Raw genomic sequence first — 60,948 nt, 5'->3', positions numbered from 1 at the left:
ATATGCCATCACTACCAGTTTGCCTGATCCAGACCGAACCAGGAGCAACCCATCTCTGATCTGATCCCCATACAGTGGATTCAAAGCATCCCTAAACCTTGTCTTATCCTGCAAGATATGGGCCATGTACCAATAGCTTTGCCCACCCCACTTTCTTATTTTGAATTTCCTGTCCAAATGTAATTGTTTTTTTGGCTTGGAACCCAAAGGTCAGACTGCCCTTTCTTCTGTCCCGGACAACACATTTTCTGGTGATACAGTTTTCTTCCAGATAAATAATTGATGGGCAATAAAAACACAACCTGCAAAATTTTCAATAATCTTTATATCTTGGTCAGCTAAGTTCAAAAAACAGAGGTGAATTTGTGGTATGGAATCATTTCTCAGATGAAGCCTGTCAGTGAAACAAAATCTTTATAATTTGCATTATATCTTTGGAAAATACAGCTGATGTGAAAATACAAAATTTATACAATGTACTCTGTATGTAAGGTGTTTGCAATTCATAGCACTTATTTCTTAATCAAGCTAATAATTAATATTTCATAGATGGAAATAGTTCTTGAAATCCACTGTATTTATTCATAAACCCTTATTAATTTTGTTAATCAATGCACTCATTGGACAATAGGGGGTTATAAAAAATGACTTTATATCCAAGGTATTCCCATATCTACAAAAAAGTATAAAAAGAAAAATCTGTTTTTTGTTAAGTAAATGTTAAGTCACTATAAACAGGCAGGTGCAAAAGTTATCCTCAGGTTTAGGGTTAGGGTTATTTAAAAGGTACATGAGTCAGGAAATATGCTTGGGGAATGGCTGGAAATGGGGCAGTGGTGGGTTCTGGATTCTGTTCCAGTTGGTATGGTTGGAACGGCCCCGGTGTCACCCACATGGCCTCCGTGTGCATATGCGCACAGCTTGTGCATGCGTCGTACTTGCTTGTGATGCTTCCGCAAGCCTCTGAGATGCTCCAGCTGCTTGGGGGAGCATCATGCAGGCACCGTACGTGCCATACACATGCGCGGAAGCGCCAAAGGCTTAAAACTCGGGCTTTAAGGAGCTTGGGCAGGCGGGGGGGCCCTCCAGAGCACCGTACCGGAAGGGTAGCCGGTGCTCTGGGCAGGATCTGGTACGCCTGTACCCGGGCGTACCAACTGCAAACCACCACTGGAATGAGATTGCTGTTTATGTAAATACAGATAATCCTTGACTTACACCGTTTGCTTAGCAACTGTTCAAAGTTATAGTGGTGCTGAAAAAAGTGATTTAAAATTGGTCTTCACACTTATGAGCATTGCAGAATCCCTGCGGTTGTGTGGGGCACAAAATTCAGGCACTTGGCAACCAGCATGTGTTTATGATGGTTACAGTGTCCTGGAGCCGAGGTGGCGCAGTGGTTAGAGTGCAGCACTGCAGGCTACTTCAGCTGATTGCAGTTCAGCAGTTCAAATCTCACCGGCTCAAGGTTGACTCAGCCTTCCATCCTTCCGAAGTGGGTAAAATGAGGACCTGGATTGTTGGGGGAAATATGCTGACTCTGTAAACCGCTTAGAGAGGGCTGAAAGCCCTATGAAGCAGTATATAAGTCTAACTGCTATTGCTTTTGCCATTTGCGACCTCTTCAACAGGCTTCCAACAAGCAAAGTTACCTAGGAAACTGGATTCACTTAACAACCATGGCAGTTTGTTTAACAACTGTGACAAAATATGTCATAAAATTGGATACATATCATTTAATGATTGCCTTACTTAGCAACAGAAGTTCTGATCCTAATTGTAGTTGTAAGTTGAGGACTACCTGTATAGTTTTAATAGGTTGTAGTAATGGGAAACGATTGGTACAACTGAAGAAAGATTTGTAGATCTTTGATACCTGATTCATGGAGGTGGATTAGGTTAGTTTAAATCAGATTTAAACCCAAGCGACTTGGAATCAGAGTTTCTCAAGTAATTCCATTTTGCATAAAAATTTCGGAGGCAAGCAGCCGCACGAGGCAAGGCCCCTTCGAAGTGAGTGATGTCGAGTTGGCCATGCCCACCCAGTAACATGACCACACAGCCATGCCTACTAAGCCAGTCATTAGGGCAGAGAACCGGTTGTTAAATTATTTGAGTAATTATTAAATTATTCAGATGCATATACATGATCAAAGACCAAATTGCAAGCAACTTGCAGTGAATGGTAACAACAGTGGGCATGTTTAAGTTAATTCTGAGTCCTCATATGAGCTATAAGGAAAATATTTCTTTTTAAACATTGTATATACAAAGGCAATATCAGTAATTCTGATGCAATGATTTTGAAGAAGACTTCTAAGTAACATGCAGTTTAGAATTAAAATCTCCATGAAGGATCTTGTCTTTAGAATGGGAAAATATGCTAATGATATTTCTGGGATTTTGTACAGCATAGAAATGGTAGTAGCACAGGCAGGTGATTTGGAGGCCAATATCCAGGCTTCAAAAGTTCAGGAAGTTGTTTTGGGGATTTCAGAATGTTTGCTCCTGAGATATGGAAAGTGAAGTTTCAGTTGTTCTAGCAACCTTGGTAACTGTTCAGACTTTGCACTCCTGTCCACATGAAAAGTATCTGCAGTTTATACAGGTAGTTCTCAACTTATCACTTCAAATGAGCCAAAAATTATGTTGCTAAGCGAGACAGTTGTTAAGTGAGTTTTGCCCTATTTTAAGACATCAGCTGGACATCAAATATCAAACTTCTAGTGCATTTGGCTTCATTGGAATCAAAATAAAAATGACAATAAGAATTTCAGAGAGGCATAAATTAACAGTTTTCTGCAGGCTCTATTATACTTCACAATAGCACAGAAATTAATGTTTCTGTCTTCTGTGATCCTTAAAGAGTTGAAAATTAAATATTACAGGGTTACATAAAGACCATTCTTGGAAGGTCATCTCTGATTCAATCCATTTGAAGATATGTGTATCACACGTTATTTTCCTCTAGTGAGCTGGAAATAGGCTCATGGATCCTCCTGAATATCCCAGCAGAACTTGAAGGGCAGCTTTTCCATCCTCTCCTTAAATACACGGTCAAACCTTTCACTCTGGGCAACAGTCATGAGATTCTTCCAGTCCCCAACAGTGCCTGGTAAGCAGTGATTAAAAAAATGTCAACAATTTAATGGTTTGCAAAACATAATTAACTTGGAACATTGCCCATTTCTCCATTAAAAGATGACTGCTTAGTCACCTCTTTGTTCATCAAACAGTTCTTAGAAATCTGTAAGTATAGTTTTTGGGGAGGAAGTTGGTTCCTTACTATTTGAACTAGAGCTGGGTTACAGAGTGAAGACTTGATAGAAGAGTAGTCATGGAACAAATGGTTTGCCAGTGAGGTTCAAATGATCTTGAATTTACCCTGTTGGAACTGGCCCCATGGGAAAAGATTGATGGTCCTTTGAGCATTGTTTATGTCCACATAGGCTTAAAGGAGGCAGTTCTAAGACTGGATGACAGTACCCAGGATATAGAGTGAAGAGGCTATGTCTCCATCACCCAAAAGTGGCCAGTGTGAACTAGAACAATCCCACTCCCTAAGGATCATTAGTCTGTGCAGGCATCAGATTGGTCATAGAAACAGTCAAAGTATATCCATGCCAAAAATTTGTCAGAATGAAAAGATTGGTACAGCTAAGAAAGATTTAGGGCTGTCTCAGATACAAGCAATCAGACATGTTGGGACATGTCTATAAAACTTCAACGCGTCTTTCACATGAAGGCAATAATCCTGGTCTCAGATGAAGCCTGACATGTCCCACAAGCATAGCCTCGGGAATATGAATTACTACTGATTTACCTTTCCGAAGAAAGTCCCCTTTGCTGAAATCGATCCGATCAGACGACAAGAATCTGTAGTTTGCTCTAGAATCCATTTTCATGTTATCAAATGTAGCTTTATCTGCCACGTCATCCACATCCTTTTCACTTAGTTCTTTCCCTAGGAAGTTGCATATTTTCAATACTGAACTTCTCAGATCCTGCAATTTGATATAGCTTTACATTAGTTCATTCACAATAATGGATAAAAGACAGAAACGTTTGTGAACATATTTTGGGAATTCTAAAGAATATCACTTTCTTATACAAATCTCAAATGCTGTCTCTCACTCCCCCAACCTTCGTTTCTTTTCTTACTACGAAAAATACTGAGATTAAGTGATTTGTATTTTTTTTAAATGAACACTGTACATTGACATGGCAAGCATTATCAATGGATTAGACACAAAAACACTTCCTTAGGATTGCTGCTAAAGGTTTTCAAGAGGCAAAATGTTGAGTTACATTTTTCTCAATATATTTATATGACATAATTATTCTAAGATTCAGATTCTTACATTCTTAGCAATTTTATTAGAGGCTGGCCGGTTGACAAGTTAGGTTAAATAAATCCCCTAGCCTCTCTTGAAAATGATGGGTGCAGTTGAGTGGAATCAATTTCTTTTGAACCAAAACAGGAGACTATTAAATGAGCCAAATTTTTACTGAATTAGAAACCCATTTTACTTACTGGATTCCCCTTATCTACTAAGTCAGTAACTCTATCAAAAATAAGATCAACTTAATTTTAACTAACCTGTCTGCAAGAAATATAAGCTGACTCCTGTCATTTCTACCATGTCTACATAAATATTTATTAATAGACTGTTTATTAATCTGATGTCAAGGTGGCAAAAGTCTAATTTTCTGAATCCTCCTCTTTCTTGTTGAAAAGGGGGCACTTACCTTTCTTCAAAATCCTCACCAGTCCTCTAGGATTTGACAGAAATAACCAAGAATGGTTCTGTAATCACCTGTGTAACTTCTTTCTGCAATAAGTTAGTCTGAACATCCCATCATTTCTAAAGCTTAATAGTCATATTGCACTACATGACATGGATACAACTTACCTTTTTCATTTCTTCATAAGAAAGGAAGAGAATATTGAAATCATCCTTATGAGTGCACCAGCCTTCTATATGGTCTAGCCACAAACTATTGGCCACTGATAGGAGAGAAATGACAGATTGACATATTGTTTTAAGGATATATTCTTAATGCTTGAATTTCTTCCATTTATCCTTATGAACAGTGGTGGGATAAAAATACCCTGGAGGCCTTCAGATCAAAGCATGAATGCGGGGGACAACCTAATAATACTGGATGTGTAGTGGACAGACAACAAATGGGAACCATAACAAATGTGGTTGCACACTCTCACTTGCTAAGTGGTGTGGGGTAGTTCTTTCAAGATATCCCTATTTTGTTTTGTTTGCTTTTGCTAATCTGGATTATTTTTTCTACTTCTGCAAATTTACTTATTTTTATTTATTTGCATTTCCTCTTTATTATTTTTACAAACAACACACGGTGGTGAACATATTCAACCTTCCTCCTCCTATTGTCCCACAAGAACCCTGTGAGTTGAGTTTGGTTGAGAGAGAGAGGAATTGGCATGGGGTCACCCGGCTGGCTTTCATGGCTAAAGCAGGATTAGAACTCACAGTCTCCTGCTTTCCATTCTGGTGCCTTAATCACTAGACTAAATATCAAATATCAGACTTATTCCTCTCTTCTGTTACCAACTCTTAAATGCTCCTTATGGGATTACAACTTTAGAGAATATTTAATATTGCATTTTTTTAAAAATGGGATTACTCTCAAATTTTAAAATGAATATTGATTTTTGTTAATTTTAGATTCTGTCCATCCATTCCCAACGCAATCACACACCCAAATAACTTCTCTCCATTTTTCTGAACATTAAATGAATCCCAGTATTTCTTGCCTTCTCTTGTCTTTCCCTGTCACTTTTACATCATGAGTTGTCCTAGGAGTCCTCTATTCTTCTCCATACATTCATGTTTGTCTAGGATTCATACAAATTACTGCATGAGTAAATCACGATTCTTATCTTATTTTTGGGGAGAGGGTGGATTCTTTGCTCCACGTGGGAAGTGGATTGAAATATATTCATATTTTCTTGTCCAAGATAAATGACAAGCATCATCATAATCAAAATCTTCTTACCTTTGCCAGCCAAAAACTTCTCCAAGAATGAATCAAAGTCTTTTTGAATTTCTAATGTGGCTGTAATTTTGTGAAAATAATACATAGAAACCAAGACATCCTTTGGATTTCTAAACACATAAATAATCTGTAACAGAAAATAATAGCTAAGTCAAAAAAAATGAAACAAAAACAAGAAAAAAGACAGACCACCAGCATACAATTAAATCTCATACAGTCAGGCACCCTTCTATCATGGGATCTTGAAGCTCATTGGTAACCAATGTTTTGAGAACTTCCAAGAAGGACAACAGGACTGTTGCTAGCCTCACCTTGGGGAGAATGATGTTCCTTCCATAGAGTAGGGGCCATAGCAGAAAATACTTTCTACCTAGAACCTACCCAACAAAATTCCCTAGTTGATAGGACCACATACTTCTCCAGCTGGACTTGATAGGGTGGATAGGGGAGGGGAGATCCTTCAAATAACCTGTTCCCAACTCATGAAGGGCTTTAAAGGTCATAATTTACATCTTGAAATGGAATGGGAAGCAAACTGGTAGCCAATGCAGTTTGCAAAGTGGAAGTATAATCTATGCAGTTCTTGGGGAACACACAAAATCCCATGGGGCTAATTTTGCATCACCTGAAGCATCTCATCATCTTCAAGGGCCATTGTAAATAGCAGCTCCATATTAAAGCTGTTAGAGTCGTTCATCAAGGAGGTGACTGAGAGTAGCAGTCTCCTCTGAAGAGATTTGGTGAAGAGATGAGAGCCAGTTTGGTTTAGTGCTTAAGGCACAAGGGCAAAAAGCCCTGTGAGTTCAAGTCCCACCTTAGCCATGAGAACTGGATGGGTTAACTTGGAGCAGTCATTCTCTCTCAGCCCAGCTCACCTCACAGGGTTGTTGTTGTAGGGAAAATAGGAGGAGGAAGTGTTTTGGATATGTTCGTTGCCTTGAGTTATTTGTTAAAATAATAAATGTGGGGGATATATATTCGTCAATGTGGCATCTTCTGGATACTCAGGATGTATTAGAGATCATTACAATCCACTTGGAAATGTCATTAGGGGAAAATAAACATAAGGTTTAATTATCTCTATACATGCATGACATTCCATTTTTAACACCTGTTTTGTTTGAGGTATTTTTTCCTCCCACTTCAAATTTTATCATCCACCAAACACTGTGGATCAAAATGGCATCTGTTTCTTTGTCCTTTCCCATTTGCCAATAAAATATTCAGATACACAGCTAAGAAAATAAAACGACAGCTCCCCATTCCACTGCATAATGTAGCAAAATAGGTCTTACCTTTGCTCTTTTATTTTGTAATCCTTTGGGTACCAAATAGTAGGGCAGATGGGAACAAATGACACGAGGTGATGGGAGACTAGATAAATCTTTCTCGAAAACATTATATTCTAGCCATGGTATTCTGTCAATCAGGGTAATATTTTCAGTTCCATCTCGATGACCTTCATGAAAAATCAAGCTCAGAATGTTCTGAGTCCACACTGTGCCTGTAAATAAGAAATAATTAAATTAATTCACCCAGAGCCACTATTATATGGAGAATGTTACATAGAGAAACCTTTCTGATCAGGAAGAATAGTAAACGATTCAGAGAACATGAAAGCAACAGTTTCTTCTAAAATAGTTGATGCATGTATGAGAAATTAGGTCTGTAAAGAAAAATAAAATGGTGATAATGCAGATTTATCAGATTTATTTTATGTACATTTTCAGGTTCTAATAAAATGCGAAACATTAACACCTGATTATAGCCTTGCACAGTTGCAGCAACCAACATACTGAATTAAATAACAGCATTGGATAAAAGATTAAGTGTTCCTCGGGAGATATCCTTGAACTTACCAGATTTAGGATAGGTGATTAGAAATACATCATCTTCTTGGATTTCAAAACTTTCTAGTGAATCGATTTTTTCAGGTGTGGTCTGGTTTCGAAAAAAATTAAATCCTTTGTGTTTAAATAGGAATCTATCTGCTATTTCCATTATTTGATCTGTTGATAAAATATAAAGTTATTGGCCCATTCTATTTTTTTCCCCTAGAAAGTGTTGGCCTAGTCCATGATTGGGTTCATTTTATCTGGCACAATTGGACGATAATATCATGCTGAATAGAGGAAACTAGTATCTATTATTTTATTTCTGCAGAGAAGTAAAAATGCACATTTGCACGCTGGAGGGAAAAGGCTTGTTGATCTTTTTTCCTTCCTCCCCCCCCCCCCCCAATTTAGTGCTGAAGTTAAACTCTCTGCCTCTGCCCTCCAATCTCCCTCCCTTTTAATAACTTAATTTGCTGAATTTACTATGGACAGTAAAGAGTGTGTCAAAATGTGTGACTTACCTTGATGAATGATGGGGCGGTTGAAGAGCAGAGAGAAAGAATCACACAGTTTGGGTTTTTTTTATACGGGAGAGACCTGAATGAAAATTTTTAGAAAGCTTTTTACTGCTTAGCTGGCTTCCTTTATAACCCAACTTCTGCCAAGACAACGTGCTATAAGTTCAGTTTTACACACAAACAACTCCCAGAACTCCCTCCTTCATCTCCCCCTCCCCCTGCATAAAATTTCACTCCACCCCTTCCAGCCTTCTTATGGATAAACACAAGGCTGTGATTCTGCAGTCATAATTCCGCACGGGCTTGCCAAGTCACATGAGCCTTGCCGGAATTCATGTTCTGATTACTTAAAGTGATTCTGCACACACACTGAGTTCTAGATGTGTCAGCTACAGGCCACTGTGAAGTTCAAAAGTTAAAACTTCTGTGTGCATTTGAAAATAATATAGCAGCCTCGGATTCCAAATAGTTTATTAACATTCTGCAAATCACAAACTTAAGACATCACCAACATGTGGTGCAACTCAGGGCCTCTGCTAACAGACTGTAACAAAGCCTGTTGTTGGGGTTTTGGTGTGTAGGAAGTTAGCACTCCCCCGCCCTCCTAGAAAAATGAAATATCCTAGGAAATATTGAAAAGGCAGAATATTACATTTCCCTGGATCAGAAATGGAGAAACATGTTTTTAGGCAGGAAACAGACTCACTCTTAATAGCCCCCAATTTTCTTAATGGGCCATTAAAATGCCCAAGCCAGTCTATTCTACATAATAAAGAGTTCTCCCCTTCAGCACCAGGGTGATGGGATTAAGGCATATTCGCCCTTTACCCCACTCACCTCATGCCATCTGGAAAATCAAACTTGGACTCAAAACAAAGCCTAAAGAGTTGCCCATGCATGGCCCCCATGGGAGTCTGACAACCAATCAGAATACATTTTCTTACACAGGAACAGGAAACAGAGAGGTGGGACCGAACAGAGAGTATAAAAAACCCAGGAACTTTCAGCCCTTCTCCCTCTCTTCTTCTTCGCCCAACATTGAAGCATGTGACCCCCCTTTTCTGTTCAGGAACTCAAACCATGTGGTCCTGTCCGCCATTAAACCATCTTTCCAAGCAGCCTCCATGTCTCCAGTGTCTTTCCTCCCCACTTGGAGCTGGATCCAGAAGGGCATTATTTACAACAGGTGAAGAAACTGATTTATTCAGACTTATCATTGTTGTAAATCACATTGTAATTTTAGTGATAAGAGCAATGAAAAATAGGATGTATCCTGCATTTCTCTCTAGTCAGACTGTGGAATTGTGAATGGTCCATCTTTAATTCACATAGTGAATAGCTGGTTTTATTTATTGTTAGGTAAATGCCAGTGGTACAGGGACAACACTAACAGGCTATGTTTTATATTTTGCAGACTCTGAATTAACACTCAACAAAAATCAGTTCAAAGCATCTTATTTTTTATATTTCTAGGGAAATTGCAATAATCACAACTCTTCTGAAGATTTTTTTGACGTAGAATATAGCCACTCTCAGAGAACATGCTATTTCCATAGTGAGTTAAAGAGATGCAATTCTTTAAGTGAAGATCGACTTCCTTATGATTGTTGGCATGATCTGCAGGGTACAAATTGTCCAAAAAGGGCAATGTGTTTTATTGTACAATAGCATGTTATGATAGCTTAACTTCTGATAGTGATAGTGATGATGAGGGGTATTTTTCCAATGGCCTAAATATGTAAATATGCCATTCTGAACTCCGAATGACCAATAATAGCCTTAGCAATAGTAATAACAATAGCACTTAGACTTATATACCCCTTCAAAGTGCTTTACAGCCCTCTCTAAGTGGTTTTACAGAGTCAGCCTATTGCCCCCAACAATCTGGGTCCTCATTTTACCCATCTCGGAAGGATGGAAGACTGAGTCAATCTTCAGCCTGGTGAGATTCAAACTGCTGAGCTGCTAGCAGCCAGCGGTCAGCAGAAGTAGCCTGCAGTACTGCATTCCAACCACTGCAACACCACGGCTTATACAATACAATAAAATAATGTATTAAAGAACAATGTTAACTCATTTGTCAGTGGTATTACAATGGTATGAATCCTCTTTTTCAGGAGGGAAGGTAACAAAGATGAAAGTCTTCTCAAATGCATTTGGATGAAAATTAGAGGAAAATAAATGACATTGCTATGGTTGTATACCACTAGTCACCCAACCAAACAGAGAAAATAGATGAACTTTTCCCCAATGAGTTAGCTAAGTACGGTAAATAGGAAACACACAGCTGTAGTAATGGGGGACTTTATCCACCCTGAGATCCATTGGGAGACAAATTCTAGAGCCATGATGGTGAATCTATGGCACGTGTGCCACAGGTGGCACACATAGCCAATTGTTAGGGCATGTGAGGCATTGCCCTGTTAGCTCCAGCACGCATTTGCGCACTGGCCAGCTGACCTTGGGCTTCTTTTTTGGCTGTTTTTCGGAGGGCGAAAAACCACCCAATGCGCAAACTGGAAGTTCAGGAATGGACTTCCGGTTTGCATGTTGGGCCATTTTTCATGCTCTGGAGCCTTCAGGGGAGCCTCCTGAAGGCTCCAGAGAGTGAAAAATGACCCTATGGGCAACCCAGAAGTGAATAGCGAACCCGGCAAAACCCAGCAAAACAGTGCCGAGAAGGAAAAAAGGGAGGCTTAGTGCTGCTTTGAGAAGCCTCCCTTTGTAAAACAGAGCTGAGAAGGGGAAAAGGGAGGATCCCCCGCTCTCAGCGCTGCTTTGAGAAGTCTCCCTTTACATATCCGTGGGCACAGATGTGCAGGGGGTGGCACTTGGGAGTGGCATTGCATTATAGGTGTGGGCACGTGAGTGTGCACGGCAGCACACATGCACATGCTTTTGGCACCCGAGGAAAAAAAGGTTAGCCATCACTGATATAGGTGATGCCCCAGCCATCAAAGTTATAGCTTGTGTTTTGTTTGATTATTAATTCTATGCACCGCTAAGGCTTTGACATTAACATTTTTATTTGAAAGAACAGCCTATCATGGGGACCTGAATGTCAGGCTGCCCTATTTCCTCCTGGGCTCTAATGTGCACAGTGTAAACAGAACTGTTAAGTTTATAGGAAGTTCAAGTAAGAGCACATAATATCAAACAGAGCCGGGCAACAGGTAATGTGACTATCGAAATGGATTCTTTTTATTTACCACTTATGCATTTTATTAGTGTATTTTCTTTTACACAAATTATTATTGTATTTTCTATTACACAGATTATTATTGTGCACACAGGAAAATAAGAAAGTGAAGAATGAAGCAGCAGCCTCTAAAACCGCATGGTAAGACAGTATCATCAACTGCACATTAATTAAATCATACACTTTTACCTTTATTTTATTTTTATTTGATATTGCTGTTGAGACTAATCAATTACATTAAAATTACATTAATTAATTACATCAGCAAACATATTAAAATCGAAATACCCAGAATCAAAAATGGAAAAAGGTTACCTATATAGTGTAGTTGATGGGGGAGCTAGCAGTAACCTCATATTTGCGGAAAGAAACATTAAGTCTAATGTTTTGCATTAGACTTAATCCTTGAAAAGTTTCAGCAACTGAAGTAGACTTCCATCTTTATAATCAGAACTCCCAGAAAGATAATTTATATAATAAGTCAGTTTAAAGGGTAAAGTCTCTTAAAAACACCCAAGGAATTCCCAAATGGATGGGTGTGAATGTCAGGCCTGCAGCCATATTCCTTTTTGGATCTTTGGCCTGCCACACTTTCTAGTACTTTATGACTCCCAAGGAGATGGTTCAATGTGGAAGTACATCGATATCAATTTGAGGCAGGGCATTATTGAACCAGTAAAGTCTAAAATAGCGGCCCCAATGCTCTTCAGAGAAAGGAAAGATGGCAGTGTTTGTCTCTATATTGATATGCGGGGGTTGAATGCCATATGTGTGAAGAACACCTATCCGCTCCCCCTCATGAAAGATATGTTGAACCACTTGGCTAAAGGCAAGGTGTTCACCAAGCTGGACTTGAGATAGGCGTATTACCGCATACGAATCAGAAGACCGCTTTTAACTGCCCCATTGGCAGCTTTCAATTCAAAGTCAAAGTAATTATATATATATCAAGAGCCCATACTGCAACACCCCAACCCAGAATGACAATTCATAATCTATACGGAAGCCAATGATGTAGCGGTAGCAGCAGTGCTACTGCAAAAGGATAAAGAAGGGCACTTCTTGCCGTGCACTTACATCTCCAAAAAACTCACCACTACTGAAAGGAGGTGAGCTAGTTGGGAGAAAGAAGAATATGTGATCAGTTGGTCCTTGCTCACTTGGAGGCATTTCTTGGAAGGGGGGAATGTGCCGTTTGAGGTCTGGTGTGACCATAAAAACCTCAAAGCTCTCAAAGCCCATCAAAGTCTGTCCCCAAAAGAAGTTCGCTGGGCCCAATACTTCCACAGATTCAGATTCAAACTGAAACACATCCCTGAAGGGAAAAACCTGTTGACTGATGCCTTGTCAAGAACAACCACAGCACGACAGTAAGAAGGAAGAAGTGGTTCATCCCATCCTTTCTTCCTCCCACCAAAAGGCGGCCCAAGTCACCACCTGAAGCCAGGATAAGCTGACAACAGCGATGAAATTGATGCTCCCAGCAGACCTGTGGCTCAACAATAACAAGGACATTTGCCATCTGCAAAGAAATTGGCGAAAATGTTTGTGAAGCATATTTTTCACCTGCACGGAGTGCTCAGGAAGATCATTTCAGACCAGGGAGTCCAGTTCACCACCAAGTTCTGGAGAGAGTTCCTGAGGTCCATTGGGTCCACACAAGGACCGAGCTCAGTGTTTCATTCAAGCATGAACAGAGCAGGGAGAGGGCCAATAAGATGGTGGAACAATACATCTGCTGTTATGTGGACTATCAGCAAGACAACTGGTTGGACTACCTTTCACCGAAGTGGCATACAACAACATGTGGGGGGGGGGAGGTGGTTAATTCTGTTATGTTAGCCCCTACATTAATCTCTTTCAGGAACCATTACTCTTCTGAGGAGAGGCCGCCTGCAAGGCCTGCAGCATATTCCTTTTAGGATCTTTGGCCTGCCACACTTTCTATATTCTACTACTATGCTGTTTCTATTGTGGAAAAATGGGAGGGGGGTGATATGGAGTAAAATGCTATGTAGTTTATTGGTCTTGTATGCCGCCCACTCCCGAAGAACTCCGGGCGGCTTACAATAAACCATTTATTTTGTAGCCAAAATAAAATTTCTTTCTAGAATCCAAGCTCATCCTTTGTCTCTGCACCTGACTAGAATTGGATGGGTGAAACTGCCAGCATGTCAGTGAAAGATTGGACCATGTGATGGACTTCTGAGTGTGGGGCAACATCATGAAATTTCAATTGGGTGGGGAAAAACCAGGCAGCTCAGATTCAGGTTTCCCCAGATGTGCCAACATGACTCCCTTAATAAATTGGAACTTTGAGCAATACTTTACCTTGGACTCTGATTTAATTTTGGATATTATTTGGAACCCTGACAGTGAATGGTTGTGACGTGTTGGCCAAGTTAGAATATAAGAATAATCATGGTGAACCTATGACACACGTGCCTGAAGTGGCATGTGGATGCATGTAGCCTGGTGCGTATGGTGTTGCCTGTTCCTCTTTTGGGTTTCTGGTATGCATGCACACGTGATGATCAGCTGGCTTTCATGTGTGTGGCAGCATTGGAAACTGGAAGAGCTGGTTTTCCGTGTGAGCATGCACACTGGCCAGCTGATCGTCGTGCACACATGCATGCCAGTAACCACAAGACTACCTGGGCAGTATGCAAGCCAGAAACATGAAGTTCATGTCCTCTGGACAGCTCCTCTTCCGGGTCACAGCCCAGACAATTGCGCACGCATGCACGCTCCCTTTTCCGTACTCGATCCTGAAAAGGTTCGCCATTGCTGGTATCAGATGAAAGAAGGGACAGCATCAAGATCATGAGAGGTGATAAAAACTGCTTTACATTATACTTGGCAGGCCGAATTCGGAATAGTGCATACAGTTTTGGTCAACATACTACAAAAGACATGCTGAGATCCTATCATGTGCAGACACGATAAAGGGTCTGGAGGCTAAATTGTATAAGAAACAGTTTACAGAGCTAGGCACATCTAGCCTGTCGAAGAGAAGGATTTAGGAGGGATATGATACAGGTTTTTCAATACTTGAGAGGCTGTCACAGAGAAGAGGGGACTGACTTATCTCCAGAGAGTAGGACAAGAAGTAATGGGTGGAAGGTTTGCTAAAGAGAGGTCCAACTTAGAAATAAGGAGAAATGTTCCTCTGAAATAAGGAGAAATATTCCACTGATTAATTGTTAGAATAATTAATCAGTGGAATAGGTTGCCTCCTGGAGTTGTAGGTGTTCCCTCATTGGAAATTTTCAAAAATACACCGAATGACCATTTGACCAGGATTATATAAGGTCTCTTGCCTTGTGTGGGGAATTGGACAAAACTTCCTTTAAGGTCCCTTTCACCTCTATGAAAGCATATTCCATTTTCTAAGGGAAATCAGCATCTGCTTTAGACTGGTGCAGGAACAGCTCTCCCCTTTCCTTCATCACTACACATTTTTTAAACTTCTGTAGGCAGGAATAGCAGAGCATGATGGACAGCTGATGCTATAGTCCTCTACTTCCTTAGTGAGGGGTTTTGAAAGAGTCTTTCAACACCCCTGAACTTTATTCCCTGATTATACTCGTGGGTGAGCAGAGTTTTGAAAGAGTGCCAGATCCTGCTCCAAAGATTCCTGGGAGGAAAAAACCCTGGAGAGTTGGCAAATAAATTGTAGTAAATCAGGAAAGCACTCATGCCCCACTCATTGCACCTGCTTTACCTCCCATGAATTTTGGATCCGAGTCAAGCTGGAGACATTCAATGATGAGTCCCGCCTGAAGGCCACTGCCGCAGAGGTGAAGCCCATCAACTTCAAGGATTACTGCCAGAGGCTGATCCTCAACATCCACAGCTCGGCTGAACCCCACAGAGCAGAGCGAGAGATCGGCCTGGACTGCCAGACCCTCTCCCCTTCCACCACCACCACCCATTGCTCCACAGCAAACACCCCTCTGCTCTGGAGAAGCCTCCATGAATCCCTAGCCCAGAAGGGCCCAGTTGGGATGGTGCAGCACAGGCGGCCTCCATTCCTCCTCCACCCCCTCCCCATGCAGGGTTTTTTGGGTTCCGAATGAAATTCTTAATCCAGTGTGGCTCTCTTCCACTTTTGCCATTGAATGGGTTGCAAAGTCAGCTCCAGGTCCCTGCTGAGAGGGGGCGATAAGTGCCAAGTCTCCTTGGTCTCTGTTAGGTAAGCTCCCCACTGGGGAGAAGCGTTGTGAGGGTAGTGATGGGGAACACACAAACCAGCATACAGAGACACTGCAGTTTAAATAGGCTTTTACTTTCGTGGAAATAGAGGTATCAGAGTCCATCAAACAGTCCAAGTCATACACGGTTAAGACAGTCAGTCATCAACGTCTTTCAGTTAAGGGAGAATCCAAATAACAAGTCCATAATCATACAAACAGTCCAGTACACAAAATTTGCTAGCAGTTGCAAAATTTACAATAGCTCACGCTGATCACTATACGGCACTTATATTCCTAACAGTCTCCCCACACAGACATACAGCAGCACCTTCAGTTTTTCACCTCTGTTCATACCCCACTGCAGTGTCTCTTCTCCTTACTCCTCCCCCTCCCCACTTGCTATATTTATGCAGAGAAAATTCTCCTATTTTTCCTGAGAGGAAGAAATGGGGAGGGGAGCCTGCAGGTGCCCTGTTTCCTTTTCTTTCTTAATAAAAGAGTGTTTTTAGTGTTAAAAAAAGAAAAAGAAATAAGGACATCACTAACAAGGGACAAGCCAAATGGGAAGTAATAGATACAGAAAGGCATCAGCAATAAGGACAGCATATTTTATATCACTCTAGTTCCACTACTAACTAAAGGCAATAGAGAAAGGGCCTTAGCATATGAGGAAATCTGATGCTGGGAATTGGCAAATATTTTTTTAAAAGGGGTATATAGGAATTAGCTGGACAATGTCAAAACTTTAGTGCATCTGGCCTCATTTGTGGAATCAAAATACAAATGATAGTAAGAATTTCAGAGAGATATACTATTAATTGTTTTCTGCAGTTTCTTTTACATGTAATAATAGCATAGAATTTAATGTTGCTTTGTTCTATGATCTCTGCAAAGTTGCGAATTAAACATTACAAAGTTACATAAAGACCATTCTTGGAAAGTCATCTCTGATTCAAGCTATTTGAAGGTGTGTATCACACATTATTTTCCTCTAGTGAGCTGGAAATAAGCTCATGGATCCTCCTGAATATCCCAATCAGAACTTGAAGGGCAGCTTTTCCATCCTCTCCTTAAAGATATGGTCAAACCTTTCACTCTGGGCAACAGTCATGAGGTTCTTCCAGTCCCCAACAATGCCTGGAAAGAAGTGGTTAAAAAAAAATCTCAACAGTTTAATGGTTTGCAAAACATATTTTTTGTATTCAATTAAACTAGAGGCTATTTATGTCATCCTATCACCAAAATGAGTGTGTGTGTGTGTGTGTGTGTAGGAATGAATGTATGTTTGTGTGTATGTGTATGAACACGCACACACACATATACACACATTGTGTATATCTATATCTTTAGAGCTTCAGGAGGGGACTATAGCAGGGACGTGCAGTCAGGGGAGGCAGAGCCTCACCACTGTCATCATAAAAAGAAAAAAATGTAAAAGGAAGAAGGCTGAGCTAGTTGCTGCCAGAGTCACAGTGGATGACTCTGCTTAGTGTTTAACTGTTTAAAAAAGCCTCTAAAAAAGTGCCCTCGACAGGAGGAGGCGGGAGAACGACGTGCCTCATCTAGTCTGGTGTTTTATGATCATTCAAGCAGAGTTAAGCAAGGGTTAAAAGCCTAAAAATTTCTGACATAGATGACGCAGGTCATTCTCCCGCCTCTTCCTATAGAGCAGGGGTGAGTTCCTGCCAGTTCTAACCTCTTCTATAGAAGAGGTTCCACAAATCTACTGTGCCATTTAGAACCGGTTCCAGCTCCCTCCCCCCGCCCGTTCGCACATCAAGATGAAGACCGAGAGGAGGAGTCTTAAAGTCTTAAAGCTGTCAAGTTTGAACACCCCTGGGTTTTTTTTCTAAAGGGTTAGTGGTGCAAGGGTCTTGTAAGTTGACAGCTTTAAGACTTGCACATTTCAATGCCAGAGTTCCTGAGCCAACATGACTGGAGGAGGAATTCTGGGAGTTGAAGTCCACAAGTCTTAAAGCTGTTAAGTTTGAACAGCCCTGGGGGGGGTGGGTTTCTAAAGGGTTAGGGGTGCAAGGGTCTTGTAACTTGATAGATTTAAGACTTGCATGCTTCAAGTTTCTGAGCCAACATTTTGGTTTCTAAGCAAGAGGGTTAAGTGGGTTTCACCACATTTTACAAGTTGGCCATGTCCACCCAGTCACATGACTGCCAGGCCACTCCCACAAAGCAGGCCACACCTACAGAAGAGGTTCTAAAATTTTTGAAACCCACCACTGCTGCAGAGGCACTTTTTTAGAGACTTTTTAAAACAGTTAAGCACTAAGCAGAGTCATCTGGCAGCAACTAGCTCTGCCTGACCTCAGCTCTTGCCTTTTTCCTTTTACATTTTTTTTCTTTTCATGATGGCAGGCAAGAGCAGAGTTGAAATCCTCTCTGAAACAGCTGGAAAAGATACATGTGTGGGTCAGAGGGAGGGGGAGGAATTCAAACTCCATCCTCAAGTGTAGATATCTCCACAAGTGTAGTTTGATTGCATGCAGAACTACATTGCCTTTTCACACACACACACACACAAACACACACAGAGAGCTGGATAAAAGTTTATAAGCCCAGCTTCACTGATTACAAGTTTGAAAAGGCAACCTGGCTCCACCTGCAACCAAAGACTCGGATCAGAAGGCAGTAGGGGAATGGGGGGGGGGGGTATGGCAGAGGAGCTGCTTTCAAGCCATTGGAAAATATATCCAATCCAACTTCTGTGTTTGTGTTTGTTTGAGAGTGAGTGAGAGAGGGATCCAACTTCTCTGTGTGCGTGTGTCTATTTGAGAGAGGGGGAGGGAGTGAGAGAAGGAGGAAGGAGGGGGAAGGAGAAGAAAAAGCATGAAGGAAAACTTTTTCGCAAAGGAGAAAAACAAATGCTGTTGCTTTAAATCGGAACTGAGCATGCCTGGCTGTGGAATTCTGGGAGTTGAAGTCCACAAGTCTAAAACTATTTGAAACCCACCACTGTGTCAGTGCCTCACCAGCCATAAACCTCACCGCACATCACTGGACTATAGGGATGAAGATCAAAAGTCTTCCAGATGTGGTTTCTAGTCTCCAATTACCATGCCTGTTATTGGTTTCATGGAGTCTTAGAAAGAGGGTAATAGATTGCAAAATCGGGAACATTGCACATCCCTATGTTATCAGAGGAACATCTACCTCCCTGTCCATCAAACAATATATACAAATCTGTATTTCTAATTTTTGGGCAGGAAGCTGGATCCTTACTATTTTAACTAGAGCTGGACTACAGAATGAAGGCTTGATAGAAAGGTAAAGATTTCTAACTATAAGGGGTCAAGTGATTTCTCTGGTATAAGCATCTTGTTCTGGGAAGTCATGGAACCAATGGTCTGCCAATGAAGTTCTAAATGGTCTGGAGTTCATCCTGTTGGAACTGTTCCCATGATTAATTAAAATGATTGATGGGGTTTTCTTTAGCATTGGCTGTGTCCCTGCAGGTTTAAAGGAGGCAGCTATAAGACTGGAGGACAGTGCTCAGGGTAGAGAGCAAAGAAGATGTCTCTCCAACAGGCTAAAGTGACCAGTATTCAAACAATCTCATTCCTAAAGGATCATTAGTCTGTGCAAGCAACAGAACAGAGATTATAACTGTCAGATTATATCCATGGCAAAAAAAACCCTGTCAGGATAAAATGGAGTACACCAATTTAACATTGGTACAGCTAAGAATGCTTTATGGTTGCCTCAGATTAGTGCAACATCATGAAGACACAGCAGAAAGAGAAGTTGTTAGAAAATGTACACCACTCAGGGATGGGCTGCTGATGGTTCGTAGGGTTTCGGGAGAACCTCTAGCTAAGATTCTTTGCAGTTGCGAGAACCCCCAAATCCTACTCCTGGCTGGCCCTGCCCACCCACCCTGCTTGTCCCAGGAATCCCCACATGGCTCGTTTTCGATGCAGGTAAGTGTAGGTCATGCATGAAGGCTCGGGGAGGGTGAAAAACAGACCTACCAAAAGTTCGGGAAGGCCAGAAAAGGGCCCACTTCCTGCCTCCAGAAGACCTCCTGAGCCTGAGGAGGTCATTTTTGCACTCCTGGAGGCTCGAAGAATGCTTTCAGAGCCTGGGGAGGACAACTCACCTACCCCCTTTGTGGTGCAGGAGGTCAACTAGGCCATGGCACCATGCCCACGCCCACCCAGCAACCTGGCAGAGAACCGCTTGCTAAAATTTTTGAAGCCCAACCCTGATACCACTCTACAAAAAGTGCCTTTTAGATGAAGGTGGCAATCCTGGCATATTCATAAGCATACCCCTAGAGTATAAATGTCTATAGATTTACCTTTACGAAGAAAGACCCCTTTGCTAGAATCTGCAAAGGTAGGATTCAGGACTGCATAGTTTGTTCTAGAATCTGCCTTCATGTTATCAAATGTAGCTTTATGCACCACAACATCCACCTCCTTTTCAGTCAGTTCTTTTCCTAGGAAATTGCATATTTTCAGTACAGAACTTCTCAGATCCTGAAATTTGATACAGCTTTATATTAGTTCATCCATAACAATAGGGAAAAGATGGAAAATGTGGCTGATATATCTGGGGAATTCTAAAGATTATCACTATCTTATACATATTTCACATATCAATGCTGTCTTTCACTTCCCCTACTTTAATTCTTTTCTTACAGAAAACAATTATTTGAATATTAAATCATTTGTATTTTTTAAAAAAATGTACAATATTCATTAAACACAGAAACCCGTCCATAGAATTGTTGCTAAAAATTTCCAAGAGACAAGTTGTTGAGAAACATTTTTGGTTCTCAATATATTTATGATACAGAGTTTTACATTCTTAGCAATCTTGCTGCAACTGAAGCTGGACAGTTCTCCACCCAAACTAAATGAATGTTTTGGTCTCTCTTGAAAATGCACTTGAGTTGAGTCAACCTTCTTTGAGCCCGAAGAGGAGAACATTATTCTATACATCCCATCATTTCTAAACCTTTCTGTGCTTAATTTTTCTTCATGTCGCACCACACAAAATGGACACATCTTACCTTTTTCATTTCTTCATAAGAAAGGAAGAGAATATTGAAATCATCCTTATGATTGAACCAGCCTTCTATATGGTCTAGCCATAAACTACTGCACACTGATAGGAGAGAAATGAATTTGGCATAATTATGAGTGGAATCTTCAAAGTCACTTGGTTTAATGGTTTAGCTGGGCACTGCAATGTTTCAGCTAACAATCCATCTCAGGGATACATTCTGACTGCTTGAATTTCTTCCATTTATTTTTATGGCCTGATGGACCTACACATGAAAGCTCAACTGAGAGCCCACCCTAATAACACTGAATGCGGAGAGGAGAGAGAAGGAATGGGAGCCATAACAAATGTGGTTGCATACTCTCACTTGCTAAAGGGAGAGTTTTGTCAAGATGCTGCTATATTGTTTTGTTTCTTTTGCTTTTCTTTATTTGGATCTTTGGGCATTCTGAATTAATTTATTAAAGTCCAAAGCGTGGTCAAGGACTCCTACAAGTAAAGCAGACTGTGGAAGAAGAAAGACATAGCTTGAATGATTACATCCAGAAAAGTGAAGAACCAGTGATTAAGGAAGTAAATAAAGGCGGCCTTTTAAAGACAACTAAGTCAAAAGCTGAATATAAGAAAGAAGTAATTGAGAAGCACTGAAAAAAGAAACAGAAAGCTTTATTTTGGCAGCTCAAGAACAAGCCTTAGCCACAAACTGCATGAAGGCAAAAATTCAACATGTTACCACCAACAGCAAATGTCACCTTTGTAATGAGAAAGACGAGACAGTCGACCACTTCGGTGCAGCAAAATTTCACAAACTGACTAGTTACAATGCCATGACTGCGTTGCTAAGATCATTCACTGGAAATTGTGCCAAAAGTTTGGTTTTGAGTACAGCAAAAACCACTAGGAACATCAGATTCAGAAGGTTTTAGAGAATGAAAAAGTCAAAATCTTGTGGGAGAATTCTTCAGAATTCAGACTGACAGGCACTTGGCCCACAACACACCTGACATAACAATAGTTGAAAAGAAAAAAGTATGGTTCATTGATATTGCAATACCTGGAGATGCACGAATTGAAGATAAACAGCAAGAAAAAATTACAAAGTACTGGGACTTGCAAATTGAAGTTGAGTGACTATGGAAAAAGAAGTCATGTGTTGTTCCAATTGTAATTGGAGCCCTTGGAGCAATACCTAAAGGGCTACCTCGCTATTTGGAAATTTTAAATTTATCAGACTTGAACATTCTGATTCTACAAAAAACCACCCTACTTGGAACAGCTTATATCCTCCGATGTTACCTTAACAGTTCCTAGGTCCTTGGTTAGGACTCGAGTTGTTGAGCTACCAACCAGCCCCAAAGGCTGTGAATCTCACCAAAGATTAACCACATAATATCAATAATAATAACAACAGCAACAGCAAAAGCAACAATGACAGCAACAACAATAATAATACACCCTGGTTTTAAATCCATCAACTTATTCCCCTCCATTTTTCCCCATTTTAATGTATCCTTGTATTTGTTCTCACTCTCCCTTAATAAGCTGCCTTCTCTCCCCTCTCCCATCCATTTTTGCATGGCAAATTATTCTAGGAATCCTGCATTCTTCTCCACTCATCCATCCCATTATAAACTGTTTGCATACAGTTTATGCAAATTATTGAATGAGGATTGAAAATAACTATTATTATTTTATGGAGGAGGAATGGATTGTTTGCCACTTGCAGGAAGTGGATTGAATTCATATCTTTTGTCCAAAACAAAAACTAACCTGATTGTGATTAATTTATTACCTTTGCCAGCCAAAAACTTCTCCAAGTAAACATCAAAGTCTTTTGATGTTTCCAGCATGGTTAGAACTTGTAGAAAATGATAGCCAGAAACCAAGACATCCTTTGGATTTCTGAACACATAAACAATCTGTAGGAAGAAGAAAGTATCTAGTCAAAAATGATCTCAGAGACTCCAGTTAGAGTGAATGCAGCAGCGAAAAAGTGGGATTGATCGAAAAACCTTGAGGCTTGGTGGACCTTAGTGGACTTTCTGGAGAGCAGAACTCCATTTGCACTTTATTTCACAATATGTTAACTTCCCATGGGGAATATATATATATATATATATATATATATATATATATATATATATATATATATATATATATATATATATATATATATATATATATATATATATATATATATATATATATATATATATATATATATATATATATATATATTAGATTTTTTCAACCCCTGGTAAGCCCCAATTATGGGAGGAAGCTAACTGCTTCCATCATCTGTCCTTCGGCTCGTCACAAGAGTCCATCACAACAGAAACCCAATATTTTTACTGTTGCCTTTGTTATATTTGTGTTTTTTTAGAGTCTCCCTTTATTTATTTATCAGCACAAATAAAAAAACATATATATATATATATATATATATATATATATATATATATATATATATATATATATATATATATATATATATATATATATATATATATATATATATATGTTATATTTATGCTGATAAATAAATAAAGGGAGATATAAATATAACAAATGTAACAAAAAAGGCAACAGTAAAAAATATTGTGTTTCTGTCTGTATGGTCTCTTGTGACGAGCCTAATGACAGAGAGTGGAAGTGTGACCTTCCTCCCATACTTGGGCATACCAGGGGTTGTGACTTTAAGTATATATATCAATCATACATACATACATATATATATATATATTCCTTCCCCCCACCTCTTCCTCCCCCCACCTCTTTCTCTCACACACAATCAATTTTTCACATTTGTGTAGCTGCATATCTTACATGGCGATTTGGGGTAACTATTTATTAATTCATTTATTAAATAAATAAATAAATAAATAAATAAAATAAAAACCATTAAGAATCTCAATTTAAATTTAAATTTAAAAAGAAGACAAAAACAAACCCAGAATAGCAGCAAAGCATACAGAGAGTATGAACATCAATTAACTCTCATACAATCACCTTAGAGGCTATACTTTATCATAGAACCTCGAAGCTATTAGCAAAACCATTTGGAGGACCTTCCAGAAAGCCAACAAGGTTGGAACAAGCCTCACTTTAGAGGGAATAGGACAGGGGCTATGGCAAAAAAGGTCATGCCTAAAACTCCCTTGCTGGCAGGTCCCCAAACATGCCTTTCCTACTGGACTTGATGGAATGGGTAGATGTAACTGAGGACAGAGGTCCTTCAAATGACATGTTCCCAGTTCCTGAAGGGCTTTAAAGGTCATAACTAGGAAATATAAATCCGATCCAGAATCAAACATATAGCCAATGTAGTTTCAATAGCAGAAGTGAAATGTATGCAGTTCCTGGAAAACACACAAATGCCTATCTTGCTACATTTGGACCCACTCAAGTTTCTGAATACTTCAAGGGCTGTTGTAAAAAAACAGCTCCACATTAAAGCTATTACAGTCCTCCATCCAAGAGGGTGTGAGTGACTGAGAGTAGCAATTGTAAAAAGGATTTTATGGCTAAAGGCAGCAATCCTCAATTTGGCATCCTCCAGATACATTAAGATAGAAACTGACTAAGCCACACAAAAAGTCCCACTCCATCTGGATGTGTCATTTTGGAAAAAGTAACCTGAAGGATTAAATATCTCTGCATGGATCTTCAGTTCGGCTTTATTTCGTCCAAGCATGAGATTCTGGATTCCCCATTTTATTTGAATTATTTTTTCTCAGCCTGAAAATCACCAAACACATTGGAACAATGTAACATCTGTTCATTTGCATTTATTTGTCAATAAAACATTTAGATGCAGAGCTAAAAAAAAATTGAAGACTGACAGGTCCCCACTCCACTCCACAAGTTACCAAAATATGTCCTACTTTTCCTTTTTTATTTCGTAATCCTTTGGGTGCCAAATAGTAGGGCAGATGGGAACAAATGACACGAGGTGATGGGCGACTTGGTATATCTACATGATAAACATTATACTCCAGCCATGGTGCCCTGTCAATCAGGCTAATATTTTCAGTTCCATCTCGATGACCTTCATAAAGAATCAAGCTCACAATGTTCTGAGTCCACACTGTGCCTGTAAATAAGAAATAATTAAATTAATTCATCCAGTGCCATTATTATTTGGAGAATGTCCAATACATAAAAAACAAGAAAAAAGTCAAGCAATCTGGCTACTAATCGGAGAAGATGGCAAAGAAGAAATGGACAGTAGAGAGACAGCAGAACTGCTTAATTCATACTTCACACATCTATCTTCACACACAAAAAGAAAAACACTACTTTTGGCATGAAATGGACTGGTTTTGCACCCTCCCCAGGCTCCAGAGGCTTTTTAGGAGCCTGGGGAGGGCAAACAAAAACAAAAACCCAGCCTCCCCTGGAGGCCCTCCAGGAAGCCTCTGGAGGGTAAAAAACAGATCTATGGGCAACCCAGAAATTTCACTGTAGGGCACAAAATGGCACTGTGGGCAACCTGGAAGTTCGGGAACCGACTTTTGGTTTGAGGGCTGTTTTTCACCCTCTGGAGGGAACTTCCGGTTTGCACATTCGGTTGTTTTTTGCCCTCCATAGGTTCGCCATCATGGACCTAGAAGCAAACAGCGTTATGACCAGAAGCCAACATGGATTCACTGAAAACAGGTCATGCCAAATAAATCTTATTTCATTCTTCAACAAAATGACCAAATTAGTAGATGAGCGAAATGCTGTGAACATGGTATACTTAGATTTCAGTAAAGCATTTGATAAATTCAACCACAAACTACTTTTTGGCAAGCTAATAAAGTGTGGGATAGATAGCACTACCACTAGTTGGGTTTGCAACTGGCTGACAAACAGTACTCAACATATAGTCCTCAACGGAACTATATCCACATGGAGGGAAGTAACCAGTGAGGAACCCAAAGGTTCCAGTACTCTTCAATATCTTCATAAATGATATGGATGAGGGAATTGAAGGAGAGCTCATCAAATTTGCAGACAACATTAAGATAGCAGAAATAGTCAACAACCCGAAAGACAAGGTCAAGGTCCAAAAAGATCTTGACAGATTTAAATATCAGCCCTTATCTAACAAAATGAAATTTAACATAGATAAAAGTAAGATATTTCGTTCCGAGGGAGGGACTTGCCGCCATCGGCAGCTTAATGAAGCTGCCCTCAGAGTTCTGGTTCGTATATCTATTTAAGATCTTAGATATCTCTTTTTCCAGGCAAGGAAAAAGTAGGGAGGGAACCCAGCCAGTTAGAGTCCTCTTTGAAGTTCGTAGCCTTTTTTCTTTTTTGGCTGCGAACGAAAGAGAGTGAATCAACGAAAGCTGAGTCACTTACTCCGGCCAGATCTTCTCAGCTGTTTTTTTTTTCCAGCTCAAGGCGAGTTACTCCCCCCTCAGAACAAGCCTTTGTAATTAACTCATTTAAGATTAATCCGGGCAGCGACCATACCTGTGAACTTTTCTTTTTTTTTTAATTTAAAATACCAGCTTCAATTTTACAAAAGACTCCTTTGTTTAACTTTTTTTTTAAAAATGGCGATTTTATAACTTCCGCATTTGCTATAATGATATATCTTCAACTTTCTGGACAGAATTAAGGGATTACAAACCAATTAGCCCTGTTCTCTTGAAGATTTCTTTTTATCAATTGCCAGGGGTTTGTTGAAACTACCTTATCTCAAATTAATGTGAGTAGAGACTCTGTTTGCTTCCCTTGTTATCATGGCACCGAAATCGAAGCCCAGACGCTCTTCTACATCTCAGGCATTTGTTACAAAGCCGCTGCCCTTGCCTTCTACGCCCTCTACTGGAGATTTGTTAACGAAAGAATTTCTTTTTGAAATCCTTAAAGAGTTCAGAGAGGAAATGAAGCAACTTATTTCAGACTTATATGACAAACTTGATGCCAAGATTGCTCAAACAAAGGAGGATATGATCGAGGTTATGAATGTTATGACAGATTATATTGCCAGAATGGAGGATAAACTGGAACTTTTGGAAGAAGCTAATTCTAACCTGACATCTAAAATTGAAATGTTACAACAGGAAGTTGAAAATGCACAAAAACAACTTGTCATGATAAATTATAAGAAGACTGCGTCTGCAATAAGAGTTAGGGGATTGCGTGAAAACGAGCAGGAGAATTTGAAACAGACCTTTTTGGAGGCTTTTAGTCGCTCGGTGGGAAATCCTGGACTTAACTTTGATTGGCAGATCCAAAAAATCTATCGCCATAATTCGTGCATAGCAAAACAGCGACAACTTCCGAGGGACATAATTATATATTTTGCCACAAGAGAATCCAGAAATGCGATAGTACATGAGTTTTATAATAATAGGCTGCGAATTGATGGACAGGATTTGATTGTTTTCAAAGAAATACCATCTCAAATATTAAGAGCCAGAAGAGACTATGCCTTTTTAACTAAGGAACTCAGAAATTCTCAGATACAGTATAGATGGGAAGTGCCATTTGGTATTACAGTTACATTTGATAACCAAAAACATTGCCTTAACTCTGTTTGGGAAGCCCGAGATTTTTATTACAAGATCCTGAAGGCGGGACTTCCTGAATCACCCGGACTTGGAGAAAAACAAGGAGAAGGAGAAGAGAAACAGCGGAACACGTGGCTACAAGGTGGGAGGTATCGCTTTCCCCCTTCGGAAGGGCAGAAGAGTAGAGAATAAGGACTTAGCTATGCTTCTAAAACATTTGCTTAATTTTTAAATTGAATAATACTTTGTGATTTCTGTCTTGTGTAAAACGGCATAGCTGCATACCGATGAAGAGACATTGAGACTGAAAGAAGTGGCACTGATTTTGGAATATATATTGTATGGGACTTAAACAAGACTCGATGGATAACTTTGAATTTTTATTTAAATTGTTCATGATTCATTCTTTAGGGTGAGGAGAGCGGAGATCGTGATTTTCTAGGATTGTGGTTTAGGATGAATGGAGTTGGGAAGTGTGGGGTAGATGGGAGGGTAGTGAAGGTTTATTTAGAGTTTATTTTGAGCCAGAAAGTAAGCTGATTTTTGTATAAATTGTTATTTGAATATAATATCTGGAAAGATATACCCACAGAGTCTGCAGGAAGGTGGAGCAAATATAAGAGGAGTACAGATGTAAATAAAATATATATATGGACATGGGTAGAGGCAGGATGCGAGGAGTTGAAAAAGGAATCCGAGAGAAGCATTTGAGTGTTTAAATTGTTTTATAGAGAAGGAGGTAAAAGAGACAATTTAAAGGTTTGGATATTTAGATAAAGAGATAAGGCTCCTAGCTGGAGAATTCCATTCGATTAACTTACTTGGTTTCAATATAGTTTGAAATCCTGCAAGTAATAAAATAACTGAAATTAGGAATGAGGTACATTGTTTAAGATTTAAAAATGATGGGAAGCTGAGTTTAATGTAGAGAGTTTATTGATTCTTTCCGTTTTTCCTTTTTGTGTGTGTATGTGTGTGTTTTGTTTTTCTTTTTTTTTACTTTGTTTTTCTTTTATCTTTTAATTTTAAAGTTATTTGGTTTTAATATACTCCAGACTGTGCTTGATAAAGAGTTATGCCGGGTATGGGACCTGGGAAGTCGAAAGGGGGTTAGGGAGGGGGGTTTATGGGGGGAGGGGGGGAGGGTGGAAATACAGTCTCAATTTTCAGAACAATAAGAATGCACTTGTATACTGTTGCTCTCTTTTCTTTTTTTTTCTTTTTTTCTTTTATTTTATTTTTTATTTTTTTCATTCTTTTTAATTTTAGTGTAAAATATAAACTGAATAGATTAATGAATAGTAGAGATACACCAAAGTGAGGAGTAGAGGGAAAGAAGAGGGAGAAGTAAAGAGGGAGTGAGAGGGGAATGCAAGGAGGGTGAGACGGAGGGAAGGGGAGAAAGGAATGTCTGAGGAGGAAGGGAAGTAGAAGAGGGGAATGTTGAAGGGGAGAAATGAAAGTTGGAGGGGGAGAAGAAAGGGTGTATGGAGGATTGAAGTGCTATGTTGGTTTCCCATGGTGGAAGATGAGTTGTGTTCATTGTTCTTCCTTTTTTAAATGCACAGTATATAAGTGATGGTATAAAATGAAAATGAAAATGAAATAAAACAGTTTTAAAACAAAAGTAAGATATTTCACTTAGGCAAGAAAAACCAACTGCATGAGTACAGATTAGGTGAAACTTGGCTTAATCCCAGTAACTATAAGAGGGATCTTGGCGTCCTAGTGGACAATAATATAAATATGAGTCAACAATGTGTGGTTACAGCAAAATACCAATGAAATCCTAGGCTGCACTAACAGATAGAATCAAGATCAAGTTAAGTTCTAGTAGCACTTTACAAAACCTTAATAAAACCACACTTTGAATACTGCATCCAGTTCTGGTCACCACAATATAAAAAAGATGTTGAGATGTTGAAAAAAGATGTAAAGAGTGTAGAGAAGAGCAACAAAAATGACTAGGGGTCTGTAGGCTAAAACATACAAAGAACAGCAGCAGGAATTGGGCATGTCAAGTCTAATGAAAAGGACTAGGGGTGACATGATAGCACTGTTCCAATATTTGAGGGACTTCTACAAAAATGAGGGGGTCAAGCCATTTTCCAAAGCACCCAAAGGCAGGGCAAGAAACAATGGATAGAAACTAATCAAGGAGAGAAGCAACTTAGAACTAAGGAGAAAGTTCCTAACAGTGAAAGCAACCAATCAATGGAATAGCTTGCCTTCAGAAGTTGTGGTGCTCCATTACTGGATGCTTTTAAGAAGTAACTAGAGACAGCCACTTCTCTGAAATGGTATAGGATCTCCTGCTCAAGCAGGGGGTGAACTAGAAGACCCCTGAGATCCCTTCCAATTCTATTATTTTATGTTCTAACTTAGTCAATCTTCCTATATTAAACATTTCAGAGATGTATAAAGACAACTGCTTCTTCTAAAATATTTGATGGTTGTATGAGAAAAAGTCAGCTTTGTAAAGTAAAATTTAAAATGGTCAAAATGCAGATTTGCAGCATTATTTCACTTGTGTTTCATCTTCTATGCCAAATGTTAAAATCTATTTACAGCATGATACAGCAACCAAAGTACTGAAAAACTGAATAAAAGCACTGGATACAAAATCTACTCTACCCTGAAAGACATCTTTGAATTTACCTGATTTAGGATATGTGATTATAAATGTATCATCATCTCGGATTTCAAAACTTTCCAATGAATCTATATTTTCAGGTGAGGACACCACTGGTACAAAATAACACCCTTTGTGTAGATATAGGTCCTTCTCTGATGGCTCCATTGCTTGTCCTGTTGATAGAATAGGGAAATTGAAAATAGTTCCTATATTAATAGTCAATGTTGAATTAATTCAATTTTTTCAAAGTCATGATTCTTGGCAACATGAAGAAAAACACATATCATTAGATTATTTTACCTAATTATTTAATTAGTTTCATGAATTCAATTTTTACCCACGAAGGTTTCCATTGGAAATAGTAAATTTGCTAGTCTTCTTGCTATCTAAGAGTTCTACATGGAAGAGAAAGTTTGAATTACAGTACTAAGAACATACTGGTTGCAATTCTTTTCTTACCTTACTTATCTGGAGATGACTATGGGATATAGAGACTTGTTTCTAAAGTATGAATAAAATGTGTGTCTGGATGTGAAAAATATGAAAAAGAATGCTTGGTGGGAAAAGATATGGAAGAAGCTGTGGAAGCGAACAAACCCATGTAAGAGAATTGTTGCTGCCCAAAATGAGGATGAAAGAAAGTTTGTGAATGATATGCAGAAACAGTTAGTTGCATATTGTGAGTCCTTCATGATACTTCAGACAAGAAGTGTGAGAATGCTCACAGTGTGACCATTTTGAGATGGTCACAGGAGCAAAATACAGTAAATAGAAGTTTGTCTTTCAAACAGTGTTTTATATACAAAGAAAATATACATACATGTACCCCCAAGAATGGACCAGATATTCCATCTCTTAGCCTGGGGGGAGAAACTCTTCACCCCTCAGAGCGGGTCCGTAACTTGGGTGTCCTCCTGGATTCTCAGCTGACATTAGAATACCACCTGTCGGCTGTGACCACGGGGGCTTTTGCCCAGGTTCGCCTGGTGCACCAGTTGCGGCCCTATCTGGACCGGGAAGCACTTCAAATGGTCACTCATGCTCTCGTCACCTCTAGGCTTGATTACTGCAATGCACTTTACTTGGGGCTGCCCCTGAAGAGTGTTCGGAGACTACAATTGGTCCAGAATGTGGCTGCATGAGCGATATCGGGTGTACCTAGGTACACCCATGTTACACCTATCCTCCGCGAGCTGCACTGGCTTCCCATCGGTCTCCGAACACGCTTCAAGGTGCTGGTCGTTACCTTTAAAGCCCTCCATGGCTTGGGACCTGGATATCTGGGGGACCGCCTCCTGCCACATACCTCCCAACGACCCATAAGATCCCACAGGCTGGGCCTCCTCCAGGTACCTTTGACCGGGCAATGCCAGTTGGCGACTACTTGGGGGAGGTCTTTCTCTGTAGCTGCCCCGGCCCTGTGGAATGATCTACTCGCAGAGATCCGGACCCTTCCCACTCTCTCGGTCTTTCGGAAAGCCATTAAAACCGGTTGTTCCGGCAGGCCTGGGGCTGTTGACCCCAAAATATGGTCCAGTCCCATTCAGAATGGAGTGCATGATGTGTTGTATTTTATATCTATCTTTCGTCCCTGTGTCTTACTTTTTTTCTTTGATTATTTTTGTACTGTAAGCCGCCCGGAGTCCTACGGGATTGGGCAGCATATAAATGTTATTAAACTTATAAACTAAACTTAAACTAGTCAAAATCAGGCAATCAATCATCAACTATAGCATTGAAGCACCCAGAGATAAATGAAGAGAGAGAGATATGCCCTCACACAGCCTCTCTTATATAGGCAGCTTCATAAAGTGCAATAACCCTGCTGATTCATTCTCATTTCATCAGCTCGGTTTGCAGCCTTACAACAGCAGGTGGTCAGCTATTAAATCGTTATTACCCTGACAAGAAGCACCAACCACGAGTACTAATGCTACCTTTGTGGAAAGAGTATAGTCACAGATTCTTGCAAGTCTGAAAATATCTCTCTTCTGTCCTTTTGCTTTTTTTAAAAAAAGTATTAAACAATTTTTTTTTAAAGGCCAAAACGTTTTTTGCAATTTACTTCTGTACATTTCCAGACTGGATGAGGGCTAACAAGCTTGTACTCAACCCAGAAAAGACCGAGTGGCTGTTGTGTTTCCCTCCCAAAAATTTGGTTAGTGTTCCATCGCTCAGGCTGGGGGGCCAAATTTTACACCCCTCAGACAGGGTTCGCAACTTGGGAGTCCTCCTGGATCCACAGCTGACCTTTGATTACCACCTGTCGGCTGTGACCAAGGGGGCATTTGCCCAGGTTCGCCTGGTGCGCCAGTTGCGACCCTACCTGAATCGGGAGGCTCTCACAACAGTCACTCGCGCCCTCATGACCTCTAGGCTGGAATACTGCAACGTGCTCTACATGGGGCTGCCCTTGAAGAGCATCCGGCGGCTTCAGCTAGTCCAGAATGCGGCCGCGCGAGTGATTGTGGGTGCACCTCGGTTCACCCACATAACACCTATCCTCCGCGAGCTGCACTGGCTACCTGTTGATCTCCGTGTGCGCTTCAAGGTGCTTCTTACTACCTACAAAGCCCTTCATGGTAGTGGATCTGCGTACTTGGGAGACCGCCTCCTGCCAATCACCTCCTCTCGACCCATAAGATCTCACAGATTAGGCCTCCTCCGAGTGCCATCTGCCAGCCAGTGCCGGCTGGCAACTACGCGGAGGAGAGCCTTTTCAATAGCAGCTCCGACCCTCTGGAACGATCTCCCCGTGGAGATTCGTACCCTCACCACCCTTCAGACCTTCCGCACAGCCCTTAAGATCTGGCTATCCCGCCAGGCCTGGGGGTAAAGACCATAATCCGCCCCCACCCGAATGTTGTATGAATGTTGCTTGATTTTAATTATACATTGTGTTTTTATGTTATTGTATGTCTTCCCCCCCCATACAAGTTGTTAGCTGCCCTGAGTCCCCTCAGGGAAAAGGGCGGCCTATAAATAAACTCAACTACAACTACAATATACATCCATTGTAAATACACTTCCCCCCCTTATTTCAGTTTTTCTTTGTCTATACATATGATACTATTATATACATTACTTAATTTACAATCCTTCATTATGTACCATTTCCATTTATACATGTTTGTTCATCTCTACCTATACATTGCTATTTTCTAGCTCCTGTGCAGGAGTGGGTTTCAACCAGTACGGACCAGTACAGTTGTACCAGATGGGGAAATTTAGCTTGCCTTCCCGTACCTGTTGGTCAGGGGGCTCCGTACCAGAATGCTCCCTCTCCTCCTTCACTCTTTCACTTGCCCCACTCATCCTCACCATGCTGCCAAAAAAATTATGGCTGGGGTGGGGGTGGGGAGAATGTTGGGGAAGTGGGAAGAGGCAGAGGGGCTGTTAGAAGAGTGTGTGCTGTGCACAGGCTGTGAGTCTTAAAAACGTCTGAGTGAATCCACAAAGAGGGAAGGGGCGGAGGGGTGGATGTGTGTGTGCTGTGCACAGGCTGTGAGTTTTTAAAACATCTGAGTGAATCCAGGAAGAAGGAAGAGGCGGAGGGGCTGGAAGAATGTGTGTAAGGTGGTCAGTAGCAATATAGCAATAGCAATAGCAGTAGACTTATATACCGCTTCATAGGCCTTTCAGGCCTCTCTAAGCGGTTTACAGAGAGTCAGCATATTGCCCCCAACAATCTGGGTCCTCATTTTACCCACCTCGGAAGGATGGAAGGCTGAGTCAACCCTGAGCCGGTGAGATTTGAACCGCTGACCTGCTGATCTAGCAGTAGCCTGCAGTGCTGCATTTAACCACTGCGCCACCTTGGCAAAGTAATGTTGAAGACTGGTAAGTACAGCCATATTTCCTCTGTAACTAGCTGTTTTATTGTTTTGTGTACTTATTTTATTCTTATTTAAGTAGTAAGTGCACAAAATAATAAATTTTCTTTTTTTATATCTTCTTTTTGTAGGTCATTCTTTGGGGCAAAGAATTCAGTGATATTGATTTGTCAACTCCCACCCAGTCACATGACTGCCAAGCTACTCCCACCTGATCAGATAACTGCTAAGCCATTTCCACTCAGTCACATGACTGCCAAGCTACTCCCACCCAGTCACATGACCACCAAGCCACTTCTACTCTGTCACATGACCACCAGGCTACTCCCACAAGCAGGCCATACCTACAGAATAGGTTCTAAAAAAATTTGAAACCCACCACTGCTCCTGTGTCTTCTTCATTTAGTCTTTCCTTATAGGGCATGGATACAAATGGCTAGAGAACAGGAAAGGTTTTATTAGGGACCTTTTTTTAGGAAATAATAGCCATTAAAAATTAAAAAGGTTTAGCTGCTTTTATATTTTTAGATTTGTGCAGCTTTCTGAGATTTTGTGTGTCTCTGTAGCAGTGACGTGCGGTGAGGTTTATGGCTGGTGAGGCACTGACACAGTGGTGGGTTTCAAAATTTTTTAGACTTGTGGATTTCAACTCCCAGAATTCCACAGCCAGACATGCTCAGTTCCAATTTAAAGCGACACCATTTGTTTTTCTCCTTTGCGAAAAAGTTTCCTTCATTCTTTTTCTTCTCCCTCCCCCTCCTTCCTCCCTCTCTCCCTCCCTCCCCCCTCTCTCAAACAGACACACACACACACACACACACACACACACACACAAGTTGGATTGGACTATCTCTCCTACCCAGTTCCTTCTCTCACTCACTCTCTCTCAAACAAACACAAACACAGAAGTTGGATTGGAGCCGATCCGAGCCTTTGATTGCAGGCGGAGCCACGTTGCCTTTTCAAACTTGTAATCAGTGAAGCTGGGATTATAAAGTTTTATCCAGGTGTGTGTGTGTGTGTGTGTGTGTGTGTGTGTGTGTGTTTGTGTGTTTGAAAAGGCAACGTGGCTCTGCCTGCAATCAAACTAACTTGGGGAGGGATCTACACTTGAGGATGAAGTTTGAATTCCTCCCCCTCCCTCCAACCCACACACGTACCTTTTCCAGCTATTTCAGAGAGGATTTCAACTCTCCTCTTGCCTGTGATCATGAAAAGAAAAAAAATGTAAAAGGAAAAAGGCAAGAACTGAGGTCAGGCTGGGCTAGTTGCTGCCAGAGTCACCGTGGATGACTCTGCTTAACTGTTTAAAAGAGCCTCTAAAAAAGTGCCCTCTACAGGAGGAGGCAGGAGAATCACGTGCCTCACCTATGTCACAAATTTTTCGGCTTTTAACCCTTGCTTAACTCTGCTCGAGTGATTCATAAAACATCTAAAGTCAGACTAGATGAGGGACGTCGTTCTCCTGCCTCCTCCTGTAGAGGGCGCTTTTTAGAGGTTTTTTTTAAACAGTTAAGCAGAGTCATCCACAGTGACTCTGGCAGCAACTAGCTCAGCCTGACCTCAGCTCTTGCCTTTTTCCTTTTACATTTTTTTCTTTTCATGATGACAGTGGTGAGGCTCTGCCTCCCCTGACTGCATGTCCCTGCTCTGTAGTGTTTCACACTCACTACACAAACACACAAAATCATTATGTGACACTTTGTGATTGTGATAGTTGGTTTTGTGATTTCTCTGTGACTGTGAATTTCCTGCTGGTTGTTGCAGGGGACATTTTGTGTGCTTTTAGAGTTGCACAATGGCATTGTGTTTTTGTTAAGTATGAAAGTTGCTTTTTGAGCTCTTTGTGGCTCTGAGTTTCCTGCAAGGGCCATTTTATATGATTTTGCAATTATACTTGGGCAGGGGGTTGGACTAGATGACCTTCAAGGTCCCTTCCAACTCTGTAAATGTGTTAACTTGTTAAATCTGTTAAGTCTGTTGCAGAGGCAAATTTCTGTGAGGTACAGCTGTTTTGCATTGTGTGTGAGTTGCACAATGTTGTGAGTCAGTTGTGTTGTTTTTGTGTAAAGTGTGAAAGTTGTTTTTTGAGCTCTTTGTGGCTCTGTGAGTTTCCTGCTTGTGGCAGGGGCTCTTTTGTGTGACGTGCAGCTGCTCCTGCATTGTGTTGCTTTTGTGTTGTTTTTGTGTTAAAACTAGTTTCTTGTGTTTTGTGTGCTTTTGTATTGCTCCCATCACTGGTCCTCACCTAACAAAGCTCTTTTTCTTCCTTTTGTTGTAGCAGCCTTTACCAGCAAGGATGAAAAGGCAACAAACTTTTATTGCTCTTAGAATACTTATGTATTCTTACATAAGTATTCTTCATTATTCTTATTTAAGTATTAAATGCATGAAATAATTAGTATATTTTCTTTTTGTAGGTCATAAGGGCAAAGAAGTGACATTGACTTGGTCACGCCCAGCTGGTCACATGACCACCAAGCCACACCCACCAAGCCACGCCCACAGAACCGGTAGAGGAAATTTTTAGATTTCACCACTGATCGGGACCAATAGAAAGAGATGGCTTTAGGTTGTGTAATGCCCTTTTGACGTTATGTTCAGTAAAATCAATGTGGAGTAGATCATTGCAAATGGTTGTGGTACAACTAGGAAATCACAGGGAGATGTCATTGCTGTTGACAAAGACTGAACTGAAAAAAAGGGTGAAGAGATTGGCCTTAACAGCATCAGCATTGCAATCATCACCATTTTGCCCATTTAGAGGTGGGATGGTTTTTGAGTCTTTAAATTTGGCGTTTATGAAATTATAGAAGGCTAGATTGGATTTTGTGTGTAACAGCTCTTCCTCCTGTATGCAGTTTGTAATTTGTATTCTGTTTTGTTTTTTTTTGGGTGGCGTAAGGTTTTGTATCGTTTTTTGAAGTTAGCTACATAGCCAGTTTTATTTTTCCACCAAAGGGATTTTTTTTTGGACTGGAGTTTCCTTATTGATATGGGTAATTTGTTCTTTTTGTCTTATTATTATTCTAGCAAGGCACCATTCTTCAGCCACAACCTGCCAGCTAGACTGACATTTCTTACATAATGAAGCATTTATGGTCAGCCTCCTTAGCTCCTTGCTAACAGATATCAAAGCCAGTGCTAAATTAGACTGCTAATTTCAGCAATTAGAGTGACTATTTGCAATAGAGCTATTAACGTGGCTCACTTGCAAAAGCAGTTTGATAACAAGTTAATGGACCAGACCCTCAGATCCTCAATGTATTGATGGACAAAGCTGGCCCTAATTTCTGCCTCGGATTCTGTCTTCTAATAAGCAATCAAGTTGGAAGATCATTTGAAAGAAATTTATTAGACTATTCTGATAAAGAGGTATCTCCCTATGAAAAGTCAGAACCTGGAAAAATGACATACATTTACTTTTATAGCTAGTTCAAGTTCAAATCAAAAGTTGATAGGTTTACAAGTAGTCACCTATTCAGTTACATCATAAGAATTAAAGCATCCAAGATTTGAGAATTACAGTTCTAATGTACATCCACACTGCAAGATACTTGAAAAGGTTTCAGTATATTGGCTTCATGGAACCTATTAAGATAAAGGAACTATGGATTAACTCCAGATCTTGGAATTGAGTGGATTTTGGTTCTGATATAAGTGTCTCCCCATGAAGGAGAATATTCATCTCTGGTATTCAGGCCTCTAGTGGTATTATGGACCTAGTAGTTTAGCTGGCCCTGTTTGGTAGTTGTGCCTCTTCTGAGGAGGGATGCCAAGGCCATAACAATTCATGATTTGACAATCTCTAATTAGAAGTATGTACAATAATGTTCTTTGCATAAGACTTAAAAGGTTGGTGAATAACATTTAAGACCTTTGGAGTCTTAAAAAGAAATTTAGAATATTTACTGATTAAATGGCTTTCTTGATATGTTTTTTTTTGTTGCCATTCAACCATTTCAAAGTGGAACATAAAGTTTGTTTGGAGAAGGGTCAGTGACCCAAGGCTGGGAGAAGAGTTATGTAAGAATGCGGGGAAGTTGCAGCCTCTTGGTCTGGAACGTCCTTCTTAGGCAGCCAAGAATTCAACTTTATCTGCCTTTTGACTCCACGTAATGTGGGGTCTGTAGTCTAACTATACATTTAACTTCTCTTAAATCTTATTCAGTTGTATGTATGTGTTTTAGCAGCAGCAGCCTCATCAGTAAAAGATATGGGTGCCTGTCACTTGACACATTATTGATATCTCTGCTCGGCTGCATTGGTTGCCAGTATGTTTCTGGTTTCAATTCAAAGCCCTCTCTCCTTTGTCATATTTCCCTGTCCTGTTAGATCTGGCAAGAGAGGCATTTTCTGGGCCCTTCCCATTGGGGAATGTTCTGGGGCAGGACCTAAGAGGGGAGCCTTTTCTATCTTGGTATCCACCTTCTGGAACATCATTCCTCCAGATATCAGTCTTGCCTGACCTTGCTGGTCTTTTATGTGTCCTTGGAAACTTGGTTTTGTTATTGAGCCTGGATCCTGGATATGTGGTTGAATCCATATAATGACTGTATTCCTTGTTTTTCCTCCCCCCACTTTGGGCTGTGTGATTTTTTAAAATTTTGTTATAGTATTTTTAATTTTAAGTACAGTATTGCTAGCTGCCCAGAGTCATATATTTGAAATGGGTGGTCATATAAAATAAGTACTGTAAGTAAATGTCCTTTTCCCCTGCTCTGTTTGTCTAGTGATAATCCACATTTGAAAATCCATGTGGACAATGTCTCTAAGGAGAAGAGGGAATCAACACTCTTATCCTCCCCTAAAGTCCTGAAACTATACAGATCCTGCTCACAGGGACACACAGACCAGTGTAAGAAAATCGTAGAAATATGAAAACAATGAATAAGTCCTTGACTTACAGCCTCAACTGTGCCTGGAATTATGGTCATAACCCATAGTGATTGTAAATTGAGTCACCACTTGAGCTAATTCAACTACATCTGGCTTTTTCAGGTGCAGCCATTAGGTAACCATGTAGGTTGATAAAGGGAGCACAAAAAGGATGTAAGAAGCCCTGGGAGGCCCCCACCCAGGACAAAATGAAACAAAGCAAAAACCCTGGAAAAAAAAGACTTGTTGATCTTTCTCCCTTCCTCCTCTCCTAATTTAGTGCTGAAGCTAAATTCTCCACCTCTGCCCTACAATCTCCCCTTTAATAACCTAATTTGCTAACTGTATTATGCAGGTAAAGAGGGTATAAAATGTGTGTCTTACCTTGATGAATGACAGGGAGGTTGAAGAGCAGAGAAAAAGAATCACCCAGAAGTTTATTTTTTTAAGAAGAAAAGTGGAGAGGGAGACCTGAATGGAAATTTTTTGAAAGCTCTTTACTGCTTAGCTGATTTCCTTTATGACTCAGCTTCTGCCTTGGCTAAAAGTGCTAAGCCTTCCTTGACAGTTTTTCATTTCAACTTTGCATACACTCTCATTAACTTGCTTGGCAGTTTTTCATTTCAGCTTTGCACACCAACTCCCAGAACAACTTTGCCTCCTTCATCTCCCCTCCCCCTGTATAAAATTTCACTCCACTCCTTTCAGCTTTCTTATGGATAAACGCAAATCTCTGATTCTGCACAGTCATGTTTATGACAGGCATGCCCAGGACATGTGAGCCATGTCTGGTAGCTATAGCACACTATTGACTCATATTTAAGTGATTTTTCACTTGAACTCCTTCCATCTTCCTCTCCTCACCTCTATCTTCCTTCCCTCCTCCTCTTTTCATCTCCTCTCCTCCTCTCTTCCTTTCTTTTTCTATTGTTGTAGATGTCTCTTCTAGCTCTTAATTTTTATTTTCTTGGGGTAGTATTTCCGCAGACCCAAAAATAATTGAATATCATTTCTTGTTCCCTTTCCTTCTCAAATCTATCCTGATTATTTTCCCCCCTCATTTGTATCTTATTTTTGAATATATACTTATATATTATTTTCATTTCTATTTCCCCCCTCTTCCCCTTTTTTTACTTAATGGTGTATTGTCTGGGTTCTATATCTTCCCCTTACTTTCTTTTCTGTATGTCTTTCTCTAACCATACATAAAATCTTCCCCATGTCTTGAAGTAGACCTCTTTACCTTTATTTTCAATCTCTTCATCTCTGCACAGTCTAGATTTTTTTTATCATCTCTTCTTCTGTTGGTACCTTATTTAATTTCCAGTTTTGAGCATATACAATTCTTGCTGCTGTAGTTACATGTATAATCTAATCAGGGACATGCAGTCAGGGGAGGCAGGAGAGGCAGGAGAGGCAGAGCCTCACCACTGTCATCATGAAAAGAAAAAAGAATGTAAAAGGAAAAAGGCTGAGGTAGTTGCTGCCAGAATCACAGTGGATGACTCTGCTTAACTGTTTAAAAAAGCCTCTAAAACTGTTTTAAAAAGCCTCTAAAAAAACGCCCTCTACAGGAGGAGGCAGGAGAACCACGTGTCTCATCTAGTCTGACTTTATGATCACTTGAGCAGAGTTAAGAAAGGGTTAAAAGCTGAAAAATTCCTGATGTAGATGAGGCACGTGGTTCTCTTGCCTCCTCCTGTAGAGGGCATTTTTAGAGGCTTTTTTAAACACTTAAGCAGAGTCATCCATGGCAACTCTGGCAGCAACTAGCCCAGCCTGACCTCAGCTCTTGCCTTTTTCCTTTTACATTTTTACATTTTCATGATGGCAGGCAAGAACAGAGTTGAAATCCTCTGTGAAACAGCTGGAAAAGAAAAGGTACGTGTATGTGTGGGTCGGAGGAAGCGGGAGGAATTCAAACTTAATCCTCCTGGTGCAACTTTGTGTGTGTGTGTGTGTGTGTGTGTGTGTGTGTTTGTTTGTTTGTTTGAGATGAGTGAAGAGAGGGAAGGGGGTAGGAGAAGCAGGGAGCCCACCAGCTCAGTTCAAAGAGACTTTCTTTCACCTGCCGCTGTGTCCGCGGCAGCCCACCAGTACAGGCCAGTGAAAGTCACTTTCTTTCACCCGCCTGTGTCCACGGCAGTCCACCAGCAGAGGCGGATCTCTGTTCCCCACTGCTCCATGCCTCAGGTGCCTCCTGGTGGCCAACCAGCCTCTCTGGTCCCTGCTCTGAACCCTGCCCAGGGTCCTCCACATCATCCAGGGCAGACTCATATGGTTCCTCGCTATCCGAGTCCATCAGTAGCTCAACCAGATCCTGCTGGGCCACAACATGATAGTATGCCTTGTTGACACTTCCAACATTTTCCGGTGTCATGTGCCATCTATAAAATATTTTATACAAGTTTTTTTTATAGGCTGTTGACATGGTTAGTTTCTCATAGTTGCTGCCATTTTTCTAGCTCATTCGTGTAACCAAAATTCTTTGCCCGGTTTAACATAGTGTTCTTGACCACTTCTTCTAGTCTAATTCTTAATAAATAACTATACAGTTTCTTAATTATTTTTTCTTCTGTTCCCATCAGTATTTTGTCTAACTCTGAGATTCCCAAGTTAAAACCATATTCCCTCTTATCTTTTTCATACCTTGCCTCGATTTGCAGTTGCAAAAAAAACCCCTATATCAATCCCTTGTTCTTCAAATTCTTGCTTTTGTTTTAGTTCCCCCTTTTCTGTTAAGATATCTTTATATCTGATAACATTCTTCATGTTACTAATATTTGGATGTGTCAATGCTTCCATTGTTGAAAGCCACATTGGTATTTATAAATAATATTTCTCTTTTACTTTTTCCATGTTATTAACAATCCATTTCTTATGTAATGCCTTTGGAAGTAACCATGTATCTTACTTTTACCATACCACAAAAGGCATGCTAACCTAGTTGCAAATAAGGACATGGAATGCTTGATGGGTACAGAGATGAGACTAGCATCTGGGACATGTTCTGTAGAATCCCCTTCAATCCTGGCAGCCCCCTGGGATACCTTGTTGAATTCCATTCCATTTCATTCATTTCCATGTCCATGTCCATTTCCATTCTATTCCATCCTATTCCCATTCCCTGCTTGGTTATCTTTTCCAGGATTTTCCCAGTTATTGATGTTAGGCTGATCGGTGTCCAGTTTTCTGGATCCACTTTCCCCCTTTTTGTAGATCGGAACCATCCTAGCTCTTTTAAGTCCTCTTCAGTCCTCTTATCAATTTTTTGCCTATTTTGATCTGCATTACTGTTCTGTCTCCCATGTTACTCTTTTTGGTAGGTTGGACTATTTATTCCTTTTGCTTTTATGATCTCATTTTTCAGAGTTTCCCAAACATCTTGAATTGTTTTTCCCTTTAAGATTCCTATCTATGAAATATTTTTTAGTCTCTCCCTTAGTATGTTGAAGTCAGCTCTGTTAAAGGGAATTAAAGATGGACAACTCACAATTTCAATCTGACAAGTGAAAAGTGCAGGATATATCATGTTTTCTACTGCTCTAATCACTAAAATTACAATGTAGTTTACAACAATGATAGTTCTGAAGAAACCAATTGCTTCACCATAACCCTGGTTTGTGTCTGATGTTTTATCCTTGGAATGGACAAGATCCTCCAGAAAGAATGGCTGCTCATGCTTACACTGGAGTAAACTGGAAGCTGCTCACTCTTACACTAGAATAAGCTGCTTTGGTTTCCCCTGATAGTCCCATTCCAACCTACTTTCTTGAGGAATAGCAGAGTCTTACCTCCTATCTAACAAAATAAAAACCAATGGTGAGAAAAGTAAGGTTCTACATTTAGGCAAGAATAACCAAATGCACAGTTATGGAATAGGCTCATTAGTAGTAACTGTGAAAAGAATCTTGGAGTTCAAGTGAACAATCACTTAAATATGAGTCCAAAGTGTGCTATAGCTACCAGAAAAGCCAACACAGTCCTAGGCTGTATTAGCAGAAGGACAAAATCAAGATCATGTGAAGTATTAGTACCACTTTATAAGATCTTGGTAAGACCACACTTGGAATACTGCACCCAGTTGGGATCACCATGATATAAAAAAGATGTTGAGACTCTAGAAGGAGCACAGAGAAGAGCAACAAAGATGATTAGGGGAATGGCGGCTAAAACATTTGAATAATGATTGCAAGAATTGGGTATGTCTAGTTTAATGAAAAGAAGGACTGGGGTAATATGATAGCAGTATTCCAATATCTAAAGGGCTGCCATAAAGAAGAGGGAGTCAACCTATTCTCCAAAGTACGTGAAGGCAGAACAATAAGCAACAGATGAAAACTAATCAAGGAAAGAACCAACCTAGAACTTAAGGAGAAATTTCCTGACAGAACAATTAATCCATGGAATGACTCGCCTCCAGAGGTGTAGGTGCTCCATCACTGGAGTTTTTTAAAGAAGGGATTGGACAACCATTTTTCTGAAATGGTATAGGGTCTCCGACTTGAGTAGTGGGTTGGATTAAAAGACTTCCAATATCCCTCCCAACTCTGTTATTCCCCCCCCCCATTATTCCTCCTTTTATCATGAGAACAAAAAGCTCAGAGATACAGGCTTTCCAGTACTATTTCTAAGAACTTCTTTCATAATGATTATTTGGCTTCTTGGACTTTAAATATTTTCTCAAATATTTTTCATTGGTTTAGTTTACTAACACCCATGTAAATGTGGTTTCCAGTGAATCATTTGTAAGATCCCAACTTTGACCCCCCCCCCCCCACAAATAGAACAAAGTTGCCACATCAAGAAGTAAACAGGCTTAATGGTGCTGAAAACTAAATCTCAGAGAATGATTAATGTGCTTTATTCAGGCATGGATAGATTACCTGGGAGAAGTTGAACTTCAGTTTAGCACTGACACTATGTCAGGTTGAAATGACATAGAACATGATTTGGTTTGTTTAATAATGAACTTAACATTTAAAATGAAGCCAGCCTGCTTGATCTGAAAGCTGTACTTTATAATTTAAACATGATGTGAATATCCAGCCAGGTGCTCTCTATTCTCTTAACAGTAATAAAACCTGGTTTATAAAATTAGTGATGAGATCATAGTGTGATAATTAAGTCACCAGTAGCAACCCACCTCTGCCTTAGTCCTTCTCATCTCACGGAAGTGGAGGGTTACAAGAGCCGAGGTGGCGCAGTGGTTAAATGCAGCACTGCAGGCTACTTCAGCTGACTGCTAGATCAGCAGTTCAGCGGTTCAAATCTCACCGGCTCAGGGTTGACTCAGCCTTCCATCCTTCCGAGGTGGGTAAAATGAGGACCCGGATTGTTGTTGGGGGCAATATGCTGACTCTGTAAACCGCTTAGAGAGGGCTGAAAGCCCTATGAAGCGGTATATAAAAATCTGCTATTGCTATTGCTGCTATTACCAATTTTTTTTGTGTGTAATTCATGTTAGGCAGCTTAATTCAGTTTGAGTGAAGTGGTTGTAGAGATAGCTCTGTTGTGATCCTCTTGAATTTTAAGGTACCTTAAATTCAGGGGTGGGCTTCAAAAATTTCAGTAATGGGTTTTCTGCTTGGTTGCTGGGGATGTGTGACTATGGTGTGCATGGCCATGGTGGGTGTGGCCTAGTTAGCTTCCTGCACCATGGTGGTGGCCCTCTGGGAGGGCAAAAACTGTAATTTAACAGTAATTTAAGCAGGGGTGGGTGGGAGAACCCATATCTAACATTATGGCCAATTCGGAGAATCTCCAAATCCCACTCTGGCTGGCCCCACCCTCCCCACCCCGTCCCAGCCACCCCACCACGTCCCTCCCAGGAATATCCATACAGCTCTTTTTGGATGCGAGGTAAGTGCAGGGCCTGCACGGAGGGTGGAAAATGGGCCTCCCGGAAGGTCTCTGGAGCCCTGAGGAGACAGTTTTTGCCCTCCCAGAGGGCCACAACCATGGTGCAGGAGGCTATATGGGCCACACCCACCATGGCCATGCACACCATAGTCACACATACCCAGCAACCACGCAGAAAACCCATTGCTGAAATTTTTGAAGCCTACCCCTGAATTTAAGGTACCTTAAAATTCAAGAGGATCACAACAGAGCTATCTCTACAACCACTTCACTCAAACTGAATTAAGCTGCCTAACATGAATTACACAAAAAAAAAAATCGGTAACCCTCCACTTCCATGAGATGAGAAGGACTAAGGCAGAGGTGGGTTGCTACTGGCTCGCACTGCAAAGCTCACGCAAAGCAAACCGGCAGTAACGCCAGCAGCAACCCACCCCTGGACCAAGGCTAGGAGGAGATGCCTTTCTATTATTGCCCCTGTTGTGTAGGAGAATTTCCCATTGGAGATAATGCTTGCCCAGCCTTGAAGCTGGTTAGAATTCTGCCTTTCTGAAGAGCCTTTTATACTGATTTGAAGAATACCTTTCTATGCTCTTGTTTAAGACAATTCTGAATAATAATTTCACGACTGTAATTATTCAGTGTTTATGCTATGGATGTTTTTGGTTTGTAAGACAGTGATAGTGGTTTAATCGCATAAGACTTAAAATAAAATAAATTTGATCAACTTTTTAATTTAAAAAATAATTTTATTACTGAAGTATATCAAATGAATTAAGAATAATAATGATAATGTGTGCCATGAAATTCCATACATTGCAGTGATTAAAATGAATAGAAGGGGAAAGTGGGGGAAAGTACTTGAGAGAGAAAAAAAGGAATAAAATAATATAAGTTATCAACTGAAAATTTATTCAGCTCTTAAACTTACTAAATGATATAGAAACCTATACATTCTGATTTAGCCCATACAACAGCATCAGTGAGTACCAGTTACAGTTGTTGAATTTAAGCATATAATCAAATGTGTTATCTCTTGAGTATTTTCCCCATAACACCATCTCTTTTTTAAAAAACCAATCAATACAAATTAATATATCCAAGAAAAAAAGTGCTGCTCCAAAAGCATTTTTATTCACCATTTAAGCATTGTTGATTAACATATCTTTGTTCTCTCCTCATTGCAAAATATATTTCTCCCAGAATCCAAAGCATTCATTTGTCTTGGAAAATACTTATGAAATCATTCTGGTATATCCTGACTCATTTGGGGTGATAAATCATACGAAGTGGTGCATATGCATACAGAAAATGCATAGGTATAAACTACACATGATTTAGTTGTTTTGTACATGTCTGCTCTTTGTCCTCCTGGAGAGGTTCCTGCAGCTTTACATTCTGAGTAAGTGGTATTTCTTTTATATCTCAGATGAATTTGAGAGGTATATCCTTCATTTCTGCCTTAGCAATATTGTTGAACCTTTCACTTTGTGATACTGTCATAATATTCTTCCAGTCTCCAACAGTTCCTTATGAAAAAGAAGCAAAATCCAATTATTGATCCTAGCCTGCAATGTGTTCTCCTGAAAGGAGCTTTAGCATTGATGGTCGTCAGATGGTCCTATCACTGGCAGTGCTGAACATCTCTTTAGCCCTGCATATCTGGCATAATTTCTGGAACCACTGTTCTGTCTTTCCACAAGATCCAAATGCTATCTTTATCCTCTCATTGCACATTCATTCATCAATCAGTAAGTAAAAGAGCAGGTTTGGGGCTCAGCAATAGTCACAACTGAAGTTTTATAGTAATACATTACCTTGGAAGTTTTTTCAACAGAAAGAGGATATATAAGCATGAATGGAATATAATTTAATCATATATTCCTTCTACACCAAGAAATGATATAAATACAGAGGGCGAACTAAATGAGTTTCCTGTCAATGAATATATAAAGCTGAAATTTTAATAAGCCCAGTCAGCCACAAGGTATATCATAAAAATAGGAGGAAACATTTAAGAAGAATTAAGAGTTGATATGTTCAGGGGAAATGCTGAACCAGTACTGAAAATAGTTTGATTAATAACTGACCAGCAGCTGAGGGACTGTATAGTGAATGAACACAGGCAGAATCCCTCTCTCTCTATCTCTCTCCTCTAATTCAACTCAACCAGGTTATCTGAGGCAGGGGTCTCCAACCTTGGCAATTTTAAGACTTGTGGACTTCAACTCCCATTATTCCTCAGCCAGCAAAGTTCGGCAAAGTTTTAAAGTTGCCAAGGTTGGAAACCCCTGATCTGAAGGACTGTCTCTTGCTGGTCACATCTACCCGTCCTACCAGAGTGGGGAGGCAAGGAATATTGTGGGTCCCATCCCATAGAGGGAGATACACCTCATGGGATCCAGAAGAAGGGCCTTCTCCACAGTGTCTCCCTCTCTCTGGAACACCATTCCTCCAGACTGACCCCCATTCTCTTTAGGAAGGTAATGAAGACCTGGTGCTGCCAGTGGGCCTGGGGAACCCAGAGCAGAATGGATCCCATTAAATGGCTTGTGTGATGTGTTGTCACCAGGGCTGGGGGGATATTATACTATTTTATTAATTTATTATCTGATTATTTTCTTCTATTAGTTTTATTTTTAAAGATGATGTCTTTATATTTGTGTAAGTTGCCTTGAGTCTCCCAAATAGGTGGCAAAATAAAATTTCTAAATAAATAAACTGCTCTCTCTAACCTACTAGTCTGGTTCAGCACTTTTTCAAAGCTATACCCCAGAATCTGTAGGATAAAGGGGAAACCCTCATTGGAAAGAATTATACTCTCCACTGCCCAAGCCAGAATGATCCTTCAACATCCAGAGAACCGAGGCCGTGGGCGCTGAGCTGATCCTGCCCTCCCCCCCCCCCCCGGATGATTGTACAACAGACAGAATGGGGTAGAACATTTGTCTCTCCCCAGAACAAACTAACCTGCCTGCTTAGGAAGTGGAAAGTTGGTTAAACACTGGAATAGTAAGGATGACATAGAGCTCCCTCAGGTAGTGAATAAGCTGGGGACAAGAAGAGGTCAATGTCATCAGGACATAAAAGAAAAAAGGATTTTGAACTGTTTTTGTCCCATGGTTAGATGCAAGTGAGGAAAAGACTAAAGTTTGATTTTGTTCTGTTGGTATTACCTTTGCGTAGATGTTGTATGTTCTTTAGTCCAAAATGTTGTTCATAGACATTAATACTGTTTACCCTAGGATCATCTATCATGTTCTTGAATGTAGACATCTCCACGACTTTGTCCACTTCCTGGCTGCTCAGCATTTTTCCAATAAATTTGCATATTTGAAGTACTGCACCTCTATTTGCTTTTGAAATATTTCTATAGGTAAAAGTAAAGGTTCCCCTTGCACATATGTGCTAATCATTCCTGACTCTAGGGGGCAGTGCTCATCTCCATTTCAAAGCCAGCACTGTCCAAAGATGTTCTCCGTGATCATGTGGCCGACATGACTAAACGGTGAAGGCGCAAAGGTGCTCTCTATTTTTCTACTTGCATTTTTTTTCATGCTTTTGAACTGCTAGGTTGGCAGAATCTGGGACAAGTAATGGGAGCTCACTCCATTATGCGGCATTAGGGATTCGAACAGCCAACCTTTCTGATCAACAAGCTCAGTGTCTTAGTCACTGAACCACTGCATCCCTTATTCTATAGGAGCCACTCTCAATTTAGAGTATGTTGCACTGAATTGAATGGAATTGATTTTTGAGTGAAAACATGGGTAACGAATATCTCTCACTATATCTTCATCAATTTCAGGTGAAACATATACATATGTATGTATGTGTATATGTATATATAAATATGTGCATGCACATGCAGACATATAAACATACAAACCCACCCACATGAGTTACATATATAATGGACCTTTTATGTAATACTTTGTGATTTTCATTGCATCCTTATAGACTCAGTATTATTCTAATGTGTTTTCTTGGTGTTTTTTTTCAATATAACAACAGAGATACTTACATGTTTGTCTTTTTGCCTTCAAATCAAATCAAAATAAAGTTTATGTATATATGGCTAGCTTTGTATTGCATTTTTATCTCATGTCCATTGCCTAGAAAGGTTACAGTGAGTTAGTTGGGTACCGTATAAACAAAATAACCAACCAACCAATCAATATGTATCCAAATCTATTGTGCTTTTTTCTTTGTGAACAAGCAATGTTATATAAAGCATAATCAGGAATCAGAAGTACAGTAGTAATACAAACAGGAAAGAACTAGAATCATGGTTAAATCTAGACTACAGCCATAACCATTTGCTTTATCTCTCCATACTCTTTCCAAACTCATCAACTTCATTCAAGTACATAATTCTCCTTATCCCCCTCCCTCTCTGTCTCCTACTCCTTCTTGCCTCTCCCTGCCCCCTACCTCCTCTTCATAGTGAGATTCAAATAATTTAACAACCTGTTCTCTGCCCTAATCACCAGCTGGGTGGGCATGGCTGCATCACCACCAGATGGATTTGTAACTGGCTGACCAACCACACTCAACGTGTAGTCCTCAATGGAACTGCATCTTCATGGAGGAAAGTATGCAGTGGAGTACCCCAAGGCTCTGTTTTAGGCCCAGTACTCTTCAACATCTTCATCAATGATTTGGATGAGGGAATAAATGGGGAACTCATCAAATTTGCAGATGACACCAAGCTGGCAGGAATAGCCAACACTCCAGAAGACAGGCTAAAGATACAGAAGGATCTTGACAAATGTGAACATTGGGCACTATCTAATAAAATGTAATTAAATAGTGAAAAGAGTAAGGTTCTACATTTAGGCAACAAAAACGAAATGCACAGGTACAGTATACTGTAGGTGGCACCTTGTTCAATAGTAGTAACTGTGAGAGGGATCTTGGAATCCTAGTGCACAACCATTTAAATATGAGCCAGCAGTGTGCATCAGCTGCCAAAATGTCAACACAGTTCTAGGCTACATAAACAGAGGGTTAGGATCAAGATCACGTGAAGTGTTAATACCACTTTATAATGCCTTGGTAAGGCCACACTTGGAATACTGCATTCAGTTTTGGTTGCCACAATGTAGAAAAGATATGGAGACTCCAGAAAGAGTGCAAAGAAGAGCAACGAAGATGATTAGGGGACTGGAGGCTAAAACTTATGAAGAACGGTTGCAGGAACTGGGTATATTTAGTTTAAGAGAAAGAAGGACTAGGGGAGACATGATAGCAGTGTTCCAATATCTCAGGGGTTGCCACAAAGAAGAGCGAGTCAAACTATTCTCCAAAGCACCTGAGGGTAGAACAAGAAGCAATGGATGGGGAAGGAGCCAATGTCGCCATGATACATTGTTTTGATTCGGCTGTCCGAATCCACTGATGACACTTTTGCCCCTGGATGGTCCGGCAGGAACTAAACTGTCCCGAAGAGATGGTGACTTGGAAGACAAGACTGATCGCAGGGATATCGCAAAGTCCCTGATCGACCCAAGGGGAGTGCTTCCAACCGGCGGCAAATAGGCAGCCCCCCCCTGGCCTACATAGTTGGAGACAGCTCCACGGAAGATAGAATGGAACGAAAGTGTTTCTAGTGGTGAAGTTTTCTTTTCTTTTCTTTTAGAAGATTGCCCTAAGAAACTTTTCTTAAGCTTAATTAGTCCATTAAGCAAGAACAAAATGGCGTACTTAATCCCCAGTCGCCTTAGAAAGTTTTTTGCTCTTGCTTGTAATTTTTTGTGGATTGAGTGACTGCAACGCTCCTGTTTTTTCCGCTTGAGATGAAGGGATCTCTTTTTACCTTATTTTCCCTTACTATTTTAACTTTTTTGGCTTAAATTAAAACTCTTTCTACTTCAATAAATTTCTTCCTCTACTTGTTGCAATATTATACTGGAGATACTTAAGGAAAGAGGTTTTAAAAGAAATGAATCTGCCACTTGAAAGCCCAAATCTGAAGCTCTTTTTCTCTTGCTGCTGTAACAATGTTCTCTTTGTTCACTCTTATATTGACTGCGACTGTGCAACAACAAATAGTGGTGTGTGGAAAATACTTTGACAAGAATTGGAAAAGGAAAAAAAAACTTCAGAACCCTTCTTCTTTGAAAGCCATAAAAGAACATTCATCTAAAATAAAAATAGATATATTCTTCAAAATCTGTGATAGGCTAGAGTGGCAGATTGTACCAAATTTCTCTTCTCTCCTTGCTCTTTCCCTATATTATTCTTTATTTTAAAAAATGGAACAATACTCAGATGAAGAAAACTTGTTAATTCAAAACATTTTGGCTGGACTTCCAAACATCTCAGAAGGATTTGAGAGCTTCTACAAGAAATGAAACAGACTATGGGATATTACAGAAAAATATGATGGGGTTATAGCCACAGAAATTAAGGAAGTGAATGGAAATACAGAAAACAAAGATAAGAACTTAGATGAACTTATAAATGGAGTAAACGTGAGTGAAAGTGAAAAGAAGGGAAGCTGGAAAAGTGACTTTGATAATTTGGTGCTCCACCCCAAACTTCAAGATGTAGGAGAAAAAGAAAGAGCAAAAAAGATGGAGGTAATAAGACAAATCTATTCAGAAACAAACCTGACCACTAAAGTTAAGCTTACATTAATAACAACTCAAGGGCAACAAAACTACATGAGAAATCGTTTAAGCTTCAATGTGCGGAGAGAAGTCTCAAACCCTGGAAAGGTTTTGGACATAGAATTGGCACAGCAACTGGTGAGAGATGAAAGGCTATTTTGTTACTGGAAAGATACTGGTTAATAATGCCAGTTGATGGGAAAAAGCTAGTTAATTCTTGACTGATTATTAAGTAAAGATTATACTACCTTTTAGACTGTTTTAAATTACCATTGAATGTTTATCCATTAACATAAATTTACTATGATACTAATAGAGAAATAATAACCCTAGTTAGGATAAATAAGCAGACCATAGAAATACTAGTATACATTCTGGGTGATTGTCAAATAGAAATGTTAATATTTCTTAGATTGTCTTAGATGTCTAATGTTTATTTTCTTAGCCCGTAATTAACTAATTTGGGATTGAGAGAAAAATCCTATAAATCTTATTAATAAATCATTGTTTAAAGACGGTTATAAAGTTATAATATTGTGTGGGCCTGGATAGGAGAGGTGAGATAATTAGTAAATAACCTTTAGTTAACTACAATAATAACAATAAATGTTAATGGACAATATTTAATGATACATACAGGTGTGTTACGGGGTGGGGGAATGCTCAGATATCCTACTTAACCAAATTAATTTTAGAACATGTCATAAAGGTGTAATGGTATTGGAGATTTATTGAAATTGCAAATGAACACCAGTAGGTGGTTGTGTGCTCTAATATAAATGATTCTAGATAAAAACATGTTTAAACAATGGTAACCAAATGAGAATTATGGTACAGAGATAGTAAAATATATAACTTTTCTTTCTTGATTTAAAATGTACAACATTATTTGAATGAAGTATATGTAAGGACTGTGGAAGAAACGCACGGGATATATTTGTAACCAATTGATACACTTTCAACAAGATGTAACGAAAGATGATTTTTTTTCTTATTTTTCTTTCTGTTTAACTAAAACAATAATAACAATAATAACTATAACAATGAGTGGAAATTAATTAATTAAGGAGAGAACTGACAGTTAGAACAATTAGTCAGTGGAACAGTTTGCCTCCAGAGGTTGTGAATGCTCCAACACTGGAAGTCTTTAAGAAGATGTTGGATAGCCATTTGTCTGAAACTGTATAAGGTTTCCTGCCTAGGCAGGGGGTTGGGACTAGAAGACCTCCAAGGTCCCTTCCAACTCTGCTATTGTATTGTATTAATATATTTTATTAAAAGGCATAAGCTTTTGTGGGGTGCTACTAGGACCCTTCTGATAACAGAGGGATCCACAAAACCTGGGTAGGTATGGCTGAGTCATGTGACTGGGTGGGAGTGACATTGAGTTGGTCATGCCCACCCACTCACATGACCACCAAGCCATGCCCAAGCCATGCCCCCCAAACCGGTAGTAAAAAAAATTGAATCACACCACTGAGCACAATCAAGTAGCAGGCACTGTGTACAGAAACATCTGCATAGCATATGGGCTAGACCCAGGGGTGAAATGCTACCAGTTTACGCCTGTTTGCCTGAACCAGTACTAAAAAATACTACTGGTTCGCAGAACCAGTAGTAAAAAATATTAAAAAAAGAAGAAAAAATGTTCTGACATCGCATGTTGCACAGCTGAGTTTTGGAACTTAAAAAAAAACTTTTTAAGTATTTTGTCTACTACAAGTTCTCCAGAAATGTGGGGGTGGGGGTGGTCCATTTTTCCTCCCAGCAGCCTGCTAGGCCAAAAATGGGGGGTGGGTATCCGTTTTTGCTCCCAGCAGGCTTCCCTGAGGCCTGCGAGGCCAAAAACAGGTGGTGGTGGTCTGTTTTTGCTCCCAGCAGCCTTCCCTGATATAGGTTAGGTTAGGTTAAGTTTATTTATAGGCCGCCCTTTTCCCTGAGGGGACTCAGGGCGGCTTACAACTTATATAGGAAGGGGAAACATACAAAGACATATAGGACAATACATAATTAAAAGAGTAAAGCAACATTCATTCAGCATTCGGGCGGGGATGGAATATAATCTTTAACCCCAGGTCTTGAGGGCTGTGCGGAAGGTCTGGAGGGTGGTGAGGGTACGAATCTCCACGGGGAGATCGTTCCAAAGGGTTGGAGCTGCTACTGAAAAGGCTCTCCTCCGCGTAGTTGCCAGTTGACACTGACTGGCAGATGGAACTCGGAGGAGGCCCAATCTATGCAATCTAATGGGTCATGAGGAGGTAATTGGCAGGAGGCGGTCTCTCAAGTACCTAGATCCACTACCATGAAGGGCTTTGTAGGTGGTAAGTAACACCTTGAAGCGCACCCGGAGATCAACAGGTAGCCAGCGCAGCTCGCAGAGGATAGGTGTTATGTGGGTGAACCGAGGTGCACCCACAATCACTCGCGAGGCTGCATTCTGGACTAGCTGAAGTCACCAGATGCTCTTCAAGGGCAGCCCCATGTAGAGCACATTGCAGTATTCCAGCCTAGAGGTCACAAGGGCCCGAGTGACTGTTGTGAGAGCCTCCCGGTTCAGGTAGGGTCGCAACTGGTGCACCAGGCGAACCTGGGCAAATGCCCCCCTGGTCACAGCCGACAGGTGGTAATCAAAAGTCAGCTGTGGATCCAGAAGGACTCCCAAGTTGCGAAACCTGTCTGAGGGGTGTAATATTTGACCCCCCAGCCTGAGTGATGGAACACTGGCCAAATTATTGGGAGGAAAACACAACAGCCACTCGGTCTTTTCCGGGTTGAGTACAAGCTTGTTAGCCCTCATCCAGTCTCTAACGGCTTCCAGACCCCGGTTCATCACGTCCACCGCTTCATTGAGTTGGCATGGGGCGGACAGATACAACTGCGTATTGTCCGCGTATTGGTGATATCTTATCCCATGCCTCCGAATGATCTCGCCCAGCGGTTTCATGTAGATGTTAAATAGTAGGGGGGACAGGACCGACCCCTGCAGCACCCCATATGTTAGGGGCCTAGGGGTCGATCTCTGCCCCCCGACCAACACCGACTGCGACCTGTCCGAGAGGTAGGAGGAGAACCACTGCAAAACAGTGCCACCCACTCCCACCTCCCGCAGTCGTCGCAGAAGGATACCATGGTCGATGGTATCGAAAGCCGCCGAGAGGTCAAGGAGAACTAAGATGGAGGCGTGGCCTCCATCCCTGGCTCTCCAGAGATCATCGGTCAATGCGACCAAAGCAGTTTCTGTGCTGTAACCAGGTCTGAAGCCAGACTGGAATGGGTCTAGGTAGCTGGTTTCCTCCAAGGACCGCTGAAGCTAGGCGTCTCCTCCGGCGCTTCCTCTCCCGGAGCTCCTCGGTGAACCAAGGAGGCCTCCGGGATCTGCCACCTCGGAGTGGCCGTAGTGGCGCAATCCGGTCAAGGGACTCTGATGCTGCTGAGTGCCAGGCAGCAACCAGAATCTCCACCGGACTGTGGGCGAGAGTATCAGGAATAACCCCAAGTTTCGTCTGGAACCTCGCAGGGTCCATCAGTCGCCTGGGGCGGAACCACCTGGTCGGTTCCTCCACCCTACAGTGGGTGTTTGGTCTCCGGAAGTCAAGCCTCAGTAGGCAGTGGTCTGACCATGACAGGGGTATGATCTCGTTACCCCTCAGACCAAGATCACAAGTCCACTGCTCCAAGAGAAATACGAGGTCGACCCGCAGAGTGGGTTGGGCCCCGAATTACTTGGGTCAAGCCCATGGCTGTCATGGAAGCCATGAACTCCTGCGCCCCATCAGAGTGTTCACCGAGCGAAGGCAAATTGAAATCCCCCAGGACCATAAGCCTGGGGAACTCAATTGCCAGCTCGGCTACTGACTCGAGGAGCGAGGGGAGGGCTGCTGCAACGCTGTTGGGAGGCAGGTACGTTAGCAGCAGACCCACTTGACCCTTGAGGTCCAACATATGTATAGGTATGTATAGGTATAGATATGTATAGGTATGTATAGATATGTATGTATGTATAGATATGTATAGGTATTTATAGATATGTATGTATGTATAGATATGTATAGGTGATGCCCCAGCCATCAAAGGTATTGCTTGTGTTGTGTTTGATTATTAATTCTATGTAAGGCTTTGACATTAACATCTCTTTTTAAAGAACAGCCTGTCATGGAGACCTGAATGTCAGGCTACCCTACTTCCTCCTCAGGGGTGGGTTGCTGCCAGTCCCCTCCAGTTCTCGCAAACCGGTTAGTCACCGGACCTGGAAGTAAGTTTGTCCCGCCCCCGGCTCTGTATACCCATCCTGGCCAGCCGGTATTTTGTCCCTTCTGTCTCCCCGTTGCTCAGAAAAGCAACTTCGGGAAGGTCCTTTGCTAGCAGGCAGGTTCTAGGATGCCTGTCACAGAGAAGAGGAGACTGATTTATCTCCAGAGAGTAGGACAAGAAGTAATGGATGGAAGGTTTGCTAAAGAGAGATCCAACTTAGAAATAAGGAGAAATTTTCCTCTGAAATAAGGAGAAATATTCCACTGATTAATTGTTAGAACAATTAATCAGTGGAATAGGTTGCCTCCTGGAGTTGTAGGTGTTCCCTCATTGGAAATTTTCAAAAATACACCGAATGGCCATTTGACCAGGATTATATAAGGTCTCTTGCCTTGTGTGGGGAATTGGACAAAACTTCCTTTAAGGTCCCTTTCACCCCTATGAAAGCATATTCCATTTTCTAAGGGAAATCAGCATCTGCTTTAGACTGGTGCAGGAACAGCTCTCCCCTTTCCTTCATCACTAAGCATTTTTTAAACTTCTGTAGGCAGGAATAGCAGAGCATGATGGACAGCTGATGCTGTAGTCCTGTACTTCCTTAGTGAGGGGTTTTGAAAGAGTCTGAGTCTTTCAACACCCCTGAACTTTATTCCCTCATTATACTTGTGGGTGAGCAGAGTTTTGAAAGAGTGCCAGATCCTGCTCCAAAGATGCCTGGGGAAAAAAAACCCTGGAGAGTTGACAAATAAATTGTAGTAAATCAGGAAAGCACCCATGCCCCACTCATTGCACCTGCAAGCCCACAAACAGCTGTTCAGCAAAACAGGTACGTTCACGCAAATATTTTTATCTCATTTTGTTGCTCAGGACAGATAATGAAAGAGTTAGGGTTAACCTGTAATTTCTCCACTTCCGCAAGATCTATTCTTCAACACTGTCTTGACCTGCTCATGATGTTCTGAAAGGAGAAGGCAGGAAAGCCAGAGCATTTGACCAGTAATTTTGCTTAAGCACTTTAGAATAAGGACATCATGGGGGCGGGGCCTGGCTGAGTGCATGCGAGAAGAGGAGGAGGCAGGATCGTGGCAGCTGGGAGGCTGAGTGAGGGCTCCATCTTGGCCATGCTGCTGTAGGCGGAGCTGGTGGAGAAGAGGAGGAGTCCAGTGCTGCAGCTCATCAACATCCACCCCATCTCCACTGGGAACGGCCCCCTCACTACCAGATGCTGATGAGTGATGGTGTCAACACCCTTTCCTCTTTCAGGCTGGTCACCCAGCTGAACCCTCTGGTGGATGACCAGAGCTTGATCACCAATGCCATTTGCCAGATTAACCGCTTCATTGTGAACACTCTGAGGGATGGAGGGTGAGTGGTGGTCCTGATGAAAATGGAGGTTCTGTGGCCGGGTCATGCAGTCCCTGCCAAGATTGGGAATCTAGCGCCGAAGGAGTGGGGCAATCAGGGAGGTAGCTAGTGGCCACTGGACCAGCAACCAGCCCTTTCCAGGGCAAGCCAGCAGGGTTCCAGAGTGGTGCTCTGGATGCAGGGTCTTCGACAAAGTACCCTGGCCCTTCTAAACTGCTGGGGAATGCAGGGAGCACTGCCCTCCTGAGTACTTCGGGGGGCTCTAATGACAAAGTGGTGCCCATTGCCAGCCTGAACCCTTACCAGTCCAAGTGGACCATTTGTGCCTGGGTGACCCAGAAGGGTCAGAACCACACCTGGAGCAACACCCGTAGCGAAGGGAAGCTCTTCTCCATAGAGATGGTGGACGAGAGCAGTGAGATCCGAAAGATGGCCTTTAATGACCAAGTGGACAAGTTTTTCCCTCTCCTGGAGTTGAATAATGTCTACTACTCCAAGGGCAACCTGAAGATGGCCAACAAGCAATACACCTTCATGAGTATGAGATCGCCTTCTCCAACGAGACCTCCATCATTCCCTGCGAGGACACCGAGCATCTGCCCTCAGTGCAGTTCTACTTCGTGGCCATCAGGGACTTGGGGAGCACCAGTAAGATCCTCCCTCCTGGACCTCAGAAGGTCACCATCAAGTCTTCCATCCGGGAGGTCTGCAAGAGGGAGCTGCATCTGGTGAACATGTCAGACAAGACCATGACCGTCACTCTCTGGGGCATGGATGTGGAAAAGTTTGATGACTCCCAGCAGTTGGTGGTGGCCATCCAGAGGGTCCGAGTCTTAGACTTTGGGTGGCGGAGTCTCTCCTTGGTTTCCTCCAGCACCCTCCTGGTGAACCCCGACTGCCCACAGTCCTTCAAGCTGCGGAGCTGGTTTGATTCGAAAGGGAAGCACCAGGAGTCTGTCTCCATCTCTTTGGGGCAGGGGGGGTTGGCAGCCGGGAGCAGCTCCAACTGGAAGACCCTGAGTGAGGCCAAGGCAGAGAACCTGGGCCAAGGAGATAAGGCTGACTACTTCAGCTGCGTGGACACAGTAGTGTACCTGCGCAAGGAGAACTGCATGTATCAGGACTGCAACAAGAAGGTGATTGACAAGCAGAACAGCCTCTACCACTGTGAGAAGTGTGACCAGAAGTTCCACAACTTCAAGTACCACATGATCCTGTTGGCAAACATTGTGGACTTCCAGACAACCAGTGCTGACCTGCTTCCAGGAGTCTGCGGAGGCCATCCTCTGGCAGAACACGGCTTACCTGGGGTAGTTGAAGGAGAAGAACAAGTACACTTTTGATGAGGCCAGAACGCTAACTTTACCTCCTACGAATTCTAGATCCGAGTCAAGCTGGACACATTCAATGATGAGGATTTCTTAAGTAGTTCTGTTTAGCACCTCTAATTTTTTGTGCCAATTCCTCCTTTTCCAGAAGGTCCACTTTGTGCTTATTTGTGTCCATTTCTATTTTAATATATTTCTTTTGTGGGAATTTCTGTAGCTCTTTTTCAAGCATCTTATAGTCATTTTCTAAACCTTTGAAGGTTTGTCTTTTCTTTATATTTCTCTTTCTTGTATAATCTATTATCAAATCTCTGGTAACCAGTGACGTGCAGTGAGGTTTATGGCTGGTGAGGCACTGATGTCATCACAATCAGATTTACAAACATTAAAATCCTACGAATTATCTTATCCAGGCAGCAGTTAAAGGGTTATGTTTAAGGTCTCATATCAGCATTCTTTACACATACTGTAGCACACAAAAAAGCACATTTGCCATCAGAGCAGATGTTGGGGAGGGGGGCAAGGAGAAAAAGGGTCCACTCCCTCTCTCTCAGACCCCCAGGAAGGAAGGAAGGATGGGAAGGAAGGGGGAGGGAAAGGAAAGGAAATGAGAAAGAAGAAAAAGGAAAGGAAAAGAGAAAGGAAAGGAAAAAGGAAAGGAAATGGCAAAGAAGAAAGGAAAGGATGAAGAAGAGGGGAAGGGAAAAGAAAAAAGAAGGGAAAGGAAATAAGGGGAAAAAAGGAGAAAGGAAAGGGAAAGGGAAAGGAAAAAGGAAAGGAAATAGAAAAGAAGGAAAGGAAAAAGGAAAGGAAATGGCAAAGAAGAAAGGAAAGGATGAAGAAGTGAGGGGAAGAAGAAGGAGAAAGGAAAGGAGAAAGAAAAGGAGAAAGGAAAGGAAAAGAGAAAGGAGAAGAGAAAGAAAGGGAAAAGGAAAGGAAGATAGAAGAAGGACAGAAAGGGAAAGGAAAGAATGGAATGGATTGTTACTGCTCAAAAATCAAATATCAAGATCCCGTTGACTACTTTGGCTCAGGCAGTCCAATTCCATGCTGCTTCCCTGTCTCCACAAAGCGAAGGGAGAAGTCGACACAATGCCTGAGAAACACTGGATATGCAGAGAAATGCAGGCTACAACCAACGAAGCCCCAGAGGACCAATGAGAATTCTCCCTTCTGCAGCATCATCAGTCTCTGGGCAGAGTCTTCCTTGACTTCAGGAGAGAGTTCGATGCAGAGAGAGGAGGGAGGGAGTGGGAATATTTTAAATCATTTTAACACATTAAAAAACACTGTGTGGCAGTTGGAAACTGGTGCACGGTGTTTTCTTGTGCGCACCTTAGAGGGATGATTGCCCACTGACTAATCCACCTATTTGTTGGAAGCTTTGGTAGGCTCGCATTCCCCCCCCCCCCCAATCTTTCTCCCTTTGCAATTCATGCAACGTTAACTCAACAGAGAAGACTCAATCCAAATGGCAAATATTAAAGAAAGAAGAAAAAAAGGACATCTTCCCCTGCCTCCCCTGACTGAACGTCACTGCTGGTAACAGCCTTCATTGTATCTCAAATGTTCTGCATAGATGTATCTTCTTTTCTGTTTTCTTTAAAAAGGAAGGCCAATTCTTTTTCCATTTTCTATACAAAGTTCTTCTCTTTTAATATAGTATTATTTACCGTATATACAACTGTGTTCCTTTCCCTATCATGCCTCAGCTAAGCAACCTTGAAGAGAACAGCTTTGGTCTAAACATTCATGCAACAAAGTAAAAATAAAAACATTGTTTCAAATCCACTAGGTGGCAGTGAAACTTGTTACCCACTCTCAATCTTTATAAGCTCTGCCTTTACTTTTCTTTTAGAAAAAAAAAGAAAAAACGCGTAATTCATTAAGCCAAAAAGAAATAAAGTAAAAAAAGTATTTTTAAACCTTTAAAACTTATTCCATGTTTCCAAAGAGTCCAATGAAAAGAATAAGAAAAAAGTGCAAAGAGCCAATCCACTTTAAAAAGTAAATTGCAGTGAAAGTCCAATCCAGCTTCCCATAGTAAAAAGGGGAAAAAAACACAACGGAAGCCTTCAATTAATCATACCTCAAGTCCTCCGCTTGCTCTCTTCTCAATCCTTATTTTAAATTAAATCTCAAAAATTAGGGTGTTCTCTCTCCAATTAAGAAAAAATTAAATCTCTCACCAAAAGACATGCTTCTCTCTCCTGCCCTTGCATTCTGAGCTGTCAGCAGTTCCAGCACTCTAATGGTGACTCGTAGTTGCTGCCAAAAGAGGCTTTTCCCCAGATCACCAGAGACTTTGCGGATGTCTCTGGGATCTACAGGAATACTTCTACCTATTACCATCTCTGCGGGACAGTTTAGGTCCAGTTGGACTGTCCAGGCGACCTGAGTTCGGCAGCGATCCCAGAGCTACCAGGAAAGTCCGTTGTTTCACACCGACGTCTAGCCCCTCATCTCCACTATTAACTGTTTTCTGCAGTTTCTATTACATGAAATAATAGCATAGAATTTAATGTTGCTTTATTCTATGATCTCTGCAAAGTTGAGAATTAAACATTACAAAATTATATAAAGACCATTTTTGGAAGGTCATCTCTGATTTAAGATATTTGAAGGTGTGTATCAGACATTATTTTCCTCTAGTGAGCTGGAAATAGCCTTATGGATCCTCCTGAATATCCCAGCAGAACTTGAAAGGCAGCTTTTCCATCCTCTCCTTAAAGACATGGTCAAACCTTTCACTCTGGGCAACAGTCATGATGTTCTTCCAGTCCCCAACAATGCCTGGAAAGCAGTGGTTAAAAAATGTCAACAGTTTAATGGTTTGCAAAACATATATTTTGTATTCAATTAAACTAGAG

At 41.0% G+C, this 60,948-nt stretch overlaps 2 protein-coding genes and 2 pseudogenes across 6 annotated transcripts in view; 1 reads left to right on the top strand and 3 right to left on the bottom strand.

Moving 5' to 3' along the window:
• Window positions 1–397: 397 nt before the first annotated feature.
• On the bottom strand, window positions 398–8,585 carry LOC148045130 (amine sulfotransferase-like; annotated as a pseudogene). Its single transcript, XR_015697066.1, has 7 exons — window positions 8,390–8,585; window positions 7,893–8,042; window positions 7,329–7,537; window positions 6,034–6,160; window positions 4,914–5,008; window positions 3,824–4,004; window positions 398–3,112 (listed from the first exon to the last, which is right to left on the bottom strand). The product of XR_015697066.1 is annotated as an amine sulfotransferase-like (transcript).
• A 7,267-nt stretch (window positions 8,586–15,852) lies between these two features.
• LOC148045129 (amine sulfotransferase-like) lies at window positions 15,853–39,199 on the bottom strand. 3 transcript variants are annotated; one of them, XM_087718594.1, is made up of 8 exons: window positions 39,043–39,199; window positions 30,248–30,342; window positions 29,971–30,120; window positions 24,673–24,896; window positions 22,596–22,722; window positions 20,811–20,905; window positions 20,094–20,274; window positions 15,853–16,918 (listed from the first exon to the last, which is right to left on the bottom strand). In XM_087718594.1, exons 3-8 carry the CDS (start codon window positions 30,110–30,112, stop codon window positions 16,818–16,820), a joined length of 870 nt encoding a protein of 289 aa, XP_087574720.1. In that variant the 5' UTR covers window positions 30,113–30,120; window positions 30,248–30,342; window positions 39,043–39,199; the 3' UTR covers window positions 15,853–16,817. The 3 variants fall into 3 exon arrangements, with proteins under 3 accessions (XP_087574720.1, XP_087574719.1, XP_087574721.1); XM_087718593.1 differs by lacking the exon at window positions 30,248–30,342 and having other exon boundaries at window positions 39,043–39,198; XM_087718595.1 differs by lacking the exon at window positions 30,248–30,342 and having other exon boundaries at window positions 24,688–24,896; window positions 39,043–39,198.
• A 15,990-nt stretch (window positions 39,200–55,189) lies between these two features.
• Window positions 55,190–58,189, top strand: LOC148045128 (replication protein A 70 kDa DNA-binding subunit pseudogene; annotated as a pseudogene).
• Window positions 58,190–60,590: 2,401 nt separating this feature from the next.
• LOC148045127 (amine sulfotransferase-like) overlaps window positions 60,591–60,948 on the bottom strand; it is a 10,462-nt gene continuing 10,104 nt past the window's right edge. For both annotated transcript variants that reach the window (XM_087718587.1, XM_087718588.1), the window contains exon 6: window positions 60,591–60,871. In XM_087718587.1, coding sequence (XP_087574713.1) covers window positions 60,747–60,871 — 125 coding nt within the window. In that variant the 3' untranslated portion in view covers window positions 60,591–60,746. The remainder of the gene's footprint in view (window positions 60,872–60,948) is intronic.

This window comes from Thamnophis sirtalis, unplaced genomic scaffold (assembly GCF_051295495.1).
Source record: "Thamnophis sirtalis isolate CommonGarterSnake01/CBP01778 unplaced genomic scaffold, rThaSir2_p1.2 scaffold_6, whole genome shotgun sequence".
NCBI lineage: Eukaryota > Metazoa > Chordata > Lepidosauria > Squamata > Natricidae > Thamnophis > Thamnophis sirtalis.
Note: the sequence above shows the minus strand (reverse complement) of the source record. Positions and strands in the feature narration are given on the sequence as shown.

Excerpts from the sequence above, each read along its gene's own strand:
- LOC148045129 (XM_087718594.1), bottom strand. The coding sequence starts at position 30,112 with ATGGAGCCATCAGAGAAGGACCTATATCTACACAAAGGGTGTTATTTT. Across the intron at positions 20,906-22,595 it reads GAAGTTTTTGGCTGGCAAAG|TGTGCAGTAGTTTATGGCTA; the intron begins GTAATAAATTAA and ends CTCTCCTATCAG. Across the intron at positions 16,919-20,093 it reads AGGGGTCTTTCTTCGTAAAG|GCATTGTTGGGGACTGGAAG; the intron begins GTAAATCTATAG and ends ACTTCTTTCCAG.